This window comes from Triplophysa dalaica, chromosome 10 (genome assembly GCF_015846415.1).
Source record: "Triplophysa dalaica isolate WHDGS20190420 chromosome 10, ASM1584641v1, whole genome shotgun sequence".
Classification (NCBI taxonomy): domain Eukaryota; kingdom Metazoa; phylum Chordata; class Actinopteri; order Cypriniformes; family Nemacheilidae; genus Triplophysa; species Triplophysa dalaica.
Genome location: NC_079551.1, coordinates 5,609,682 through 5,670,629, shown reverse-complemented (window position 1 = coordinate 5,670,629; position 60,948 = coordinate 5,609,682). Strand labels below are relative to the sequence as shown.

General features: G+C 41.6%; 4 protein-coding genes and 2 long non-coding RNA genes across 11 annotated transcripts; 2 read left to right on the top strand and 4 right to left on the bottom strand.

Moving 5' to 3' along the window:
- Positions 1-2,196: 2,196 nt before the first annotated feature.
- On the bottom strand, positions 2,197-41,737 carry bcor (BCL6 corepressor). 4 transcript variants are annotated; one of them, XM_056758263.1, is made up of 14 exons: positions 39,120-41,737; positions 31,942-32,016; positions 28,287-31,259; positions 27,023-27,079; positions 26,419-26,626; positions 24,452-24,733; positions 22,974-23,363; positions 19,196-19,515; positions 17,020-17,298; positions 9,060-9,226; positions 8,047-8,192; positions 6,411-6,488; positions 5,238-5,385; positions 2,197-3,448 (listed from the first exon to the last, which is right to left on the bottom strand). In XM_056758263.1, the coding sequence occupies exons 2-14, from the start codon at positions 31,942-31,944 to the stop codon at positions 3,154-3,156; spliced, it is 5,346 nt and encodes a 1,781-aa protein (XP_056614241.1). In that variant the 5' UTR covers positions 31,945-32,016; positions 39,120-41,737; the 3' UTR covers positions 2,197-3,153. The 4 variants fall into 4 exon arrangements, with proteins under 4 accessions (XP_056614241.1, XP_056614240.1, XP_056614243.1 ...); XM_056758262.1 differs by having other exon boundaries at positions 17,020-17,301; positions 39,120-41,736; XM_056758265.1 differs by lacking the exon at positions 27,023-27,079.
- LOC130429609 (uncharacterized) lies at positions 10,533-33,683 on the top strand. The gene is made up of 4 exons (XR_008907644.1): positions 10,533-11,123; positions 23,257-23,389; positions 31,137-31,238; positions 33,529-33,683. It is a non-coding gene; the product is annotated as an uncharacterized LOC130429609 (long non-coding RNA).
- A 1,929-nt stretch (positions 41,738-43,666) lies between the features above and the next one.
- On the top strand, positions 43,667-48,543 carry atp6ap2 (ATPase H+ transporting accessory protein 2). The gene is made up of 9 exons (XM_056759891.1): positions 43,667-43,777; positions 44,371-44,501; positions 44,584-44,712; positions 45,523-45,618; positions 45,771-45,908; positions 46,407-46,460; positions 46,927-47,076; positions 47,658-47,777; positions 48,099-48,543. The coding sequence occupies exons 1-9, from the start codon at positions 43,726-43,728 to the stop codon at positions 48,291-48,293; spliced, it is 1,065 nt and encodes a 354-aa protein (XP_056615869.1). The 5' UTR covers positions 43,667-43,725; the 3' UTR covers positions 48,294-48,543.
- A 332-nt stretch (positions 48,544-48,875) lies between these two features.
- On the bottom strand, positions 48,876-52,311 carry LOC130430743 (uncharacterized). 2 transcript variants are annotated; one of them, XM_056759892.1, is made up of 8 exons: positions 52,099-52,311; positions 51,611-51,742; positions 51,444-51,517; positions 51,115-51,351; positions 50,685-51,020; positions 50,213-50,344; positions 49,897-49,991; positions 48,876-49,713 (listed from the first exon to the last, which is right to left on the bottom strand). In XM_056759892.1, exons 4-8 carry the CDS (start codon positions 51,140-51,142, stop codon positions 49,600-49,602), a joined length of 705 nt encoding a protein of 234 aa, XP_056615870.1. In that variant the 5' UTR covers positions 51,143-51,351; positions 51,444-51,517; positions 51,611-51,742; positions 52,099-52,311; the 3' UTR covers positions 48,876-49,599. The 2 variants fall into 2 exon arrangements, with proteins under 2 accessions (XP_056615870.1, XP_056615871.1); XM_056759893.1 differs by lacking the exon at positions 52,099-52,311 and having other exon boundaries at positions 51,444-51,633.
- A 2,670-nt stretch (positions 52,312-54,981) lies between these two features.
- On the bottom strand, positions 54,982-56,597 carry LOC130430496 (uncharacterized). 2 transcript variants are annotated; one of them, XR_008907822.1, is made up of 4 exons: positions 56,146-56,597; positions 55,540-56,051; positions 55,201-55,286; positions 54,982-55,103 (listed from the first exon to the last, which is right to left on the bottom strand). It is a non-coding gene; the product is annotated as an uncharacterized LOC130430496 (long non-coding RNA). The 2 variants fall into 2 exon arrangements; XR_008907821.1 differs by having other exon boundaries at positions 55,540-56,597.
- Positions 56,598-57,084: 487 nt separating this feature from the next.
- On the bottom strand, positions 57,085-59,232 carry LOC130430262 (uncharacterized). Its single transcript, XM_056759296.1, has 5 exons — positions 59,157-59,232; positions 58,705-59,037; positions 58,444-58,557; positions 58,106-58,200; positions 57,085-58,019 (listed from the first exon to the last, which is right to left on the bottom strand). The coding sequence occupies exons 1-5, from the start codon at positions 59,182-59,184 to the stop codon at positions 57,987-57,989; spliced, it is 603 nt and encodes a 200-aa protein (XP_056615274.1). The 5' UTR covers positions 59,185-59,232; the 3' UTR covers positions 57,085-57,986.
- Between the last annotated feature and the right edge of the window lie 1,716 nt (positions 59,233-60,948).

The following is a 60,948-nucleotide window of genomic DNA, read 5'->3' as shown; positions in this document are numbered from 1 at the left end:
TATCTCTGCCTTGTATTATCATATCCTAACAACTCATACATCAATGGAAATCTTATTTATTCGGCTTTCAGGTTAATCTCAATTAAAAAAAGGACCCACAAGACTGGTTTTGTTGTCCAGGGTCACATAAATGAGTAATTCCTTATAAAATATCATATTGTAGCCTACCTGTAAAATATAAATTATGAAATAAACGTTAGTTCTTATGAAGAACATGTACTGCAGTTGTTCTCTCAGTTCATCATAGCAGCTTTGATATTCCCTAAATTGTAATGGAGTGCGCACAATCCACACATTTGGATAAAAGCGTCCGTCAAAATGCGCAAATGTAATATACATGTAAACAAATCAGTTATTTCAGCCCAAAAGGGAAAATAAACCGTCAGGAGAAGCCGAGCGGTCCATCAACTGTACGCGTGTCAAGCTTTCACTTGCAGTGAAGAGAGCTCAATTAATTATAATGGGAGCGATCCGCTTTCTTCGCGCAGTGACGCACTACGCATCCGCTATATGGTCAGTGTGCACGAGGCGGACACATGTCTCTCTCTCTCTCTCTCTCTCTCTCTCTCTCTCCTCTCTCATACTGGAGTCTCATCAACGTCAGAGCTCAGTCTAATAGATAAAGAGAGGATTAACCATCGTAACACGGAACCCGGGGAGGGGGGGGGTGTAATTACCAAGCCTAATGTAATTTAATTGTTTTTTAATTAGACGGCCACATTTCTTCCCAGCAGTCCAGCTTCCACCGGCGCGCGGCTCTGTCTGAATTACGTTCCGCGTAAAACGTGAGCTGCGTTTGACACCATATAGAGCTTGAAATAGCCGTCAAGGGACCGTCGTGTTTTTCGTATTTTATTTTCAAGCATGATATAATTTTTTTCTTTAAACATTTTTTATTAAGATAATATTAGGATCCTGTTTTTAATGTTAAGTTACCTACTAATTAAAAAATGTGTAGTGCTGTGTCTAAAATGTGAATGGTTGAATTACATCTCTAGCCAAGTCTATATGAAGTATCACTTACAGCTAATAGCTAATGAACTTTATTACTTGGCCAAGGAATTGTGTTTCGTGAGGTTATTTGTAATAAATTATTGAATTATTTTTATAATAGATTCGACTTTACAGCATCTGGTGTCCTAATAGCATTATTTTCCCCAGCTTTTCATCAAATAATGTTTGGTGTTAACACATTATTTCTGATAACAGATTCACAGTTTGTGTTCGAAAAAACAACCAGTCGTGACCACTCAGAAACATGGACATTAAAAATAGGCCTAATCTTTTCAATGGGTCATTAAATATGGTGATTAAAATCTACGCCTCTTCAGTCAAACACCATCTGATAAACAACAGTGAAATATACATTATTCAACAAATGTTAACCCCGAATGATAAAACATCATTTAGATCATTTCATGTTCTTCCAAATGCTTACTTTGTTTTCAGTGGAACCCAAATGGAGACACCCAGGTTTGGAATGACAACTCACATACTGCCAAATCAAATTTTTGGGGTTACCCCTTAAAAGCACTGATACATGCTATTCTAGTTTTGTCCGTCCGGCTTGGTGGAAAAGCGTATGGCAATTGCATTATGGAAAGTTAACCGAGCCCATAATGTCGGCGCTGTTATCAGGCAGACAAACGCTTCCCTCACTTCTGCCTCAGGCCTCTAATATCCGGTGACTCAGTCTTCATATCCTGTTTTGTCCAGCGGTACAGGATGTGACCGTCTCATGTTGTATAAAGCTGATCTGATGGCAAAAATGTCATTATGGAATTTAGGTCTTAATTCTTGATCACAGCAATAAACCGTGAGGTTTAATGATCCATTTTATTTTTGCACGTCGATTAAACAGAGCAGTCGCACAATCTCAACACCCTCAGACTTATAACATCTACGTTAAAAATTCTTTGGAGAGAAATAATAATATCAATGAGGAATTGATTGAATTACAATATTTCATTTGTAATTGAAATAGTGTCCATTTCCATTTATGTACTTGGTTTATATCCAAAGCAACTTAAAGTTTTTCTATGGGAATCGAACCTATGACCTTTGTGCTGCAAGCACAATGCAATTTCCTTAGGAAGAATGCAAACTAGAATAGCTGGTATGATGCAAAACTAGACCAGGTTGGCTAAATAACATAAACGTGGTCAAATGTTGACTTGAAAAACCAAGAGCACGAGATGTACAATACCTTTTATTGCCATTTATTCAAAGGAACTTTTTTTGGTAAAATATAAATACAAATGATAGCGTATGTAATTACAAAGTCCAAACACTGCTCGAAAACAATAATAACACACGTCAGAAACATGTTACTGAAATAGTCAACCCATTATTTACAAGTTCAAGCATGTCTTTGACTAACAAAGCGTCAGATTAGTATTTTACAATTACTTTAATATCTTACAAATGAAAAGCCACATTAAAATATCTTAATTCCTACTCATAAATAAGAGACTGTAGTCGATGCCAAACCGCCCGCGTACAGAGTACGAACCGGCTTTGTAGTTTAGAGTTTAACACTTAGACCGAAAAATTCCGGTTACTGGTCGACACCATAAAAACGTCCATCAGAGAATCACAGACGAAGTGCGCTTATGAACTCCTGATGAAGTGGCTTTCGGCCTCAGTGAGCTGCTTCTTCCTTGTTTAAAACCCAGATTCCAACATATTTACACCTCGGAACATTCAATTATAAAATAAAGACCTGACTAAACAAGACAAAAAGGCAGCGTATATATATTTATATTATATATATATATATATATTTATATCTATTTATAATACACACAAATAAAATACAGTGACTGTATATATAGTTATATTCCTATTTAAAAAAAAACATCTCTTTTATACGAAAGAGTGTCTTGTTTCGAGCATGGCTTCGTATCTCCTAGTTAGAGACAGCGCTCCAAATCTCGTCTCCTCTTTCTCTATTTGCAGAATGTACAGTATGTACAGATTTGCATCGAGACGTTCTGAAACCTTTTCGTAGCCGAGCGGAATCTTCTTCTGCGTTGAGATCAAACGGTCTCCCAGTCAAAATAATTCCCAGAAAGTCCTAGAACATCCTCGTCCTTTGCTTCTAGTGCTCCTTGGGTGTCCAAGGGTCCGTCATATGTGTGTGCGTGCAAAAGTTCATGAGTGAGCTCTGGATGTCGGCTCCCAGCGGTCGTCAAGGCATTCGACCGATGACCCCAACAGCGCCACCAGCTCGGCGCTTATTTCCACCAGATCTAAGAGTTCCTTGCTGTCGGGCATGAATCCGTCAAGCTCCTCCGGACATGAGAAGAGCTGACTCAGAGACGCCTGCTTGTAGAACTCTGCCTCGGCTATCGTCACCACCTCGACGTGCATGAACGTGGTGCGAAATGTTCGGGCGGACATCTTCAGACGCTTGAGCACATCCGAAAGCAGCAGCCAGTTTCTCGGCCTGAGGAAAAGAATGAGAGACACGAGCAATTAAGATACAAGATTTCTGGATTTTTTTGGCTAATGAACATACGTGCATACTTTGAGTTCCAGACTTGACAAAGAAAAGAAACCTTAGCAACCACTTAGCAGCCCTGACGTCATTCTTTGACGGACATTTTTATTGTATTTTAGTGCTTATGGACATTTTTTTAACAGCAAAAGGAGATTGTTGGACGGCAAATCCGAGTTCGCCGTCCACATGAGCACGCCATTCCCTCTTTCCCATATTTTCCAGCCAGACAAAACGAGCACAAACGCTTGCCCTTGTGCGCACACACGTACAGATTACACAAAATTACACCAAGATTTTCAAGGCCTAAACTTGAAAAACACAATAGGCACAAAAGAGGCAGACCGAGTCTGTCAGACACACACCCGCACACACAGCGGGGAAAGCAGTAACAGGCAGCGCTCAATCGATGACACTTGAGGCGGTCTGCGGCTCTCGCCGAGCGCCGAACCCTGAATGGAGTGGGTGAGGGAAAAAGCGAGAGAGAGAGCGAAGGAGGGAGGGAGAGCGGGCGAGCGAGGAGGGGGAGGAAATGTGAGGAGAGCAGAAAGCCATTAATACTGCATCAGGCAGCAGCGCCGAGCGAGCGAGGATGGGGGGCGGGGAAGGCAGCCGAGAGACAAGCGCAGACTGAAGATTATACACAACAGTGAGCGCGGCAGCTGAGCCTTGGAGCGAGGGGGGTGGACGGGGGGTGTGGACGGGGGGGGGTCTGGAGAGAGAGTGGCGCACGATACCGGTCGAGCTAGAGTCTGTGTGGGAGGTAATTAGCTGTGTCTGTTTAGCAGCGTGTCACTAGACTGTCTCTTTCTCGCTCGCTTTGCTGTTTAAACGCGACGGGTCTCGTGTCTCCGCTGAAGCTAAACTAACATCGTGACTGGCTGTCGCTCTCCGCTGAGGCTTTTCTCGGGGGGGCAGGGGACACCTGCCTCAGGTACGACAAAATTCCTCTCTGCCGGTCAAAGCGTACGTCAATTTATTGAAATCAACCTCACTGTAAAAACTATCAAATATTATACCAATAGAATACCACTCTTTTGTTCAGTATGTCTATGGATAAATTTTGACCTTTCATTTTTTATCATTCTGTCTATGTTTCAATTACAAGTTCAACTATTATCAATATCTATAAAAGTCTTTAATATAATATATAAACTACGTTTGATTTCTATTTTCAATAATAATAACGAAAATAAACACAAGGAAGCCGAAAACGATTCTTTGACGTTTCGGCAGCTCTGAAAACGTCAAAAGTCGATCTTTAATTTTGCGTTTTTGTTTTCTGCACAATGAATCACACTTTGATCACACAGCGACAGTGTGTGACCATTGTGACTTAAGGCAAAAACAGGTGCTAAATTATTTATGGTATTACCATGCACGATTATTTACGATCACAATATTAGTACAATACCGATAGTCATGGTTTTTAGTATCACATTTTTATCTAAACCGATACATTGTGATCGATGTAAATCCGCTTTGAACCAACAATCTTCAATAAATTGTTGACCTTCTTGGTAGCTAAATAAGTAATTTTGATCAATTTAGCTTAACGCAATAAAAGTGCTAACAACAATCAGTATTATAAATAGAACTGAGTTTCTCAGTCACAAATACAGGTTTAAAACCGATGCTTCTGAAAAGCATTTCCACACTGAGTTTTATGTCACGCCATCTTCGACTTCAAATAAAAGCAGTTTTAAGAGCAAGTTCAAAGGTAGTGGTATGTTCTTACCCTTGTGAGACAGAAATCTGGATGTTGTAGCACGGCAGCAGCGGGCGGTCGGAGAATTCGAACTCGAACACTTCTCTCTGTTCCTCCTCGTCTTCGCCGGGTCCTGGAGGGTTGGCCAGGATATCGTAACCGGAGTCGTCGGCAGGCTCTGTTTGTTAGAGAGATGTGATCGATTAGAAACCTGAGACGGGGTGTGAATTATGAAACCACACGTGTTTCCTCGCACGTTCTTCTCTCTTTATCTTTCTACCTCCCTCCGTTCCCTCTCTCAGGTGTTTTTAAGAGCTACCAATGGATTTTACTCCTGATATATCCCTACGGATCGCCTTTTCACCCGCCCTCCCTCTCCCTGACGGATTCACGCCGAGACACGTTCGTCCGAAGTCTCTTCTATTTGCACTCTCATCCATTAAGCGGCACCGCGGGAGGAGTCGAGCGTGTGCGTGCCGAAGCACTTCAGACGCTCGCGAGGGCTGGCAGAACAGCTCGTGCCTCAGAGCGAAACGAGGACAAACTCAGGCGCCTCTCTACCTCCTTCTCTCGCTCCCTGGCTCGATTTTACAATTTGTGTTTTTCCGAGGCGGCACGTCAACGGAGCAGAGCTCCCAAAAATAGCTGCGCGGCACCCTTCCACACCTCCCTTCTCTCCTGGCGCTGTTATTCCAGGAATCTGAGGGAAAATGTGCAGTAGCACGGGTTTGTTTTGGGCCAGCTGGAGACGGGCCCGTTCGCGCGCACACACAGCGATCTGCTGATATACGACAGCCAGGGGAACTCTCGCTACGCAGCTAGAATTCGTTAAGAAGGAAAAAAATGAGCAATAAAAAATGCCGCTACCCGTGTTTGCCCCATGGTGCCGAACCTACCACCCAGAGGACGGGTAAAATCTTTAAAGTAAACATCACAGAGAGAGAGAGAGAAAGAGAGGGAGAAAAGGCTCACAAGGCTGTTATTTATTTATTTTTTCATTTTTAGATCAATGACCATCTGCAAACATTGACGGTTCCCTCAGCGATTTTCCTCTAGGGCTATACCTATCCGTCTTTCTCTCTGTCTGTCTGTCTGTGTGCCCGACTCTTAGCGATTTCTCTTTGCCTTTGTTTGTTTCTTTCATTTGTTACTCTGGGACTGCGTTTGTGCGAGTACGTGTGTGTGTGTTTGAGCGATACTCACCGCACACTGCGCTGCCGTAAAATTCCCAGTACACACCGGGGTCATCGTCCGCTCTGCCCTGGAGGTCGGCAAAGTAACCTAGAGAGAGAGAGAGAGAGAGAGAGAGAGAGAGAGAGAATATCAGTGATGTAAACAGGAAGTAGCTTTATGCACCAATGTAAATGTTGACAAAACAAATGGACGATATTTTTCTTATTTAGGAACAAAAGATATTTTGAAGACCGTTGGTAACCAAAAAAACACTGACCCCCATTGACCACCATTTTATGGACACAAAACCACCGAGACATTTCTCAAAATATCTTCTTTTGTGTTCCACAGAACAAAGTCACATACGGGTTTTGAATGACATGAGGGTGAATAAATGATGACAGAATTTTTTTTTTGGGGGTCAGATCCATACGATGATCAGTTTATTGTCCCAAAGCAAACACACCACAGTCATCAAGCAACAAAACAACCGGATTTTCCTCTACGGTGTGTGTGAAAGCTCTTGACATCGTAGCACGGCATGGTGCTGCTAGCGGCTACGGAAGCCGCATTCGCCAGCACAGCCATTAATGATTCTACCCAGAAAGAGAGCGAGCGAGCGAGCAAGAGAGAGGGAGACGGCGCTTGATTAGAAGGCTCCCACAGAGGGAAAACAAATTTGGGGAGGGTCTCTAAATCAGCGCAGCAGACAGCAGAACGGGACATGCCTACTGATTTACACACACACAAAATGCTGCCCTGTGCTTCCAGGCCGGAGCGCTTTACCGCCTCATAAACTCATGCATAACAAACACACACACACACGGTCAGTGTGAACCTCTAGCATGTGACTCAACCGCCCGTTAACTGGAAGCCTTGAAGCTAATCCACAGACGCACACACACACAAGCATTAAGACAGCTCTAGAGGTGAAAGAACTCCGTCAAGAACGAACGCCAGCTGTGTACGAATTGTTTGCGCTGCCCTCTAGTTCGGCTCCAAACTTCCAGACCATTAATCAAACCGTGCTTTGGAAAACATGGCGAGGGCCACAGACAGAGAGAAACTTTGTCTCATTCAGGCCGTCTCGCTCGGATGGGATGAGTCAAGAAGAAAGAGCGTTTGTCAATGCCATGTCTCCACACGCAAACATAACTCGCCACTTCCATATGAACGTCTTACTACAAATCATCACCTACACCTACTGTCACAATCAGATCAGTTTTAAAGTAACTTACAATAAAAGTCAATTGTATTGTCATATTTAAATCAACGGTTTAAATAGAAAAATGTGCATTTCATTAAACTAAAAAATAAAAAAGTCAAACCAGACAACTTTTGTTATACACACAAAAAACATAAAATCTGATCACCATTTGTGCTCCCGTACCCGACCTGGCTTTTCCACACAGCGATGTGCGAGACAACCCACACACACTTCAAAACAGACGCACAACGCCCGAGACCAAATAAAGACGTGCGCAGACGAACGCACACACATAATCTCCTTTCGGGAAAAGCTGATTTGCCGGTGCTAGAGGCTTCTCCTCCGCTCCAGCTGTTGCTTAGTAACCAGATAGCCAAGCGGAGCCGTGGAGCCGAACCCTGGGCTTTGACGGGAGGGGAATTCTGGGGATGGAGACGGAAGAGGGAAGAGCGCTCTTACCGGACAAAAAACACTCCATTATGTCGCTGTGGGTCATCTTCAGCAGGCTGCGGCCGGAGTAGGTAGCTAGAGTAGGATCGGCGCCGTACGAAAGCAACAGACGTACCACGTCCAAATGATCGTTCTCGACAGCGTCGTGGAGAGGCCTGTACGTTAAAAAGATTAAAAACAGTCAAGACACGGAACACAAAATTGAACACAAAAGCAAATGTCTAGACATCTGTGGTTTATCTAATTGGCATAGTGTGATTTTTCTTATGCGTTTTCGAGCAAAACAGGATATTCAGCGGAAAATATTTTTTGACAATTTGAGAGATTTGGATTGGATCAAACATGTTAGGAATATTTAATAGAAAATAACACATTTTTGTTTTTAATCATCCCGGATTAGATCGATAATGCCATGTTATGATGATATTGCTTGACTTTTTCCCATCCCTCCACAGCTGTCCATAAAAGTATTCTCCATATAGCAACGGTGTTAAGTTTCCATATCAAAAGTATACTTTACTTTGCCATTTTTGTGTAGTTTCAATAATCAGTTCAATTATTCTATTCGGCCGTAATTACTTTAATCTTATCTGATCCTATTGGCCGATAAAACAGTCATTAAAACCTGTCAGTGTCATTCATCTCCGAGACAGACATCGGGACGCTAAACGAAATTGGATTTTTAAGTGCGTACCAAAGACACGGATCTCATGCGCTTAATCTGCTCTTCGTGCGGTAATTATCCGAGCTAAGATTCTCGGCCTCTTCTGTTGTTGTAAAGCCATTATTAGCAAACATATAATTACTGACAGCGGCTGTGCGCACGGCAGAGAGTGCGTGCATGCGCGTGTAATTATCAGACCGGCTAAGACGCGAACAATATGACGAAAGCGCAGGAAGTCATGGAAACAAGTCGCGCTCTAAGGGCAGTATGGCTTTTATTCTTGTAAGGTTTTTAAGCTGAAAGATCTGAGTAATAGCTTTGTATGTATGTGCGCGTGTGCGTGTGTCTGTGCGTGTACCTTGTGCCGTCTTGCGCGCTGCAGTTGATGTCGGCCCCGTGCTCCAGTAAGTGCCGCACGATGGAGAGCCAGCCGCGGGAACAGGCCTCGTGGAGAGCGCAGTAACCCGCATTATCACGATGATTCACGTCACACACTTTATTCTCCAGACAGTACAAAACCACATCCTACATTGACAGAGGGATAGAGAGAGAGAGGCAAGCGGTTACTATGGTGCAGAGAGGAATGAAATTCATTAGACACCATTAAAAGAGCACAGAGAGAGAGAGAGAGAGAGAGAGAGAGAGTTCTGCCCAGAGCTGATTATTGATGAGTGAGGTATCAGGGGTTTCACACATGAATCCTGCCCTGATCCTGCTGTTCCCTTTCCATATGAGACATCCGAGACACAACCAAGAGAAGTGTGTGTGTACAAGTTAAAAAAAATTGAGGAAAGGGCTTTCAAAACCGACTGCCACAATGTTGACAGGGGTTTATTTTCAATATTATGATGCCTAGATGGGTTTTTCTTGAAGATATCGCGGGTGGATGCAAGGGTGTTGCTATATATGGTATCTATAAGGTGGTTCTTTGGTGTGCTTGTTATCCGGCCCTGCTCAAAAGAACCCACCCTCAGGTATTTCATTACGATCTCAAGATATAGCTCTTATCACTGCTTGAATGGATTTTTTTCACATTTTGTATCCACTAGGATGCTTATTTTACTTGTTCAATAATAAAATTTCAATTGATCTTTAATCTGCTAAAAATTGAATTTCTCTTTAAAATTGATTTTTAATTTAAGCCCCTGGACACATGATCCATACATTAATGCCTCTCCAATAAATAGGTCAACAACAATCATATTTTTAAAAGAAGAGAACACAATTTGATTGCAATTTAAACCCATCCTTAGTTAAATTAAATAGGATTTATTATAGTAAACGTGTAGTAACGGTTTTCACAGATTGATTATTAGCCTGGTTTTAATCCTAACCCATTATTATCTATAATTCTATAATATTCATTTGAATTAAAGACAAAGTAACTATTTACTGTCCTCTCATTGCAGTACAGTGTTGGGAAATTACTCTGAAAAAGTAATTACTTACTAGTTACTCATTACATATTCAATAGTGTAATTAGATTACTTTCAAATTACTCTGTCCAAAAAGTATTTAGTTACTCATTACTAATTACTTTCTATATCCTACATCAATCATGATTAGTTAAGTGATTCAAGGATAGACATGAAACGGCTTATTTAATTCATTCAAACAAATAATATTATTAACTGACCAAAGTATTACAAATGTCAGAATTATACATTAAAGCACAGATTTTAAAGTAAGACTTTTTTGATGTCAATTACACTATTGCATACGCATATATTTCACAAAGTATTTAGTTTAATTACACCAAAAGTAACTGTAATTAAATTACAGAAAACATATGAGTAATCCCTTACTTTACTTTTTCAAGGGAAAAGTAATTAAATTACAGTAACTAATTACTTAGTAACTAGTTACACCCAACACTGATTGCAGTATACCCAAAGTACCCAAAACGCGTTCACAATTGAGCAAGAATAGCTGGAAGGAGGCGGATTTACTGACAGCCCATGCACGATTAATTGGAGTCTTCTTCTGTAAACTCAAGATTTGAAGAAACTCCCTCATCCATCACCGCAGACGATTTTTCATGCGCGGCATCAACAAAAACACGCGGGCGCGCACGCACACTCACAGACGGGTTTGAGTGAGAGGGAAGGGCTGGTGGTCGCTCGGCGCTCAGACGAATGAGGGCATTAGGATTCAGGAAGCGTAGCGCTCGCACTTCAACCCTGGCAGCGACTCAGAGAGCGCATTCAACCCCTCACCCCCTCCCTCGACAGAGCCACGCGGTGGTACGACCCGCGCCGCTGCCAGCAGCGCTGCCTCGCGCTTCCCGCCGGCTCCGTATCCAGGATACGGCATACTGCTGGCAGCGATTCAAAAGAACGAGCCGTTAGCGGCGGCGCCGAGCCGTTAACGAGCCCAAACGGGAACCTCTCGCACCGCGGCGTACGGGAGACCGAAGCACACGGTAGGAGAAAACACGCGCGCACACACCTATCACGCTCAATTGCCGAGAGCGAGCCGCGGTTGAGGTGAATTTCTCTATTTCCATCGACTCATTCCCTCACCAGTTAGGTCTCCCGCTTTTTCCCGCCTCTGGGAGTTCCTCAGCGGGAATATTTGGGAGTTACATTAAACAGACAATAAAAGCTGTGTTGCACAGTCGAGCGAGAAAATTCCGCGCCATTTCTCCTCAGAACTCACGCGTACTGTTGTGTTTTCTCCCCTGCTGTCTCTTGCTAGCAATCGATGTGTCATTTCAAACATTCAACTTTCAACCACAGCATTCCCGCAAAACAACTTCAAACCGAACGCCGGCATGCAACGTTCGACCATTTTCCCATAAAGCCTAGTCAAACCAATCCACATCATAAGAAAATAAAGGAATAAGGGCAGCTGTTGTAGGGAGAAATCAGACAGTCAGGAACAAGAAAGGGAAGCTTAGCAAAGCAAACCCGAACTGAAACCAGTTTCGGTCACTGCTAGCTTAGGCTGTACTCAACATCTGTAGTCAAAAGCATTACAAAACCAGTTTCCGGTTAAAATAAACCTCAAATGTCAAGACCTCAAGAGTTCTAGAATTAAAAAAATGAAGTAGAGGCAGTCAGAAAAATCTGAGTGATGAATGTAACTGATATACAAGTAACACAAGTGATAAAATGATATAGAGCTCAACGTCAAATTCTTTACAATTCTAAACCCTGAGACAGTAGGTTACAGAACTCCAAGGAAGACGATAAATGGTTTTGAGATTCTGAGGACAAAGAAAGGTTCTAGAACTCTACAAAAACAATTGAGTTCTAGAAATCTAATGTAGTTCATGAAAGGTTCTCAAAGTTTGAGGTATAAACGTTCTAGAATTCTACAGCAGCTAATAAAGAGATTTTGAATTCGAACACAGATGATAAATGGTTCTCAAATTCCGAGGTATAGAAAATAAAGGGTTCTAGAATTCTACAGCATTTAATGCAGTTCTAGCCATCTAAAGCGGTTCTAAAATTCGACATAATCTTAAGCTAGTTCTAGAATTCCAAGGCAGTTGTTGCTAAAGGGTTTTTGTTGAATTCTGTGAATTTCTCTTGAGTCTGACCGGGGAAGCATTGGCTTAATGATCCTCTGGCTACACACAGTGCTGACGAATGTTCTAATTTTACACACAACTCAAGAAAACACAGCCTTCAGACTGAGCAGACGTCATATTGCCTCGGAAAGTGAGAGCGCGGGGACAGAAAGACAAAGATGACAGTGAAAACACAAAAAAAGAGCAAGATATGAGGATGAGAGAGAGAAACTCCCACCCTGTGATTTTTAATTGAGAGCGAGAAAGGCAGGACTGAAATGGGAGTTGTGATAACAGAGGGGAAAGGGTTGAGGTGGCCTCCTTAGAAGCAGTGCATCATTAACGCATCAGGAATTTTCCCTGACAGTCGGCCAGAGCAGGGCTGAGCTTGTGCGGCTTCGCATTTAAAGGCGGGGCCACCGATTTCCAAATTACGCTTTAGACAACCGAGTCGGGCTGAGTACCAAAACAACCATGTAGCCAATCAGCAGTAAGGTGCACAGGACGGACATTAGCCGAGTGTTGATGAAAGCGGAAGATGGGGGTAGGGGTGTTTGTTTTGGTGATTTGAACATCAACAACGGCTAAGAGAAATCGGACACCCTGCCTTTAATGTTTGGCGCAACGCGTCTGTTTTTATCAATCAAGTCTTTGTTACACAAACTGGCGAGTATTCCACCATAAACCTTCATTGCTGCTACTTAAATACTTAACGGTAAACCATTAGAGTAAGAATTCTTGCTTGTAGTAGAAGCTCGAAAGAAGTTACACACGCTAAATAGAAAATATTATTTAAATATTTATTTAAAAAAGCAGGAATACTGTTCAAAGGCTAAAAATAATGGGCCACAAGGTCAGCCAATCAAATTAAAGTTTGCCGTATCAAGAAAGATTTTGCCAGTCGTGTGTGCATTTTAGACGGCAGAGTACGGACTGCCGGGCGGTTTTAGGCTGAGACTATATGTTTTATAACCGCCGTCAGTCTGAGAGCCGAAGACCTGGCTTGGCAGACAGTGACAAAACAGGGTGTGACCCACAAACACACGCCTCACCGGCTGTGACCCTGCATGATTACGCTTTCTGCTGGTCCTCACACAACATCCTCACACAAACGACAAATTAAGAGAAACACAATATATCAAATTGTACAGATGTGACTGGGTTATCTAAGGTCACAGGTTGTGTATTTGTGGTCGGCGCCTTTCATCAAAAGATCACCTCCTGCGCAGAGCACAGAACGGATGGAATCTTTAAGCGGCCTTGAACGGACAGTTTGACCGGCGGACACGCTCATGCAGTCGACTGTGGAAAACATGCCGGTTTTTCCACTCGAGCCTGGTTAATGCATGAAATGCGGGCCAAAATGACTCAATCGCAGAGCTGCTCAAAGGGGCCCACGAGTTTCATCAAGCCAAGAGCGGTCTGTTTTGAAGGTGCGTGCGCATGAGAAAATGGAAATGATTGCGAGAGAGAGAGAGCAGGGCTACGTGCTATTTGCGTGTTTACTGCAGTTGCGCTGGGACCGAGATGAAGTGCCACGTTTGAGCGTGTGAACTCTCGTTCCCCTGACTTTGACGTGCGCGCACGGAGCAGCTGGCAAGGTTTGTGTTGAAAGCTTCGGCCGCGCAGTCGTGTCATATTTTAGAACTCCGGCAGCGCGGCGGAGCTGCTCGTAGCTCAACACGCACACACAAACGCATCGTGCTGGCAGCTCAGCGCACCGCTCGTGGCTTATCTCTCGCACACACACAGCGAGAGCAGCTTCCTGTCTGAACCAGGAGCGAGCGGGGGGTGAGGGGAATGAACGCAAGACTAGAAAAACAAGCCGCTGTCGACTGAAAAAAACACACACAAAGACAGACGGAAGGTCTGTCCCCACCTGCTAAGGGCCAACGCGAGGGCGCGCGGGGGGGAGGGAGAAATGAGAAATAAACAGGGCAGGAAGGATTACATTTTATCTCTCTTCCTCTGACACACAAACACACACACGTCGCAACACAGCGGCGCCGAGTGCCCTGCGCTGCGCGCTCCATTGCTCCCCCGCCGTATCTGTGGCGCACGCACAGCCCCGCGAGAACAGCCGCCTTAAACCGATGTCACCGAGCGCATTTATAAAGCCATTAGAGCAGAATTAGACCCCGAGCGGCAGCGTGGAAATCACAAAGCCATGCGCCGCAGAGGTAACAAGAGCGAGAAAATCCACCACAGCACAACACGTTAGCCCTCTCCAGTTTCGCTATAAAAACATTGCTTAAAAAACTATTTGAAAACAGCTACTGACAAAATAAAAATTGATTAATAAAAATGTTCTAATGCATTGTTTTAATAAACGTACGTATGTAGTCATGTAAACAGTGAAGCTGCAATACAATAGATAATGTATTCACACACACACGCAGCTATTAGAAATTAGTCTAAAATATATACATTTAAAAATTATGTATATTTACATATACAGTACAAAAAACTGTGCTGTGAGAGGTGAGAATCACCTCACAGTTATCAGATACGCTGAACCCCCCTCCCCGTCTCCTCTGTAATGACGGGCGTTAGCTCGGCGGCGAGAGATCGGGAGGTGCGTGGAACGGGCAGCTAATGGCTTAAAACAGCACGTGTTTAGCACCTTCAGCCGAATGATTAATTAACGTGGAGATTACGGAGAGCACTTGTCAGATCGCTGATTGGACCTTAATGGCAAAGAGCCATTCTGCCTGAGAGCGGAATTACTGACGGAGACTAGCAACTGCAGCAGAATCAGAGAGAGAGAGAGAGAGAGAGAGAGAGAGAGAGAGATGCTTCACACACAAACACATAACGATAGGTTTCAATCCACGCACTAAGGCCAATTTTCTGAGTCATAAAAGGAGGCGACGACAACACACGAACGTAAACAAGCAGCATCGTAACACTGCACGAACGTCAGTGTTGGCGGACCATAATGAAAGAGAGTGTGTGTGTGTGTCAGTAAAACTCTCAAGTTGAGAGCCTGAGGGAGGTGAGGAAACACAAACAAGCGAACAAGAAACGCTGGGGGAGGGGAAACTTCAAACGAGTGTGTCTAAAAACGTGTGTGGAAGCAGGCAGATGTGTGTATTCGGATATACACAGGGGACGACGATAAAGCCGAACGGTCATTTCAAACAAACCGACAACACAGATTAACACAACAACAAAACAATGGAACGAAACGTTGGAAAAATGTAGCATGTAGTTGAGAAACACAAAATCCAGAATGGAGGCACATAGTCGCACAGGCCTCATGTTTGTAATGCACAAAACGTGAAAACCCAGAGAGTAACAGATGGAACAATATAAAATAAATCTGGAACCGTAAACTATCTTGATCCCGACACCGAGCGAGCGTGTTGTAATCTAAAACAGCAGCCCCGCTTCGTTGCTAAAAACGGTCCGTGAAACGCAATGAGAAACTTTCCCTTTCGGTGGAATTCAAGGCGCCGGAGCAAAGGGGGGGGCTAGAAATCATGCGCTCGCAGCAGTAATCGCTCATTTCCTGTTCTCCGTGCCAGTCCTTTCAGACGCGCTGCCGGAACTAATCTAGCTCCCCATTAATCTGCACAAATTGGACACGGAACGCCGCATCATTCCAGAACCCGCAGAACCCACCGTATTCCAGAACTCACAGACTTCCAGAATTCACAGACTACACAGTACATCAAACTGACAAACACGTGTAGGAAAAATAAAAACAACAATAGGGAGACAAAAATGCGAAAAATCTACCATACTTAAACACATCCAAATATTTGTTAATAATCAACGCAACTCGTCTTGTGCACAATTGCCTGTTAATAAAAAAAAGTTTCTATTCATTAAAAATATTATCATAAATTATAATCATATAAAAGCTATTTACATCGCTCAAAACAACCGTTCATCTAAAATAAAATTGCCAGGTGGACTATTAAAAAAAGAATCCTACAACATTTTGTAAAATTGCGTAGAAAAATAGTGCATGTGTTGTTGCTGTGCATATGCTGAAGGTCTTCTGAGTCGATGTTAGTGTGTTGCTATGCAGATGCCAAATTGTTGCCAGGGCGTTGCTATGTATTACTGGCCCTAGTAAAAAAAAGTCTGATATGGACTTAGATCCCTCCTTTAAATATAAATCTACGGATATTTTCCTCTCATTTTGTTGTCTGCCAATCGACAGCAACCGTAGCGTTGATACACGAGGCCCCAGGTGATTTGTGGCAGCACTTGTGTCTGTAGTGCGATTGCTGTGTGATGAGTTACGAACCAAAGTTTGCGTTTCCAAGCGCACCTAATATAAATTAAATCAATAAATGTCATTCAATTCTGACATTCTTTAAGAAAATTGCAGCCCACCAATATTCAAAGGAATGTAACAAAAAAGACAGGCAACGTTTTAAAAGATCGGCTACAGGTTTCGAAAGGGTAAGACTTTCCGCTAAGAAAAAAAGAGAAAACGCAAGGACGAGGCAGAGAAAGCAAGGAAAAGCGCGTCAGAAAGAGGGAGAGAATAAATGCGAGTGTAGAAGGTTGTGAGTGGGAGTGCAAAAATCCGAACGGAGAAAGAGACGAGACGTGTGTGTGTGCGCAGGACAGTGGAGAGGGAAGAGAGAGGCTGTCGCAAGCAGGGGAAAAAAAGTGTGTGCTCATGCGCCAAGCGATCGCTCTGTGCCTGTCAGGGGCTCTCGCATGTCAGACTCAGTCTCACGCAGAAATAATGAGATGCGAACGGAGTGAGACAGTACATCCAGAGAGAGAGAGAGAGAGAGAGAGAGAGAGAGAGAGAGAGATACGCGCAAATGCACACACTTACCTCATATCCCAGACGTGCAGCTCTCTGCAGCAGAGTCTCGCCCGCATTCTTGTTGACGATGAGTCGGCGTGCTTCGGGTGGCATGGGCCTGCTGGCCGGTGTCTCGGCCAGCACTGGAGGAATGGGGGCAGCTGGAGGTGTCGGCGTTTCTGGGACGATGCGTGGTGGGCTCGGGGGTGCGGTTGGTTGGTAGGCAGGGGAAGGGGGGCGGACTTTTATCGGAGATGATTCGTAATCGGAGAGCGATGCTGGCCGCTTCTGGGCAGAACGTTTCAGCGCCTGCTGGGAGAACAAAGGTGGCGTTACGTTGGCATGTATGACAGATCGCAACGACGTGATAATCAAACCATCACAAGGGCTCATATTTCACACAGATTTTTTTCCCAAGTTATCACTATCATCTTTTTCTCTCTCTCGGTTCTAGCAGACGAAGACAAAGATGGAGTGGAATATGGTGATGGAGCAACAGACAGCCACAAGTACAAAGCAGGCGTAGTGATATGATTGAGAGGGGAAAAAATAGGATTTTTTTAATCCTTTAAAAATTTTAATAGAAGTAGATTATACAAGGCCACATGTCACCAACATACAGATTTTTTTTATTAAAACATTTAAAAATTTAAAAATTAAAATATTCTTTTGTTTTTTTTACATAAAATGCAGAGTAAAATCAATGAATTCAGAGATAATTTCACTCAAACAGGATTTTTGAAGATTGTGTGTCTATCCAATCTCTATGCCTCTCACCATAAACCAGACACACAAGACAACTACACCGACCAACAAAAGTTCCTCTCATGCACTCAGTGGAAGAGAGAGAGGGAGCGGCGCATGGTCAGCAAGGCTATTTTTGGCGGAGCTAAACAGGCCAAAACAAACTGAGACTATTTACACTTGCGCAAACTTCCCATAAACACATTTTTTAACGGAGCGACGTTGATCTTTCACGCCGGTTGTTCTAGGGCACATGTTTGTTTGCGAGACGGATGGAGCACTGTAAATCCATCAGCGAGCATGGTTGCCGCCAGGGAAAGTTAAACAGGAAGCGACGGAAGACTTAGGCTTTCTCCCGCTTGCTTTATCTTCCCCACCCTCCCACATGCCAGCTCTCTATCTGTGGAGCGCAGCGGAGCGGACGGATGAGCGGCGAGGCTTGTGTGTGCGTAGGATGCGAGTTCATGCGAGCGGCCTGAAGGTCGGGATGGGGGGATTATAGGGTGGAAACTCCACCCTCCCCAGAGGACATCCACAGTGTAGCAGCTGTCAGAGCAAAACACACACACGAAATCACAGCTCTGTCACAGCCGAGCCTCAAACAATTTGACGTTACACTGCAGGAAAACTAATGCATGTTTCTTTTCAAAATAGGGATATACCATCGGCGTCGACTTTCTTTTTTTATATTTTAAGCCAACTGGACTAGCAGACTAACCCAAAGTGTACCAATGAAATGTCAAATCAACATGCAGAATGCAGCGCATGAGCGTGCGACTCGGCAACAGGGAGAACTGAGTGTTATTTAAAGAATGCACAGGGTGTTCGCTGAGGGAATCGTTTTCCTTGACAGAGAGAGAGTTCGGAATTCTGACCCGGCCTTCACTTCACCCCGCCCCCATTCCTGCCTCTCCGCTGGGAATCTGCCTTTCAGCGCAAGGAGGTCAAAGCAACCTCACTCTAAACACACACGCTGCGACCCCCCCCTTCCGTCAGCGCTGAGCTATCCCAGAGAGCCGCAGCGCTTTCCTAATTGGGATGATTAACATTGTTGTGATTGGAGACACGTTTTTAAACGGTTCCTCGCTGAGCCCGGGGAGAGTGCTCTGGTTGCAGGCCAAAGCTAAGAGCACAGCGGTTTGCATAACACGCACTGACGAAGAACGGACGTTCTCGCGTGTGGAACCAAACAGCGGTGAGCTTGCATTATTATTCCAGACCGAGGAGATCTATCCATTATCATTTCCATACATCTCGATGGTTGTGCGGTGACCTTGAATTATTATGCCAGACCGAGGAGATCTATCTATTTTCATTTCCATACATCTCTATGGTGGTCTCCCCCATGCGACCTTTTAAAACTTTAATTAAACTTTTAAAAACATTCACTTGAGCCTTGTGGCTAATTCTGACAATGTTGACTGGATATAAGCACGGATCCAAGATGATGGCACACTCTTACCTTGTGTTGGTGTGCGGGGCTGAGTTCGGGGATGAGTTCAGGGCAGTCCTCATTGGTGGACTGCAACAGCATCCTGCGCTCCTGCAGGCCGATGTGCTTGGTTTTGCATTGCCGCTTGCCCTTTGGCTTTTCGGGGTCGCCGTGGCGTCGCAAGCGAGACGGAAAGGTGCCATCAGAGTCTTGGGAAGGCGAAGAGGAACCGGTGGACTTGCGATGCTCCTTGAACCGCTGTCGCTTGTCCGAGAAATGTGACTGAGGTGGAGAGGAAAATTTACGTATGGAGGCATCTGCACTGAAGCCGTCGGAGAGGACAGGAATGACTAGAGGGAAAAAATAGAAATATATGTTAAAAAACTACAGTACATCAATGTCAACACGTGATCTTTATAAAAATGCTGGGTTATTTCAACCGATGGTTGGATAATATTGATTTTTTTGGTTAATTTAAACCAGTAGTTGGGTTTGTCCATATTTTACCCAAACATGGATGGAAACAACACAGCATTTTTTAAAGTGTGGCATCATTGTAGAGAAATGTTTGCCAAACACTTTTATTCAACGATAAAAGCTTTAAAAAGTTTTTAAAAAGTTTATAAACAAAGTTAATAAACATAAATGTAAAGACAGTCAAGCTTTTTGCAGAATTATTTGGCCACAGATTCTACAGAATCAGATATAAAAATTGTTAACATTTTCAAGAAAATGAAATCTCACAAACTGCACATACAATACATCATTCAAATATAATTGAAGAGAAAACAAAATAAACTTTAACGGCACAAAAGATGGACAATGGCATTACATTCTCATGTTTGCGGGAGAGCTCATTGTGAGCCACACACAGCTCAAACCAACAGAAGCCTCATGAAGGTCTTGTTAGGTAAATCAGACAGACAGCGGCAGAACGGACAACGGTAGACAGACCGCCTTGTTTTGAAGGACGGACAGAGGAGATGGAGAGAATGCACAAACATCGATGCATCCTCCGTTTCGCCTGCTTGTCGTTTCACATCACAAGACCAATTTGAAAAAGCAACAAGAACGCAAGATGAGAGTTAAAAAAAAAAAAATCGAACAAAAAAGAAAACAGAGTGGAAAAGGAGAAACTGAAAAGTGTAAAATAGAGAGAAGAGCGCTGCGGTGATAGAGGCAGACGATAAAAGGGTAAGCGCAAGGCCGAGAGAGAGAGAGAGAGAGAGTGGCTGAAACAGAGCACGCTCCACATCTGTTCCATTATTCATCATATCCCCCGTTCCGTCGCACGCACACACACACACACACACACACACACACACACACACACACTCTCACACACACACGCAAACACGCACACAGATTGTATCGCACAGAGGAAATCTCTCACACGCATGCAGACGAGAACAGAGGACGCCAGGAGAACGAATCAAAAACACTCAAATCCAATTTGAAACATAGACTTAAAAATATTGACGGGATGATATTTCACAATTTAAAAAAAATCTGCTTTCAAATGTTTTGTGTACTTGAAGAATATTTTATCAAACACATTTAAGCTTTTTTACTTACCAATAATCATATATTATATGTTCAAACATAGTTAAAATGTTACAAATAGTTAAAAGTTGAATTTGACGAAACTGTTCAATTGCTATTGTTAATTTGTTATATTGGCCACTACTACAGACATCAATGATTGACATAAAAAGCAGTGAAATAGGTGGAACCTGCACATGCGGTTCTGTCATACGCACCTGAGACCAAGAACCTTACCGAGAACATTTAACACACAGACCACCAACCGTGCACCGCCCAGCGAGTGTGCGTATGCGAGAACACGTCCCCATAGGCAAACCGTTCAAGTCTGCGCAAAGTGCTTCTCTCCTTCAACAGGCTAATTAAAGTCCTACCCCGAGACCCTAGAGACCAGATTCACCACACCTACCACCCCCCTACACACACACACACCCAAGTGTGCGTCTTCTCTAGCCGAAGAGGAACACTCAATTAGCACACGGGAAGCAAAGACCTTAAAGCTTTTAAAATCAACAGAACAAAACCAGCGTACTAAACATACACACACACACCCTGGGGCTTTATGGCGGAGAGTTTTGATTCGGCAGTATGCGTGTCTACTCTCGCGCCTCATCCCAGACTACGCAAATTAGTCTGCGTGTGTGTATGAATTCCCTGCGCAGAAGTGCGAGGTGCGCGCGTGTGTGTGTGTGTAGCGGGAGACGGATTTTGACAGGGACATCTGGGGGATATTAGCCTCCCATTAGCACGCAACTGGGCACGCGAACACACACGCACACACCATAATGCATAAACCAGCAAACCACAGAGTGAAACCAAGATAAACATGTATAGCGCATAGAAGTTATGCTAGTGACGGGTCGTGCAGGTTGGATTTTTGTTTTAGTGTATGACTTTCTTTCTTCTGCAGAACACAAACAAAAATATTTGAAAGAACGCTGGTAACCAAACAACATTGACCGCCATTGACTTCCATTGTATGAACACAAAACCACAAAGACAATTCTCAATTCTTTTGTGTTACACAGAAGAAACAGTCATATTTAGCATAATGATTTTGAGGGCATTTTTTCCCCGGATGCGCTATCCCTTTAAGAGGGATTTAAATAGCTCAAGTTTTATAAAACTCATCTGGAGACCCCTGCATCCGGTTCCACTTTAATGCGCCCCATCCCTTTAAATGCAAGAACGTGTCACATCAACATCACGTCAAAAGCTGAAACCCAAACCATGCTCAATTAGACCAGAACAATTAGTCAACCGGCTCTTGACGAAACCAACCAAACCCGTCCTTTTTTTAAACACGCCGTTTTGAACTTCTCCAACACACACACCCGACTGAGGGATTGAGAGAGAGAGAGAGAGAGAGAGAGCCAGAGATAAAGAGTCTCGTCTCTCGTCTTGCTGCTCTCTAATCCTCCTGACAGAACGCCAGCACAATATCCAGAAGCCAAGATACTGACGGGCAGCTACACACACAGACACACACACTCACGTTGCTATTTGCACAGTTTGGAATCTCATGGCTCATTACTCTGCGGCATGCACTTTCTCGCTGATGCTTTTATACCAACAAGGAAGCGAGCGTCTAAGCGTGTGCGTGCGAGAGCGTGTGTGCCTGTCAATCAACAGGAATCATTATTGCGATCCTGAAGCCGCAGACACGGGCGACGCGCTCCGCTTTCCTCTAATCTGCCTTTCCCTGCTGTTTTCACTGCTCGCTCTCATCTTTCACCTCAGCTCTACCCTCGGCGCGCCGTATCCCCTCTTCATCTCTTTCGCTCCTCCGTTCCACCCTTTCCCTCTCCTTTTTACCAGGCTTTCGCTCCCTCTCTCGCTGTCTTTCTCTTTTGTTCTCGCTGATCTGCACGCCGCTCGTGTCTCTTGGCTCGATTCCCCCCTTCTGGGTCTTTCTTTGCCCTGCATTACTAAATGAGACGCTCTTTGCTCGGAGTACCCCTTTCAGACCTAGACCTGTCCTTCGTAGCTGAGGTTTGTGATTTCCGAATGTATTTGTGAACAGTTTGGGAGCAGGCACTAGACAGATAAATTGGGAAACCTTCAGATAAAACAGGATAACAGATGACAAAACAAATTTACAACACAGCTTTCTCGCCGTCTGAAGTCCAAGGTCCAGCTGACACAAACGTCCTCTATAGATCTTTACCGACAGCCTTCTCCGTTTCACCTAGAATGCAACGCTCTCCACAGACAACCTTGCAAATACTGGCATTTACGTAAATGAGGTGGAAAAGCGAGGACGTACCCGTGTCGGATTCTGCATTTTCCAGCTGCTCCTTAGTCCAGCCTCTTTCCGGCTCTCCTTTTCTCTTCACCGCCTTCTCTTCCAATCCGTTTGTCTTGACCTTTCGATCCATGGCAGGGGCGCCGGGGGCGACTCTCTGGACATCTGGAGGGCAGGGGTCGACCTTTTCTCTCCTGCTGCTTTGCAACGGTGGAAGAGAGGCTTTGGATGTGGGAGGGAAACCGGGGATGGGAGCTCCGAATTGAGGCCTGTCATGGTTAATCTGTCCCTGTCTATCCCACAGATCCTGGAGATTAGGGAGGTGGCGGGGTTTACTCAGCCGAAGACCTGTCAGCTCGATACACACCTTCAGATTCTTGACTTCCTGTTCAGAGGGCTGTGGCCACGCGTCTGCGGAGGAAGATACAAGACTTGAGGTTATGCCTTGCATCCGTCTGGAGATATCCGATCACAAGTGGTCAGTCGAGACAGACGCCATGTAGTATTAACATGCCTTTCAAAAGAGTCTCCAGTGACCAATTGTGCTCGGATTTCATTAAATGGGAGGTCTAAATTCTATGACAGTTAAAAGAATAGTCTGCCCATGTCGCCTCATGTCATTTCAAACCTGCTGAAGACAAAAGAAGATATTTTGAAGAGCGTTGCTAACCAAACAACATTGACCCCCTTTGACTTCCATTGTATGGACACAAAACCAGTGAGACGTCTCAAAATATCTTCTTATGTCTTCTACAGAAGAAAGAGTAATATAGGTTGTGAACAGCATGAATAAAGACGGAGTCAAATTACATTTTATTAATGACTGTGTCTTATGCAAATATGTAATTCAGAACGTATGTATTAGTATGAGGGTGTCTGTTTCAGCTTAAGGGTGCCACGCTCAGAACAGTATTTACCGTTATAAGCATTGTTCTCTCCAAGAAAACAAACAACCATGGGTTTCATGGCTTTTAAACTAATGCAGTGCAACAGGCACCCTCACACAGACGCAAACATTCTGCTGGCAAATGCAGCATTTTGGAACACGTTTAAATGATGTGAGATTATACAAAGGCTGATTTGATCCAAAACCGCCCTTTAGGCAGAGAGTAAAGAGAAAGAAGGCCAGAGAACGCCCGGCAGTTGTGTTTATTTGGACCATGTGACGGCAATAAACACAAATCAAGAAGAACCGAAAAGGCCAGCGAATGGATCAAAGCCGGAGAGAGAGGGAAGGGGAATAAAATGAGGCGTGCAAGAGTGCAGGAAAGATGAGAAAACAGTTGTTGAACGCTAGAATGCGTCTAATGTAAACGCCTTTCTTATTGAGGTCAGACAAACCCAAAACTAGCCTAATTGCAAAAGGCCTCTTCGTCATTCCGGCATCATCCCCACTAATCATTTAGTAGTTTCATCGTAAAATGGAATTGGATTAAAAGGTGGAAAAAACAGCACAGACACCGTGACGAGGTGAAGAGATAGACAGCTCAAACAGCTACCTGAAATCAGTCTTGCCCTCTTTGCTGCGGTGCAGTTATCGTCTTCTTCTCTCGACCGTCTCTCTCCCTCCTCTGCGGCGCGCGTGCAATCAGGGTGGCCTTGGCTCTGCTCCAAACCGAGTGCACGTTTCCTGCTCGTCGCCGTGCCAACAGACCCCTCCTCCTCCCCCTTCACATCCCTCGCTCTCTTCTCCTCCGCTCGATGGGACTGCGAGACGACGGCCGGCGGGCCGCACCGCTGGAGCACGGGAACTCTGTTGTTTGCACACGTTGGCGTCACACCTGCATAGACACACAGACGTGTTAGTCAAACACATTACGTCATGGCTTTGTGAAGAAAGGCCCTTTCAACGGACCAGAATGCAAGTTCAAAGGAGCACTAGAGCCCGGTAGAAAACAAGGCCTCTGGATCACAGGGAGAGTGAGACAGAGAGACAGGAAAGAGCTCGAGAAAAACAAACCCCTACCCTGGACACTTGGGTGTTTGTGCTAACTCCACCACGCCCTTCCTACACAGAGAGCCAGACGGCAAACAGGGACGGCTTGCTCGCTCTCTCCGCGAGCTTAAATTAGGCCGAAACATTCGTGCCAAGATCGCAAGCGGCAACCCGAGTCTCCGCTAACCGCCCCCCTCCCCTTTCTCCCGTTCTGTGTGTGGCAGTGAAAAGCGCTCCTTGAGAATGTCTCCCGGCAGACTTGAGAGCAGGAGCGCAGATCAAAGACAGGCGCTGGGAGCTCGCCCGCTACTCAAACAAACATAACACAAGCACTCTCACCGTATATAACGCCACGCAAGCATGCAAAAAAAACCGCTACCTATAAAGCTGCCTCAAATATCATAAGCGACACGTACGCCAAATGTCCAATGACTATCGTCTTTACAAAAATGTATCTACCCCAAAAGCACGTACTTGTGCATAACAGCTTTAATTAACACGCTGCGGATGCCAAACAGAACTACCCTCATACTGGCCCGGGCAAGAATGCAGTCCGCCCTGCTCCGGCTCGGGCTAACGCTGACACGCACAAAAAGCATGTGACTAACACCACATGCATCCCATAATTGATGGCAACGTCTGCACCATAGCAACTCTGGGCTAAAGCGGATTTCCATGGTAACATTGTGCGGGTCGTCGCAATAGAGCGAGAGGGATATGCTGAAGGACAGAGTACATAGCATTGAGTGAGAAAAGGTAGACAACGTTAAATTATCAACGCTTAAATCAATTACGTGAATTATATTGACTTTTAAAAGCGAGCCGTGATGAACTTCCACAGATCGAGGCCCTTGCCAAATCTTACCTGTAAGTTTATTTTAACCGTTCCCCCCCCCCCACTTTATTTGCCCACTGATCATCGTAGAAACTGCCGATCTGCTCTGTTTATATAATCCAGAGAGCCGTCAACTGTCCGTGTGGCTGACACACATGCAATCGCACACACTTTGACCCACATGCACAGGAAATGCCTCGCCTCCGTGAAAGCCGCCGGGAAAGCAAGGTCACATAGCAGCAAAGTGTTGATTTGGAAATCTGATGGCAATAGGCCATAAGCTGAGCTCGAGTGGAAAAAACATGAGTCAAAACTGCCAAGAAAGAGAGGGTGAGACGGAGAGAAAGAAGCAGAGAGTGTGCTTATTTATGTAAGTGACGCCTGTTTGAGGGTGGCGGTGGCGGAAGCCATGTTTACCACGCTGTTTCCGTGGTTTAGCGCTGTTGCATGGAGTGCCGCAGCGCAGGGACCGTCCCTAGTGACATGGAGAGGAAATGTGCTTGGGGTTGAAGAGAGAATGGTATGCATGTGCAATATTGCAGGAGATAGGACAAAAGAAAATATCATGCCATGGAGATGAAAGTTAAATGGCACACAACACAGATGCTTAAAAAAAAAGAGTCCGAGATAGAAACGTAAAGAAGTTCAGAAGTAGAAGACACGTGTGTGCGTGTATGCATGTGCGCGCATCTTACCGTTATGTTGCTCCGTGTGATCGGAGAGGACTGAAAGGGCTGCGGAGGGCCTGGAGCTCGGCTGGCTCCGTTCCCAGTCTCCCTCTCCGAGCTGGCTCTCTGCCAACTCCCTTTCTCGCTCCCGATCTCTCCCCGGTCCGGGCGCCGCAGACGACACGCACCCCTCCTTTTCCTTCAGCTCCAGCTCCGAGAAACGGATCATCGCACGCTACAGGCACAAAGACACACACACACATAGCACAATCGTGAAACCAGACCCTGTGTTACGAGCACCAGCTGTAAAGCTTGTCTCTCGTGCGCTGGGGTACAACACAGAGGAAAAAAGGCATAAAAATGGCACAAAATAAATCTGTAGCGAAAGTTGAACAGGAGCTGAAGCGCATCATATGCAGAGTATATGCAGCAGGCGCATACCAAAAACAAAGACTAACTGAGTTAAGTCATGTCAAGTGATTTCCTAAGATTTGACCATGCAATTTTCAGTGCCCCTGAAAAGGGATGAAAGTAAAAAAAAAAGGGACATAGACTTCACAACTGCCTGTGGGAGCAAAACCAAGAGTTACTCATTTTGACGGTTTAGGAATTTAAAATAAAATGAACTGACCTCCCAGAACGCAGCTGGTTGACTTAAATTACTGTCCTCTTGTGATAATCCTTCCATCTATCAATCAGAATGGGGCTCAATATCTTTTCAATGATTTGAATTCAAATGTTCACAAATTTAACACAAACATCAACTTACCCTGTTACGGAACTACACATTACAAAGCATTACAAGCAAGAGACTAATTCTTATTTATAAACACATGGTGAAATTCAAAACATTTTAAAATGATAGAGTTTTGGAAGCTGTTGTGTAAATGGACAAAACATTATTGTGGGATATGTGAAAATGTGCAGACAAAACTGGGCTTATACAAAGGGACTTTTCGAATCATGTGGGGAATCTGAAATGGGGCGATTGTCCTCCGTCAGCCTCTCCGTCTCTGTCCTCGCACACTGTGTGTATGCACTAATGACTCTGCCATTCGGCAAGCTCTATACTGCTGGTAAATTTTAATCTTCCCCATCAGGAGAATACGGGACGGATTTCACTTAAACTGGGAGGACTGCCACCACTCACATGGCTATTGGGGGTGTTATTGAGTGTGTATGTGCGTCAAGAGAGAAACAGAGCACAAGAAGCAGCTTGTAGAAGAGGGTGTGTGGTTATGTTTGAGTATGACCCGCACATTTTTTTTCCTGACACAAACACACACACACACTAGTCTCCAAGGCTCACCGGGAGGTTAACAGTTGCCTGCAGCATTACGTGCTAGCTAGGGCACGGCATGCACGCGCACACACAAACACTCGGCAGCTGAGCTTCTGCACGACTGGGCAGAGCGGCCACAGACGGCAAGCTGTGTTAACCCTTTCAGCTGCTAACTGAACCACACACTCTAGGGTGTGTTCTAACACAAACACGCATTCTCTCACGCTAACTGTGACACTAGAGCCTGCTTGACAGATTCACAGTAGGGGAGCAAGAAAGGATAGAAAAAGAGAGAGCGGGAGAGGGAGGGTGGGTTAGAGAGAGTCTTAATTAGCGAGGCGTTCATGACGACCGAGCAAAGTAGGATGCAAGTGCTCGCCTAAAGCCGGAAATGTAAAGCGGATTGCAGGGAACTGTGTCAAATGCAATGACAGTTACTAGTCGGTGAAGATTCTACAAGAGGTGTTTAAATTATAGCCCTTTAACTTCTACTTAAGGTTCCTGTATGAGTCTTAAACAATGTTGTGTGAAATACAATGAAGTGTGAAATGGTCCAAAATTGCATAAACTTTCCTATTCATTTTAACAAATGTACAAGGAGTGTGCAACTCACCTGCAGCGCTCTCTGTTCCCGGCTCAGTTTGCTAGAGTCCGCATACAGCTCTGTTGTGACGCATTTGAAGCGGTCGCCAACGTAGCCTGATGAGTTGGCTATTCTCTTGGCCAGGCTGGATCCCTTGTTTTTAGACAATCCATGTTCTTCTTCGTCGTCCTCATGGGACTCGTCGTCTGTCCTATCCTTGCCCAGCTCCACATATTGTCGATTAGCATGGTGCCGATCAACTTTGAATTCTGCTCCATCGGCCCGAGCCCGTTCCCCTGATGTTCTGGCACACCGCAACGTCTGCTCCTCCAACATGTCTGGTAGTGGGCTATGCTCAGATGAGCTCTCCTCACCCTGGCTATGCACAGGGGAGACAGCCTGCGTCTGAGGCCGAGGTGAACTGCATACCTCTGGCCGCCGCTCTGACTCAGCTGGCCTGGATACGGCGGGCTGGCCGGAACGCAAGATCTGCATGAGCTCTGGCTCCTTACCTTCAGAATTATTGCCACTTTCCTTCCCCGTCCCACTGCCGACTGGCTTAGCTGGCTCTTTGCTTTTGGCATCAGTGACACTATGTTTGTCTGGCTCTGGACTGCCATCTGTGTCATCATGGACCAGGTCAATACAGACAATCTCCTCCTTATTCACTGTGTGATGCTTGCTCTGAGTCCTAGAGCTGTGAAATTCTTGCCTCTCGGATTTGTAACCCATTTCTGACTCTGCGATGCTCTGGCGCTTATATGGAGGCTCCTCGTGGTGCCAAGGCTTTTCCAAAGGCCTGTGTCTTAGCTCTAGACGCTCAGAAACTTTGTGGTCCAAGGGCAGGTGGGGAGACATTAGTGGGTGAACCATCTCTTGTGAGTCATGGTAGGTCAGATACTCTCCATGGCTAGGTGGGATTCCATAAGGGAGGCCGTGTTTGGGTTGCAAACGAGCTGAATACAGACTGTTAGTGCCGAGAAAACCAGGATGAGGGTACACTGGGCCTTTTCCAGGCAACTGCAAGTGAGGGAGAGACAGACTCTCAGGTACTGGATATGAAAGATATCTGCTAGAATATGCTAAGCTGGGAAGATACGTTTCACCATGAGTCATGTAGAGGTGGCTTGGTGCATGTCCGTTCTCTAAATGTGACTGCTGGTGCTTGAAGCCAATTTCAGGCATTTCCGTTTTTTTGTGTGTTTTTGAAGGCTTTGTAGCTGAGGGGTGACCATGGTTATTAGTTGAAGTCTTTTCTGGTGGGGTGGGAATTGACTTTGTCCATTCACCATTCACCTTGGGGGACGGGGAGGCAGATGATGGCCGAGATGTTGTAGTTATGACAACAGGGGCAGAATTTGGGACTGAGACATTGTTTTGGTCTTCAATTCTGGGACAAGAGGAACTTCTTGACTGTGGCGCTACATGCTCAAGATTCTTGTTTTTTATGATATTGGAGCCTTTGCTTTGATTAGACTCAGAGTTGATTGTCTGGGTTGGACTTGGCACCACCCATGAAGATGACAAAGTGCTAATTATCTCAGGTCTTTCTGGAGTTTTAGAAGTGCTAATGGCAGAGGATGACGGAGAAAGAGTTTCTTTCAAAAGCTCCCTGTTTGGGGGAAGCCCGTAACGAGAGGAGGGGGAATAACCAAGTTTAGCTAAGGCCTCTAATTTTGATTGATATCCATTGGGAGGTCCTTCAAAGTCCATGATTTTAGCAGATAGGTCTAAAGGCTTATCTGCTGGGTCTTTGGTAACAGGGCCGTGTTTTTCAGGTGGTTTCTCAGAAGAGGTCTTAACAGGTGAGCTGCTGCCTTTTCTTTCATTTCCTGTTCCGCTGGTCGACTCCTCTTTGGCTTTAGGTTTCTGGGTACCGGGCCGAATTGGGGAGCGTAGCTCCTGTGAAATGTTGTTAATGTAGGTAGGGTGAGCAACTGATGGAGAGGATGAGGAAGATGAAGAAGGACTCCTGTATAGAGGCTTTTGAAACTCAATAGTGCTGTCCACAAGAGGTGGAGGGGGCGGAGCTGCAGAGGGCTGAGGGGGGCGTGGTGTTGGACGGGGAGGTTGCATTGTGTCTACTGATATGGAACTGGAGTTGCTGCTAACTCCAACACTGCTACTGCAGATTACATTACTGCTAGTACTGCTCGTGTTTTTACTGGAGGGGGTCCGGTTGGATTTGCTGTGGCTGGCACTGTTTCCACTGCTGTTGTGCTGCCTGTCACTAGATGACTGGTGGTGACCCTGGGTCTGTTGATGTATGTTCTGCTGCCCAAATGCAGAGGGCTCGTGGTGAATCCGTGGGCCCATGCTCTGCATGGATTTGTCCTGGTGGTGCATCATTGGTGACAGTGCTGTAGGGGCGACAGTGGCGGTTGGGATCCTGAGAGGAGGGGCAAGGGGTGAAGATATGGGTGTAGGAGGATAGGCAGGCATGTAGAATAAGCGTTCGGCACCAGCTGCACTTCCTCCTGCACTTGCACATAGAGACTGGTATGCCAGATGCTGAGGAAGGTAAGGTGGCTGTTGTGACAAGATTGATGCTTTATACATGTTTAAAGCAGTATATTTACTGGAGTCTATGAAAGGGTACATTCCAGCTTCATGATAGGGATTCATCCAGGGAACCCGCAGATAGCCGCTACCACCATTCAGGCTTAGTTCGGGAGCTTTGTCTGCTTGTACGACGCATCTGTCCAACCCTAAAGTATCTGAACCCATCCCAGGCATAACAAGCGTCTTCTGAATCCCCTGTGGGGAAGTCTTATAAAGTCCAATGTAACTGTTTGAGGTCTTTCTACTGTCGAGAGACATATCTGGTTTGTAGAGCAGGTCTGGAATTCGGTCACCAACAAATCCCTTTTCTGTTGGCAGGGTCCGGATTCCTGTCGGATAAACCATTCCTCCATGAACACGGAGACTTTCCCGCATCAGGCTGGTCCGATCGATGCCGAGCGCACTGAGAGGGTTCATTCTGTAGGCTGTGCTCGCATCCACCTTAGACAAAAGAGTACAAAATGGTCATGGTGGGGTGAAGGGAGGGTAAAAAAGACATCAAACAAGAAGCAATAAGGCCCACACAACAAGTAGAACAAAAGGGCAATCTAGATTAACAACAGGTATGATCCATCCAATCTTTATCTAGAGATAAGATTCAATTTAAAACTAACTAGAATTAATCACTGAAATGGAAAATAAACCCAAAAAAGTAATACAATATTATTATTAAGTGGTCTCGTTACACACATTTCATTTTTTCATTAAAAGCAAAAAAAAAACATTGTCTAATTTTAACGTGGTTCATTCACATTACTCTCAGGTGATTTTCTCATCACCTAAAAAAAACTAACAGTAAATCACAACGCATTGGACTAGTCAAGGTCAAGACAGGGCAATGCGGAGATCATTCTTAAATGTCAGCCACAGCGAGTTTTAATGTATGCTTTCAGAGCACTCAGGCAGACAGCATAGATCGCTCTTTCCATCATACATGGGAGATATCTGTGAGTTAAATTATGCCAGTTCTGCCTTGTTCATTCAGTGCATCTGTAAATTTATATTAAAAAAGTTAATGTATATATATATACATACACACACACACACACACAGTATATTACTTTTCAGCTTATATTTTAGGAAAATATGTGGTGTGTCTGTGTAAAGTGTGCAAGATGCTTACCATGCTTTGAATGAGGACTCTATTTCTCTGTTAGTTCCCAACAGATTCTCTGGTCTTCAGCATTTTAAGAATAATCTGTGCGGGGAGAAAAAAAAGGTTTTCAACTAGTAAGAAAAAGATTTGAACATCACATTTATTTTCAAGATAAAAGTGCTGTTTTCACTTCAAGATAAACAAACACGACTAGGGGAGAAAAAAAAAAAAAATCACAGAGCAGAGAAAGAGGACATGCTAAACGCCCTAGCTTTTCGCGGTTAAGCCTCAGGGCAGTTTTTCCACCTCAACATGCTTTCGTCTCAATGAACGGTCGTAGGGCCACGTGCCTTGTTATCTCAAAGCGAGGGCTCTGATAAGGAATCCCTCTGCGTTCCGTACTCGTATAAAGCAACGCAAGGGGAGGGAGTGAGGGGGGTTTCATTATTACAGAGGAGAAAGCAGCAATCAAACCCGCCTCCCCCCTCTCCTCAAATACTGCCGCCCAGCCTCACGGCTTGGCAAGACATAACAGCAGAGCGCTGTTGGGTAGGCGAGCCGCGCCTCTGTTATTGATGGCTCTACAGACCCCAGATTTCAATAACGCAGCCCCGGAGCTTATCTAGAGACGTGGCCACAGTTGCTGCCATTGAGGGAGTGATGCAGTTTGCCCTCTGTCATCAATCAAACCAGCCTACACACACACACACACAGATGTGCATTCGTCACTGCATAGCAACCTGTCGCAAAACAGATTCAATGCATAAACAAAAGAGATTTATAAAATCAAAATTCAACACAAAGCACCTGCATTTATGCAAAACGGGAAGGGTTGCCATGACAAAAATAACACTGGGTTTTATGCATGTTTAGCATTTGCACATTTATCGCTCACCCAAAATAAATTACAATTTGTTCACCCTCATGTCATTCAGAATCTGTATATGACTTTTCTTGAGGAAAACAAAAGATGATATTTCGGTAATGTCTCTGTGATTTGTGATGTGTCTGTCTATACAATGGAAGTCAATGGGTGCCAATGTTGTTTGGCTATCAACATTCTTCAAAATATCTTCTATTATGTTCTGCAGAATGAAGTCATATATGAACGATCTAAGAGTGAGGAATTACTCGATATTTTATTTTTTTTATCCCCAAATCCCTAAATATAGTTCCTTACTGTCAAACATTCACACATTTAGCATAATAATCAAACTTTAAATAAAAATGAAAAAGCATGATTTACATAACACAGTACTTCACACAACATACATTATTTCAAACAATAAATATGGTCCATTTTACCCTTGATGGTCTCTAAAACGCAGCAAAAAAAAAAAATGACGAATGATTAGTGAAAAAAGATTTCTCGTTTTCCCCGGGACATATTGCCCGTAGCCCAAAAAAAACCCTCACAAACCTAAGAACTAAGCTACTTTTTCATTACCGCACATTACATTAAGATTTTGTCCCGTTCCCGAAACGTGTGCCTCCCTTCCCCCGTTCTGCCATGATTTAAAATGCGAATCCGAGTCCGACCCTGCCGTGGGGAGCGCACCAGAGACCCTCTCGCTTAAAGCCATTCTGTCACGTTCTCTGTACTCTCATTTTCAGTCCCCTCTGTGACCCGCTCTTTCATTGAGCCAGCGGGGGCGCGGACATTATGCATTTGAGGGGCGCTTCGGTAAGAAGGCTACTCACCCCCCACGGAGGAAAGAAACCTCCGCTCTCAAAGACATCAATCAAAAACCACCGCGCCGGGCGCTTTGTCTGCAGTTTAATGCAGGTGAGACAACACGAAATCGGGGTTATGTGGGGCGTTTTGACTTTGTTTCTAATTACACTGCTTCCAAAATACCCAGAAGGAATGGTTCCCCTTCTGGTGACGTTCAAATGTAACGCATTCTTGCGTTCACGAAAGCCAGACGCAGCGTAACTGATCGGAACGCTGTTATGGCGCAAGACTGATGATGCATTGTTCATAGACGGAGACATGAGTAGATAAAGCTACGCTTAATCAAAAATAAAATAAAAAAATAACAAAGAAAACATTAAACTCTGATAAAAACAAGAGCATATTTGGTTTAGCTTCAACTTTATCGAGGAACGTAAGGAAGCAATTCCTTCATTTTGCAGCGCGTAATGCGCAGCGCACGCCAAAGCTAATGGAACATAGGCCTGCTAAAGCATACAATTAAAAGATTTAAGGAAAAAACAATGGTGCGTACAGAAAAGGGTAAAACATGAATCAATTATGATGTTGATATATAAAACCTAACATAAATATATAAAAAAAGATATATAAAACGCTAAATATGCATTTCAATAAGAAACACAATACAATTCTCGCTGTGGTTTTCGTTCGGTATAGCGACACAAAGGATGGGGGAAAACATATTTTTAAGGTTGTACTAATTGTTTCGAAAGGCATAGATGTAGGCCTACGTGTGACAACGTGACAAGGAGACGACAAGGAGACGCCAAGGGCACGACCAGGCGTGAAAGCCGCCGCTTCGGGTCAGTGTTGACAGAAGAACACGAGACGTAAAGAGCGCGGAGCATAAAAGAGAGCGTGAAATGTTTAGCTCCTGAGGTGTGAGGTTTTGCAGTAATGACTCGTGTGTGGAGAAAGAAAGGCTGCTGCGATCTCGACGTAAAAGCTCCCGTTGCCTAACCACAGCCTTTTAACCGTGGCAGATCGCCAAGTGCATAGTCCGCATCGCCGAGACTTTCTCCTGCTCCTAAAGTGGCAGTAAAATGTTTTATAATATCGGATTGCACAAGAAAAGGAGGCAAATGATGAAGAAAACATTTTGTGTGAGATTAACACAAAAAACAAAGGATATTCTAAACGAACGCTCATGCGCAAAAGGCCTATATATAATCACTATGCTATACTCCTATACGCTTATATCCTTAATAATACAGCTCCAGTGTAATATAAAAACACAGTCATCGAAGAAACAAAAAGCGCGACATTTCAAAAAGAAGTGTCTATTTGTTATATATAAATGCTTATGAATTTCATTTAGGATTTTAACATGTTAATACGAGATAAACAAAGGCTACTACTTTTCGCATAGGTCTATACAAATGAACTAAACGATTCAATAACATTTTATTAGATATTTTGCGCACCTTTTTAAAAGTCATTGCTTTTTCCAAAATGTATAAAGTTTCTTAATAGTCTGAAAAACGGCTTCTACCTTTAACTAAGGCAGGCTGACAGCATCGTTAAATCTAAAGCACACCTTTTCATTCAAACTTTCATTCAATTAGATATTTTAGCCCAACAGTCCGATACGCATAATATAAAGTCCTGAATGACAAACACAACTTTATTTGTGTGTTATATGCGCTCGTGCATTGGTTGGTCCGTTATGGAAAAATGAACGCAACGAAACAGGGCGCTTACGTTTCAGACGTAACTTGTACAAAAGAGTTTATTTGCCTGCGGACATTCAGCTGCGAGAGACAATACGAACTGCCGCAAACCCCTCGCGCTGGCAGCGCTCGCATTCCGCGTGCGGCCCCCGCAGCCACTCACTCTCTCTCTCTCTCTCTCTCTCTCTCTCACCTCCCAGTCTGCCTCGTGCGCCCTGCGCTGCTGTAAAATGGTGGGTTGCTCGCATGCACTCTAGAGACTATAGCACTGAATCTCGCCAAGCCTCTTTCTCTCTCCTTTTCTGTGTGATAGAAATCGATACTAGCTGGGTTCTTGGAGATGTTTAGCTCAAGATACCCAAAGAAAGGTTGTTTTAGCTCGAGCAGGAAGAGATGGGACAAATGGGGTATTAGCTTGTCTGTCGACCCCGTTTTCACTCATTAGTCTTGGTAGGAGAGGTGTTAATGGTCCTATTTGAGACGCTTATGTTATGCATGCGTGTGCAACAACACGCGAATGGAGACGGAATTTTAAAACAACTAACATGAGGAACCATTACCTGTTTAAGGTGTGTGGTTAATTATAATTGGTGTTTAATAGGCTATTAATTAATTTATGCGTCAACAGGTGACAGAGGGTTTGCCAAAATAAAAAATCTAAAGATTTTTGGTTTAAAGTATAGAAGTTCTCATTTTGGTTCAAAATAGAATTTCAAAGTTCAAGAGGGACGAGGTGTGTCCCAAACCGGAATAAGGTGCAATCAACTAAGATTCCCAGCTTTCAATACGCAGGGAAAAAAGAAACAGCGCAAACAAAACCAAACAATGTATTCCTGGGTAGGCGTCGCTCCGGGGGCACGCAGCGATCCGTGCGCGCCGGGCCTCCTGCTGCGGCACAAAAGCCCGGTGAAGCGGAGAGAAGAGCTCTCCCGTTTCAGTGCGCGTCATCCCGCGGGACCGCTCGGACCTGGAGGAAACTTCAATCAACCCGTGACGTCTCCAGCGGGAGCCAAACAACGAAAACCGATCCGGGCGCATCTCTCCGGGCTCACGAACTAAACACTGGCGAATAAAAGCGAATGAGTTGCCAAGACAAAGCCAAACTCTGGCAACATGATTTTAAAAGAGTGTATTTCCACCAGAATTTCAGCTCGCTGGTACCTTTTGAGAGATAGCCTGTTGATTTTGTAAAGGTGTTTATATGCGAGTTTGGCTGTTGGCTGGGTGGAATTTGGGGGGGGGGCACGCTTTGTGTGCATTAAGCACCATTCAAATCACAACAATTATCTTTCCTGTATCATTTTCCAACAGTAACCCACCGAACCCATCTCAACTATTGACCATATTAGGCTCGTCTTTAATTTCCTATCATTTGATCTCTTTCAGTAACCTCAAATTAGTCAAAAAATGCCTTTGGCTCATTCAATGGCTCATTCATGGCCAACATCAATCACTTAAAATATTCTGGTAACCGTGGCACCAGTTTAACTCAGGCCATGACTTGGTCTTACACCCGCGGGTATGTTTAGAGCATTACAATACGGGTCAGACATGTCGCACTTTCTCTCTTTCAAATCTGACGCTGACATCGGAATATAGGCTGGTCCGTCTCCAGACAGGCTCCGCGGGTAAGGAGACCGTGCAGGCGTGAGCTCACGCTGAGCTGCCTGCTATAAATAAACAAAACCGGAGAGCCGGGGGTCGGGCGGGAGGTGGCACGAAATAAATGCTGGAAAAACAACCAAGAATTCGCACAACGAGAGCAAAAGCAACTAAAAACTTTATGCACCGCGCTATTAAATACTTACTCTTTACACAATGATCTGCCATTGTAATTACAACAACCGGTATCATACGTCACCAAACACATATTTAAAGTATATATAAAATAATCTTGACAGACAAACTAAGTCGCATGCACTCGCGTAGGCCTTGAGAAGTGCGTTTAGAAACCCAAGTGCGTTTCACGTGACTAAAACATTGATTCCATTATACAGATTTTAATTCAAATGTGATAATTTACCATATGACAACAACCCCTGAGCAGATTGTTTGTGCTTTTATAAAACAAGAAATTGCAGCTGTATAGGGTGGAGAATTTGGTGTGATTTGTAACCAAGTAAAATAATTCAATAGTCACGGACTTGAAACTTGACTGTGATTCATATCAAAACCCTGGAAGCCAAAAAATCTGAGGTAGACGTTTAGGCAAGCCTGTAAAAATATGGACTGCTCGAGCGTTCCCTTTCCACCGGGGTTCATTCATGCGCTCTCACACGATTGATTTGTTGCGTCCACGGCGCTTTAATTACGCAGAATAGCGAGGCGTCTGTGAAAAATTAACAGGAGGTTTGACTACAGGAGTAGTAGACTAACTAGAGCGGCCTAACTTTGAGCAAGAGCGTGAGCAACAATATCTTAAGTGCCTTGGTGAGCTCAAACCGCACTTTAGCCTGTAAAGACTTTTCATAAATACTAATTAGTCATTCAGTGTGGTTTATCCAAGATAATTATGCGCAATACGGAGACGCACTCAGCTTTGCAACATGGGGGTTAGGTGTATTCCCCACTATCATACATAATGAAAATTGTTAAGATCAGCTATTGCGGGGTGATTGCTCACTATCCTGGCACTTTACCAAAACGCTGTTTTTATTTCAAGGTAGCCTTAGGGTGAGTGAACGCACCACTTTGTCTGTTAGAATGACACGTCGGTGTCGGTGAAAAAGTGGGAGAAAATTTCCGGGTGGGGTGAAACACCGCGGCAGAAAAGAAAACTTAACATGTTTAAAAAAAATGTCCAAAAACCCATGTCCTTAAACTGGCTCTATGACAGATTATACAGTGAAAAGTCACTTCCCCTCCGTCCCGGACAGCAACAACTTCGTGCGCAAGAAGGTCGTCAAGTGTTTTGAGCAACACTTACTTGTATTATGAAAAAACTAAACAGTTTAAACAATAAGAAGCCATTTCATTTTATAATAAGAGTCAAAAGGCAAACAAAAAGAAACAGATATGGAGGTGACCTCCAAACACGTATATGTTTGGAGGTCACCTTCATTCCTTGTTTTTATGAGCTTGAAAAGAAACTAGGAATTATGTATTTAATATATTCACAAGGTAGATAACATGCAAAAGGGCGAGGCTCGCGAATCAATAGGACTCTCGCTGCGTATCCCGTTTGGAAAAAAGTCTACGCCACCGTGAGCGAGCGCTCGCCCGCCCGCAAGCTCTCCGGCGTCTTATTACTCAATACGAGAAATGAACACACGTGAATTTCACCGAAACCAACAGTTCCACAAATCTACTATTTGTTTTCGCTTTGAATAGGCGACGTGAGGCAGCGCGTCTGGCGAAAAAGGTCAGCTACTAAAAAGGAAAGTCCCGTAACCAAGGGAATGGTTAACTGAAAACAGTCCGCGGACAGATGGAAAATCATATCCTTAAGATGTGGCAGCATTTCACAGAAAGCCTCGATATCATCACCCAAATATCAAAAACCAACAAGAGACCAGCAAGAGATCGCATGAAGATCGCCGCGGTCGCAACAACACATGCCAGTCACGCAAGACAAAGATGTTGAAAACTTGTTAGCAAAAGCAAATACTGTCATTGCTTTACGCGCACCCAGATAGGAACATAATATCAAGACATTTACGTTTTAAAAAGTCCTGGATAAAAACAAGAACCCGTGACGTGCTTCCCAAAGGTCCGCACGAAACTGATCGCACGCATTTGCCTACAGCGGACAATGTAACGGAACAAACACAAGCAGATAACGCATGGAAATCATCAATAGTACAATGTTGAAATGTCCTTACCTGAATGTATTGATGTCTGGTGTTTCCTTTTCTGAACTAAAGAGTGAAGAGTTTTCACACTTTAAAGAGCACGGGTAGTGTTTGCGATATGCAAATATTCCCGTTAAAACAAAGAGGATCGGCTGCTCCTGTTGAAAGCCGCATTACTGTATAAATAACTTAATCTGGTAACCCTTGTTTTGTCTTAGTTTTCAAAAGAAGTCTTTCAGAAGTTCAGAGTGTCTCCGGACTTGCCGAATACGAATATCCACTCCAAAAAAACTGTAAACACACGTAGGGGATCCATATACATCCATAGAGAGGCGTTCAGACGTAATTCCCTTGGTTGGCTAGAGGACGGCGACTTTGACATGAATGGCGTGAACGCACAGGTGGTGAAAAATCCCCGGGGCTCCGGTTGAACTGAACTCAGTCTGCTAAATGACGCCTCGCAGCGCCATGTTGGGCTCGGGCGAGACAACGAGCTACGCCGAGAGAACGACAGCAATGTGTGTGCGTGTGTTTACGCGGTCCGGTCTTAACACGCACGTTTGAGTACCACAGGCTGACGAAAGCACAGCGAGAATTCCCCTTTCCACGTTTTACCAAACGGAACGAGACTTTGGCGTCCACGGAAAAAATTGTCCAGTCTTTGTCCCGGTTCCGATATGCGATATCCCTAACGCACGGCGCGCTCGCACGACTGCTCTATGTGTGCGTGTCTCTGTAAGCTCGTGCGGCGGGGAATGAAAGCTGAGCGCTGCCTCGATCGCGATTCGTCTCTCTCTCTCTCTCTCTCTCACTCACTCTCTCACTCTCTCACACACACACACTACCCAGAAGGCCAGTCGGGGGAACAACCGCAATTACCATAAACCCAGTAGGCTGTGCTCCCTCCGCACGACTCGACGCGCCGTGTAAAATGCAGTGAGGGAGGGGAACGTTTCGCGCAGCAGAGCGCACGGGCTCCGTAAACAAAATTAATCGGCAGTGCAGCTGAGAGGCTTCTGGAAACCCACAAAACTGTATTTTCGCCAATATTATAAGGAGGGATGGTGTGGGTGGATTTATGGGATGTTTTAGGCATTAAAGCAAGAGAATTTTTTCCGCATTTTTGTCCAAATGTTTTTTAAGCTTTTTGTTTTTCATTTATAACGTAAAAACATGAAATAAGTGAAACACTAAAACACGAGGGGGTTCTAGAAAAATAGATAAATGCGTAAAAACAAGATTTCCCTAAACGAGATGAATTAAATGTTCAAGCAAATGGAGCAAAAAAAGACGTTCTACAAAACTTTTTTTATCAAAGATGAGCGAAAATTCTCGAATTATTCTTACTTGTGCTAAATTAAAACGAACGTTTAACTTGGAAACGATTTCCTTCAGTAATCAATCCATATGTTGACAGCACATCCACAGATCTAATAACGCAGTATACGTTTATATTCAACACAAGTGTCACTACTAAAATATGACAAACGGAAACTGGCCTAAATTAAGTTTCATAGCTACAGATCGTGGTCACTGTTTTTGTCAAGCTCTAAAGCCGGAGCGGGGTTATCGCGCAGAGGAGCTGCGTGCGTAACAGGATTGCTCGGGGCTTTGACGGAGGATGTATTGGCCACCGCCTGACGGGTACACCCTTCCCCCACACGCAAGCATCATCCCCGGGGAGGCGACCTGGAGGTCACCGCGCTGGGGAACGCGCGTAAAGAGCTCGGGAGCGTGCACTTCTGCACACAGGCGAACGATTCATGCTTCGGCAAAACTAAAAGGTACCAATAATGTAGATTGTGTATAGATTGTAAGGGGATGCAACAAATGTCGTAAAGGCTGGCCTTCTGATGCTTCCATTTAACTTAGGTGGACATTTATTAGAATAAAAAACATCGTTGCAAGTATAAGTGTTACACTTTGTTTTTGAATAAAATTTGAACGTAAGTCTCAAGTCTTAGGATAGTATTAATTTGATAACATTACTAAGAGTAAAGGTACAATAAACTTGAAAGAACATTTGTTGATGGAACACGTGACTATTAGATAACAACAGGTTTCACAAAAATGTTTTAGTAAAACCATAAATACAAATTTATTCCTGACTAATTGTGTTTCATTTATGTTAACCGGTAGCAAATGTGACGTTAATTCAATCATAACAGACACCATTTGTTGACTTTAAAATGTATGATTCTACAGAGATAAAAAGATAATGATAATGTTATCTGATAAGAAAGTGACAACGCCTACACTGAACCTTGATTTGAAGAGCAAAGCTTAATTATATATGGATGTGCAATTCCAGAACGTTTATTCATTTAATCTTACTAAATTTATAATTTTGGTCATGAAGTCAACATTTTAAGTCAACAGCTGTATTACTTTAAAGCCTCTTGTTCACACATATTTGGACATTTGGCATCAGCACAGGACTCCAAAACCCCCTAAACAAACCCAGAAATAAACAAGCCATTAGGCCCAAATTAGTGCGTCGAGAGGACTGCGCGCCTTGGACATTAGGATTCTTCAGATGACACAAACGCACCCCATTCATTAAAATCTAAATAAATAAGAGGCGAGTGTGGTGGGGCTTTTGTGCTGTTGTTTAATCTGATCTCGTCAAGGCCGCCCCTACCTTCCCCCATCCATTTATACATGCATGGGTCTCTCTCCCCCCAGCCCCAGCCTCTCCATTGTGTTTAGTGCCCGAGGCGCTGTGCTTCGCCTATTTCGCGGAATGAAAGACAGAGGAAGGAGAAGAGACGAGAGGGCGTCCATCAGCGCCGGTACTAATGCGCGCTCACCGAGACGTTGTCACTTGCAGGTGTGAACTGTCACTCAAAACGATCATACCGGATTAAGGGTTCATACATTTTTGTTGCGCTCCAGGTCTATCTATCTATCTATCTATCTATCTATCTATCTATCTATCTATCTATCTATCTATCTATCTATCTATCTATCTATCTATCTATCTATCTATCTATCTATCTATCTATCTACTAATTAATATCATCTCACTAATAATTTACATCCTCAAATGGATGAAACAGAACTACTCTGCCCCGATTCCCCATCAGGGTCATTGTGTCGGCTGTGTCCCGTTGGGTGGGCCGATGCCTGGGTCACACTAATTGTCTGCTATTGAATTACCTAATGGAATGTGAAAATCAGAGGAGGCGTGTCACGGGTCGCGCTCCACTCCCGCTGCTCAGGGCGAGAACGGAGAACATCCGCGCACCGCCGAGCTATTTGCGAAACAAGACAATGCGCGGGACAGAACCTACTGAACACAAAAGCCTCCGAGGAGACGAAATGAGAAAAACGGATTGCTTTTATCACCATAAAATCACCATATTGCAGTCCGTGCGCTGTGTGGATGATATTCTGGTGTTTGGTTCGGACTAAATCCCACCACCAAAACTATATTGGTTGTCTAAACCTTCTAATTCATATTTTTTTGGTTGATTTAAATACAACAAATTAGCCTCCCCGGTCGTTATTTTCAACATTTAGTTTTAATAATGATTCTTTTTTCTTTCTTCTTTCTTATCTCACTAAATGCGTATTTTAGGTTACTTATGGAAATTGCGGAGATATATTGCATTAGAATACACGTGTAAGTAATCTCATATAGACCCTGGCTGGTAAATGATCGCTGCTGCCCGGAGATAACGGGGCCGAGCGCTGAAGCCAGCTCTTGCGCAATCGGTAAACGCAGTCGATACGCGCTCACGTACAGCGCTGAGTGACGTAACTAGAGCTCCTCCAACTGGACGACGATGGTATTGCAACTAAATCTTCAGGGTCGAAAAGCGAACGAGCAAAAGCGGTAAAATGTGGGGTTGAGATCGACGCAAGAGTCTTGGGGTTTGAATTTAAATTGTGAACCCTGCTAGAAAAAGGCTAAACAAATGATAAGGACTTCTATTTTGAATTAAGTTATAGATTTAAAAAGACGAATCAAATGTATTTATCAACTATTGCATGTCGTGATACTGTACATTGACAGCCTTATTGTAGCAATGAATTTATCAGTTTAATGTTATATATCTGATTGAACGATACAGGCCAAATGCAAGCTCTTAAACTGTAAGCACGCTCGTGAGTTTACGCTTTAAAGTTAACGAAAAACCTGCAATAAGTTGAAATCACTCACTTAAGTGACTAAAACGTCACGTTACCGATAAAACTCTTCCACGGGGTATTCTGCAAACATCAACAGACACGCTGCGTGTCACGTGCTCAGCCGGGTTAAAGGTCACCGGTAAAAGCAAGCTATCTACATACATATATAAGACATAACAAACAGTTAAAAGCTTACAAAAAGTTACAAAAATTTCGAAATAAATGAGCATTAAAATCCCTAAATTCTTAACAATTTGTTTATATTTTGTTGTTCAATATTTTCGATATAGCGCCAAAGTAGTAGTTATTATATTTACATTTCAAATATAAAAAATATATCAAAATATAATAAGATTAAGTCAGAACAATTGCGATTTAAGTCGCTAGCAAAGCAGAGGAGCCGAAATCTGCGGTGACGTCATGACGCAGAACGTCAGCCTCAGCATGCGGTCATGTGACCGTTGTACAGAGGAAGCGCAGTACATCAGAAAATCTACCCAGGATGAATCGGTCGAATATATGCTCGGTATTTGCGCTTTTAAGCGTGTTCGCAGGTAAATTCGCATTGTACTTCATCACAGATATATGTGTGCATTTATTGTGTAGGATTTGTGCCGTTTTATGGGATGTTTGATGAAATAATGGCGTCCGCAGTGAAATGGGCATAATAATCCGCAACCATGTATGTTAGCCTGCGGTCGATTTGCGTTATAAAAGGGTCCATTTTATGCAGTTTTGTTCTTTTAATCATAATAAAATTTGTGTATTAGATAAGATGTTGTGTTTGTATTGCTGTGGGTTATTAGATGGATGTTGGTTGGAAAATAGGAAGCGCTGGGAGGTCATGTGACAGTCAGGTTCATTTAATATGATCTCAACAACCTTATTGTAGAAGTAAGCTAAATGACTATTATGATAGTAATGTAGACTCATTGTTATTATTATTATAACTATTATTTCAGATGTAGTATAATACATATGTATTTTTAATGAAATGTGCCATCAGTTTCAGTCCAAATGCATAGAAAGGCGAAAAACATACATTAAGAAAAATTGTATATATATATTTTTTTGTATATATAAAAATATATGTATGTTAAAGAACATTGTTTTCCTCAAAGGTCTCATTGTGTTTTATTCCCATCAGGTGTTTTGGGTGACAGGCTGACTGTTCTACGCAATCCGCCGTATGTGACTTTTCTGGAAGGCCAGTGGCCCATATCGGGGGAGAAGATCCCTGATCTTGTGTCTCTGACCATGGGCTTCTCTGTTCGTGAGGTACTTCATCTTTCTCTTTCCTTCATATGATTGATGAATCTTTCTGTAGGCACTTTGATAACCGTTAGTTTTTTATATACAGGATCTCTACTGGCCTGGTCTGTCGGCGGGCTCTTTGTTCCAGCGCCCGCGTGCCAATGCGCTGATCGTTGTTCGTGGCGTGGACAGTCTCGATCTGCCGAACAATGTCACCTCTTACCCTCTCGAAAACGTGAGTGATGCATTCTCACATGGGCGAATGTAGCGCATGAGCTCAATGTCATGTGATGTTATGTGGGTCAGTTGAGGTCTAGTGGTTAGAGAATAAATGTAAATGTGTATGTTTCTTTGCTTTCTTGTCAGTTTGACATGTTGCATTAAAATGAGAAAGTGTAAGATCTCAACAAATATACTACCGGTCAAATGTTTTTGGACACTTGACTGAAAGGTTTCATGTTATTTAAAAAAAAAAACTTTTGATCTGAAGGTGTACGCTTAAAGGTCTGAAATTAGTTTATTTATCATTTATTCATAAAACATGAATGCCTTTGACTGAATATTAAAGAAAGAGCATCACATATAAGCACAGAATAGATGAAAACTTTTGATTTTGTTTAAAAAGCATTTCAGGGCGAGACCTTAAGAAGTTGTGTGATAAAATGACAAGCAAAGATTTTTGCAAATTCTGGTCAAACGGTGACTACACTGAAGATGTAAAATAGAACTATTTTAGTTTATTAGTTATTTTGTTTAAAACATAAATCCCATAGTTGCCTTTGTTTTATTGAGTAATTTTGATGAGCGTATTATTAATGTCGTAAAAATATAAACACACAAGTGAGTAAGTGTCCCAAAACTTTTTACCGGTAGTGGAAAGATTTCAAAATTACTTCAGTCTTCCTGAAGAAAGAGGCCAGGGGTCATTTAGTATTGGGTAGTTGTGTAGTTTCCCTACAAACTTCCCTTATTGTATATCATAAGACTGATTTTCTTTCTGACACTTCTCTTTTCTGCATGTCTGTCTGACTGTCTCTCTCTCCAGCCGGTTCCATTCACTTTGGACAGCGTGGCGAACACCGTTCATACTCTTTTTGCAGACAGCACCCCTGTTGTCCTGCAACTCGCTCCCAGCGAGGAGGTATGACCACACAGAAACTCTGAATCATTTTTATTGAGTGATTCATTGTGATTCACTGAACACTAATGTACAAATGTGAGCTACGAACAAGCGTTGAGAAATGTTGCAAATTAGTTTAAAACTCAGCTTTGATGTTGTATTATGTGTTTTAGAGGCTGTATATGATGGGAATGGCAAACACAGTGTTTGAAGATCTGCCTGTGACACTGCAGCAGATTCGGGGACGTCTGTCTCAGGACGGATCTGTGCTCACCTCGCTGCCTCTCACGTCTCTCAGCCGCAACAACGAGGTGAAGACGTGGTCACATGACTCACACCCCACTCATGCCCCTTTCTCAAACCTTTTGCTTAAACCAGTGTAATTCATTTAAGATACACCGTAAACAAGTCTTATAAACTTTTACAGTGTTGCATCTGAAGAAATGTTCAAGTCACTTAAAAGTGTGGGTAATTAAAAGTATTTGTGAAAAAAACCCAGTTAAAAAAACTCGGTTATGTCTTATCTAATTATATTAAATAATAAGTAAGAAAACAAATGGTTCTGAACACGGCAAGTCTGCATCTTTAAGTCTGTATTTATACATTGGTAAAAGAAAATCCCCACACACTTTTGTTATAAACTAGAAAGTATTAGTTTGTGAAAATAGAAACCTTGTCTCAGTTTGTTACACATCGAAACTTATTCTCCGTCTTGTTGTGACCGGATTTAACAACATGAGGCTAAGATATTAGATAAAGAAGCGCAGACACATAAATATATGTGCTTGAATGCGTCTTGTGTGTTTCAGGCTGATCTTCTCTTCCTGTCTGAGGTTCAGGTGCTGAACGACATCTCAACACTGGTGAGTTTCCTCTGACTGTTTGTCTTTAAAAAAATGTTTTCGTTTTCTATAACCTCTGTTTATACTGTACATGCTACTTATGCGTTAAAGGAATAGATATCTAGATAAAAGTTAATTTAGGTCATTCATGTATTAAGCCTTGTGTTATTTGAAACTAGTGCTGCACAGTATTGAAAAAAATGCTATATGCGATAACTTGCTAAATACTGTCATGCATATCATTGCAATGGAAAATGGTTTAAGGTCGCAAAATCTATGTAAAATCTATTCAAATAGGAATAACAAATAATCTAGGAGACACACTTTTACACACACAGGCATTCATGTGCCAGTCTTTCTGCTATTTACATCGACATTATTACACTATAGTATTAAAGTAAATAGTTATCGCAAACCACTGCGATATTTACATTTGCATATCTTTTTAATATGATTTATACTCATATGTTTTGTGTGTTTGATACAGTTACAGAAACACAAGCATCTGGCTAAAGACCCCGCTCCCGATATCTACTCCCTGGAGCTGGCGGGATTAGAGGAGATTTCCCGTCGGTACGGCAACGACTCCCCACAGTTCAAGGATGCCACCAGGATCCTAACGACCGCCCTGCAGAAGGTACGGAGTTGTCCAGCTTACATTTGACATTTAAAGTCTGAAACATTTACATTTTAAGCTTAGAAAGTTCTCATATTTGAAAGTTTTAAAAGCCACAGGTAGTCTAGTAAAAATACGGACGCTTCACTTTTATGGAATTCTACTTTTTATTTACAGATATTTAAATACAGTCAAAAACTGTAAAATTACAGAAAATAATGGGTTAACGTAATTTTTCAGGATAACCAGTTTTCTATGGTATTATGGCTTTTTTGCGGGATTTTTTACAGTGCGTTCTTAAACAAAGATAAAATTGTAGATAAACCATTGTAACCGAATGTAGTAAATGTTTATGTAACTGGGGTAAGAAAAAATAAACGTAATGTAAGTAAATATTTTTTATTCTTATTACTTCATACAGTTTTGCTTGTCAAGTGATCTTGTTTTTAGGATATTTAGATATTAACAATTCATGTATTGTTTTATTTTTACTTATTTTTTAAGTGCAATAATACTTCTATTCAAAGTGACTTACATTTCCCTCTTTATAATTCAAATCTGTCTCTGTACTATGTCACATCTGTCTTCGCTTGCACGTTAAGTTTGCAGATGACGTGTCCAGCGTTTACGCAAACAATGCAGTTGTGGAAGTCGTCACGGTGAAGACGTTCGAAGTTCCTCTCACCCGCAAGTCGCGCTCCATCCTCCAGTCCAAGCAGATCGTAAGTTAACTAATAAAGACTTTAGAACGCAGATAAATGAGCTGATGATGGATCAACATTTTCAGCCTTATTTTATTCATCAGGGCACGAAACGGAAGAATCGATTGAGGCCTGTTGTTGTAAGATGTTTAATGTTGATTGTTCAGATAGAACTAGATGTTTAGTTATATAGCTAGCCGTAATTTGAGTTTAGCAACAGAAAACGTATGCTTCGCCTTAGCGCCCAACGAAACCATTTGTTTTTGGAACAGTATGGTAGAAAACTCCCACTGACCTACTGTTCGTTGTACGTTGTTTAATCCAATCGTGTGGTCGTTTCAGAGTGAACCTGACAACCCCTACAATCTGGCTTACAAGTACAATTACGACTACGCTGTGATCTTCAACATCATTCTCTGGCTGATGATCATTTTAGCTCTGGCCGTCATCGCCATTTCATACAACCTCTGGAACATGGATCCCGGATACGATAGCATCATCTACAGAATGACCAATCAGAAGATCCGTCTTGACTGATCGCCATTCCATCTCCATTCCAATGTTTGTGTTGTGCATTTGATTGTGTGTGTGTTTTATTTTTCTGTACATTGATCCTTGATGTATATGCAACACAGAATTACGTATGTAAGAAATGTTAAGACATTGAGACTAAAACACAAAAGATGTAGATTATTTATTGATGCCTGTCAATGGGTCGAGAATTAAATGGTAGATTTACGTATTAATGAGTCTGGGTATTAAGGAATAAAGTTTAATTCTATTTATTGTTTGTGGTTGACTCGATTGTGCTGGATTTTCCATTTCCGTGTACATTTGTTTAATTTGCAATGCAGTTTTTGTTGCATATATCTATAAAGGTAAAGTGGAAATGAGAAGTATGCTGTAGTATATAAGTGTTTGTTGTGTACAGATGTTGAACGCAAGCCTACGTTGCGTTATCAAATGAAATATTCAAGTGTAAGTGTAACTCAAATAAAAAAAACCATCAGTCACTTAAACAGCTTTTTAATTCCTTCTTGGCTTACAATACATACAATATTTGAAGGGATAGTTCTCCCAAAAATAAAATTTACGTCATTATTTATTTATCCTCATTGTATTCCAACCCTGTATGAGTTTCTTTCTTCTGCTGGACACAAAAGAGGATATTTTGAAGAATGTTGGTAACAAACATCATTGACTACCATTGTATGGACACAAACCCACGGAGACATTTCTCAAAGTATCTTCTTTTGTGTTACACAAAACAAACAGGTCATATACAGGTTTTAAACCACATTAGGGCGAATAAATGATGACGCAATGTTTTTTGGGGGGGGGAGTTATTCCTTTACGTATACAGCGGTTGAACAATGCATATTTCCTTTAGTCGATTGTAGATGTTTTTAAAGAAAAATTCACCGTGTACACATTAGTTACACTTTTTTTTTATACATTTTCAAGTTGTTGAGTCAGATTTTGCAGAAGTTTTTCATCAGAAACAGGAAGCGTGCCCATATTTAGCAATGCATCAACATGACAAACTTTGTACAATTTTTAAGAAACACTAGTGTCTAGACCTGTTTTTCTCACTATCCTCTGCATGATTTGACAATATATCATGTGATTGCTTTATATCCTCAACAAAACATGAAGTTAAAGTTCCTCAGGAGGAACCTTTGGTATGTACATCTAACATTGGCTGCTTGGCTGCAGATCGTCTGTATTCTCATAAATAATAAAATAGTCTTGTGCAAATGGAAACAGCCTTGACTAAGACTTAAATAGGATTCAATTTTGTTGTGTTTGTCTCGTGACGGTGACAGACGAGAACCACCCACACTCATGTTTTTGTGTGTCTGGCATCTGGCTTTGGTTTCTCGAGGAGGGTGTATATTCCATTGATCTGGCCGGGCTGAGCTCCTCTGGAGTACGTGGGCAACTCGATTTCTGAATACTACAAGATACATAGACATCATTTGACAGTTGCTTAAGATGTTACATCATTCATCTGAGTGTCTTTATCAGGTGTGAAATCATTGAATTTATCTCCACCATCATTTAACATATGAAAATGTGTCAGCTACTAAGAAACACTGCTCTGTTGATTGAAATAATTTAATATAAGAGTCAGTTTTACCTCAGCTGCGCTCAGGTCGTCTAACGGCTGTGCTTCAACTTTTTGATGTGGTTTTGGACTGTGCCTCGGTTTCCTACATCTGGGCGTTAACAAAACTAAAGTAACACAATAGACTTTCAATTACAATGTTTGCCAGACAGTTAAACAAGTTTAGTCAAACAAATGTTACACACCAATACTGAAATGTCACATGAATATCGGAACAATAGATGAATAGGCCCTATCGCACATTGGCTTATATAACAGGAGTGTTAAACTTGTGTTGATCTTGTGGTTTTTCAGCACTGTTAACATTAACAGAAGTCAGATATATTACCTATTAAAGTTATAAACAGCAGGACGTTCAGTGAGATTGATGTAAGCATCAGAGCCAAAAGTGTTGTGGTTTTGTTGTGCTGCATCTGTTGTGGTTGATCGTTCTCTTCTGTCACGTTCTGGTTGGCAGTTTCTGTAAAAGCAAGCATTTTAAAGTTTAATATTTTTAGAGAACACCAAAGTCAAAATATTTTTATCGCAATATATACAAATATGAGGAAAAACCTTTTTAAATGCTTCTTTCCAGACTAAAGACAAATACAATAGATGTTTACTGCTATGTTAATGAAAAAAGACACATATATCAACAAAATTTACAAAATCAGAGTTGCATTGCATGGCAATTATTTGATGAAACTTAAGGTAAAAAGGTTGCTTGTAACTGTGCTGTACAGTAGCAAAAATTCTCACTTTGAGGTTTTTATACAGAGTATACAAGAAGAGACTGGTTGGGATCATTTAAAAAAACTTACCAGTGGTGTAAAGTTTAGTTCCATTGCTGATTTGTAGACCTGTTGTGTTGGCTTTTACACAATAATATATCCCTAATTCATCTTTTGTTATATTACTTATACATAAACGACTGAATGTTGTTGATGAATATTTGCTTTTGAGTCTTTGATCAAAGAATGCAGGTTTTGTAGATTCTGATGTAAAAGTACGAAATATCACCACTAGAGATTCTGGCGGTTTCATGAAGAGCCAATAAATTTCTTTGTTATCAAGCTTACAGTCCAATGTCACATTTCCACCTAAAATCACCCGTTTACGAGTTAAACTCTCTGTAGTTTGACAGCACAGCAGGAGATCTGTGAAGAAAACACAAACATCATTCACATAATTTCACACATTTCACAACTTGCAAAAAATGTCAAGACCTCAGTTAATGAGAGATGAACTTACAGAACAATAAAGGTGGTGTGGTCTTCATTCTCTGATCATTTAACTCTTCTGCAGAGAGATGCAGGTTGACTTCACTCTTACTCTATCAGGAAGTGTTATGACAGAGTCAGAAAGAGGTTTTTGTTTATCATCTGTTGTCTTTCTAAGTTTGTTTTCTTCATTTTATTGATTGTGAGATGTAAGTGCCGTTGGTCTTGATGAATGTTATTCACACAGACGGAACTCCACTTCAGTAAACTACATGAACAGAAAATAAACATTAGCTCATTTCCATTCATAAACACTTTCGTTTTAACACAATAAGTGTTATAAGCGAGAGTCGGTGTTACCTCATCTGTTTTCAGGTCATGAAACTGCTTCGCTTTGAAATTCTGATACGGTTTCCCACTTTTTCCGGACAAACCTAAAGTTAAAGAATTTCCCGACAAATGTTTCTATTGAATTATATATATTATACATTGCTATGTAATTGTGTTTTTATTAACAGAAATATTACCTATTATTGTAATAAACAGCAGGACATTCAGTGAGATGGATGTAAGCGTCAGAGCCCAAAGTGTTGAGGTTGTTTTGTGCTGCATTTGATGGGGTTTATCATTCTCTTCTGCCATGTTCTGATGGACAGTTTCTGCAAAAAATCCAACGATTTACCAACTATGTTTACTAAGTTCTTCATAAAAAGTGTATATGTACTATACTATACAGTAGGACGTATGATGTCTTAAAATAATAGCTTTATGTATATTTTATAAACACTTAACAGGACTGTAAAGTTTAGTTCCATTGTTGAGCTGTAGACCTTTTGAATTTGCTTTTGCACAAAAATATTTTCCCAATTCATCTTTTGTGAATAACTAAATGACTTAAATGTTTGGATGAATATTTGTATTTGATGTAATGTACAGTAGCACACATGATCCCTTTTAGGTTTTTATACAAAAGTATACAAGAAGAGACTTGTTGGAATCATTAAAAAAAACTTACCAGTGCTGTAAAGTTTAGTTCCATTGCTGAGCTGTAGAGCTATTGAACGTGATTTTCCACAATAATATATTCCCAATTCATCTTTTGTTATATTACTTATACATAAACGACTTAATGTTGTTGATGAATATTTGCTTTTGAGTCTTTGATCAAAGAATTCAGGTTTTGTAGATTCTGATGTAAAAGTACGAAATATCACCACTGGAGATTCTGGCGGTTTCAAGAAAAGCCAAAAAATTTCTTTGTTGTCAAGCTCACAGTCCAAAGTCACATTTCCACCTAAAATCACCCGTTTAAGAGTTAAACTCTCTGTAGTCCAACAGCACAGCAGGAGATCTGTATAAGGAGAACAACACAAACATCATTCACATTGTTTCTGATACACAATGAATCACTTTCATTCTCATCAACTATCCAACTTTTGTAAGAACTGAAATGAATATTAACTTACAGAAGAATAAAAGCAGTGTGGTCCTCATTCTGTGCAGTGAGATGCATAAGTTGGCTAAACTCTGACAGGAAGAGCTACCACCGAGACAAAGATGAAAATAAAACAGGAAGTCACCTGTTATGACCTGAATAATATGTAGCCTGACCACCAGAAGACGTGTGAAATGAACCGTACAAAACCGTTAGAGTTAAAACAACAGAGAGAAAACAAATGGGACTTGAGCAAACAAACATTTATTATTCAGAGTATTCAATAGCGGGTCAGCCAATCAAAACTGAAAACACAAACAAAAAAGAAAACAAAGAACAAATGCCATCTCAATTACAAAATAAAAGTTTACAGGCCATACCTGCCGTAACACTTAACATTAAGGTATCATTTATAAAGCATTTATAAATGTATTTATTAATGATACATAAGTCATTTACAAATACCTGAGCCTCACATGTTACAAATTCTTAATAAATTAATTTAATTATTATTCATTCGACTCGATAGCAGATTCATTATTATTGATGTTGTTTGCGATATAGACTGTCATGCAGTTATAACCGCTTTAAATTGCATTTCTAAATTATTTATTAATCATTAATGAACACATTTATGCTTCATGAAGGGTACCTTAATGAAAATTGTTACCCAAAACATTTATATTAAGAGTAGCAAGTATTTTGCGGACAGATATGAGCGGTCGTCTTCTCAAGTTTGTCTTCTGTTTGTTTTCATTTTGACGTTGGTTTTGAGGGAAAAGTGCCGTCGGTCTCACTGAATGTTATTCACAAGGACGGAACTCCACTTCAGTAAACTTCATGAACAGAAAATAGACATTAGCTGCTCATTTCCAGTCATTTATATACTGTTTACATATATAATGAGAGAGAGAGAGTCGGTGTTACCTCTTCTGCATTCATGTCACCAAACTGCTTCACTTTGACATTTTGTTGTCGACTTTTCCTGGGTTTCTCACATTTCAGAGTTAAGAGACCTAACACAATTACTGAAAGAACAAGTTTCATTAAACTTGAAATTTGGTCAAGTCAATTCTTCAGGAAACTGAACTTGACCAAGTAACTTCAAGCCAGGTGACATTTTTCATTTCTTTACTATCAAAAATATTACCTATTGTTGTAAGAAACAAAGAAATGATTGAGATGGATGTGATCGCCGCAGTCTGATGTTGTGGTTGATCGTTCTGATGGTTCGTTTCTGTTAGAAACAAAAAAAATACAGATTTTTACCAAATATGTTTGATATGTGTCAAAATGGTCAAGTTCTGGGTAAGAACACATTTGGGGTGTTTAGATACACTTACCAGTGCAAAGTTTGGTCCCATTGCTCAGCTTCAGAGATGTGTCTACTTTTGCACAATAATATATTCCCAATTCATCTTTTGTAATAATACGAATAAATAATCGACTCTCCGTGGGTGATGAATATTTGTTTTGGAGTCTTTTATCATAAGAAGTAAACGTTATAGATTCTGCACTAGAAGTACGAAATATCACCTCTAGAGATTCTGCAGGTTTCATGAAAAGCCAAAAAATCTCTTTTACATCAAGCTGACAGTCTAAAGTCACATTGGTCCCTAAAATCACCGGTTTAAGAGTTAAACTCGCTGTAGTTTGACAGCAAAGCAGGAGATCTGTGTAAGGAAAACAACATGATTTCTGATACACAACAAATCACAGTAAACCTCATCAACTGTTCAAGAAACAGATTTTGCAAGAAACTCACAGAAGAATAAAAGCGATGTGGTCCTCATTGTGATGGTTCTTTTGTAGTGAGATGCATACGTTGGCTTAACTCTGACAGGAAGTGCTACCACAGAGACAAAGAAGAAATAGGAAAAACAGGAAGTCACCTGTTATCGATGGACAATGTGCAGCGTGACCGCACAAGAAGATCTGTGAGAAAAGAACATTCTTAAAGCTGTAAGTTTTGAGAGATTCAGCATTTGTGAAGTACGGCCAAATACACACAGACTAAAACATAAGAGGTTAAAAAGACAGAACTTAAAACTGAAGAAAACAAACATATATTATTTATATTAAACGTCAGTCAAGCCAATCAGGACAAGACACAAAACAGAAAGAATGCACCTAACAAAATACAAAATAAAAGTCTTCATCCACATATGGTTTAGCAAGAGATTAAAGATAAACCCTGATTCAGAGCCTTAAATCAAAAGATGACTGTAAAGTAGAGACTACAGATAAAACCCTTTTAATGTGTTGAATCGCTTCATTGTTTTTTGGGTTCTGAAGACTTTGATGACATGTGTATAAATTGAATGCATTAAGTATTTATTTGGATTATATATTGGTTTATATTGTGAAAATAAAGAATCAAGTCATGTAAAAATTATTTATTATTATTCATAAAAGTTGTAGAAACAAAACATTCATCGAACATTTAGATTAAGAGCAGAAGGTATTTTTTATTGTCAGGCTAATAGGCTATAAAGACACAAGTTTCTGAATGTCATCTGTTTCCTTCGTTTTGTCGTCGTTCTCGCTAAATGTTATTCACACAGACGGTATTCCACTTCAGTAAACTATATGGAAAAAAAATGTACATTAGCTGCTCGTTTCCATTCATATATGTTTATGAGAGAGAGAGAGAGAGAGAGAGAGAGAGAGAGTCAGTGTTACCTCTTCTTTATTCAGGTCATCAAACTGCTTCACTTTGTCATTCTGATATGGTTTTCTGAGTTTCTCACATTTGAGAGTTAGCAGACCTAAAGTAACACAATGAATTGTCAATTTACATTGATTATTAAACAATTAAACAACAAGTTCCATTAAACTCAAAGTTGTGGTACCAAAAATCTAAATGAAACTGAACTCAACCAGATTTAATCAGTATATAGAAAAACAGTTAAATGAACCGCAAACGCTTGAACAATATCCCAAGTAACAAGGCTTGACAATCGTGTGTTTGTTTGTACTGATGGTTTTTCAGCATTTTGCCATTTTCAGATGAAATTTTACCTATAATAATCAAAAACAATGCGATGCATGAGATGGATGTGATCACCACAGTCTGAAGTTTGATGTCACGACGTGCCTGATCATTTTCTACTGTTGAATTCTGATGCACCGCTTCTGTAAGAAATATAGGTAAATGAAAGGCTTATATGTACTGTATTATGCATTCAATATAAAATGAAACACTTACCAGTGTAAACTTTAGTGCCATTGATGAGCTCTAAAGACACGACTTTTGCACAATAATATATTCCTAATTCATCTTGTGTTATGTTATTAATAAACAAACAACTGTAATTTTTTGACGAATATTTGATTTGGACTTTTGGATCAAAAAAAAACAGCCGATGTTGAGGATGAACTGTAAGTCCGCATTATCACCACTAGAGATTCAGGCGGTTTCAGGTAAAGCCAAAAAATGTTAGCTGCAATATGACAATATAAAGTCACATTTCCCCCTAATATCACCGGTTTAAGAGTTAAACTCTCTGTTGTTTGACAGCACAGCAGAAGATCTGTATAAGGAGAACAACACAAACATATTTCACAAAATGAATCACTTCAAAAATGTCTCCATTACTGCAAGAAATGAGAGTTATATGAACTTACAGAGAAAGAAAAGCAGCGTGGTCATTCTGTGACGGTTTGACTCTTCTGCAGTAAGATTGAGAGTTAAGAACAGAGTTGACTCCACTATCACTCCAACAGGAAGTGACAGAGATTCGCAAGACCAAACCTCGGGCCTGTCTCACAAAGCGAGGTGAACAGACACTGAGTTGCAGAGTAAGTTTTGAGTTGACAAAACCAAACCCAACTTGGTTTAGATCAGGGTCAGCTGTAGCACAACGCTTGGTATTAATTTCCGTGTCAACAGGTTTGATCCAGAGTTTGTGAGGCGCGTGCAGCTGAAAGTTTGACATGTACGGCAAACAGCCAATCACACAGAACATAGAAAGCATCATCAGTCTGATAAACATCTTGCGAGTATCAGCGCAATTCACTTTTCTATGAAGAGATCATTATGAAAAATGTCGCCAACTGCAACACATTTACAAGGCAGGAATAAACACGGCTGCAGTGAAAGTTTGAGAAGGCAACTACTGACTATATCAATACAGAATCAACTGAATTTAAATAATTTATTTAGGTTAACAAAACCGATCTAAAGATAATACATATATGCTTCATTACTTTTAAAAGCTTTATATATTAAAGTTTGGTTTTATCGAACATAGTTATATTGATTTAAATGCTATATTTAGTATTAATTTCAAAATATTATCAACCCATATAATTATTACACTGTAATGCAGAAAGAAATGCAGAATTTTACAGAATTAAAAATTAATTAAAAAAATTAAAAAACAGGAAGAAAAATCTAATTACAGGAAAAAAATGTTAATTTGTAATTTTTCCCTGTATTTTTGAAATATGGTTAAAAATGGTCAAATTACAGAAATAGACTGAAAATGTACATTGTTTATATAACAAAGTATCTTTATATAATTGACTTATACTCTTATTAAACACAAACAAACAAAATTAATATATATATGAATGTCTTTTGAGTTTAATTAAAAATTGTAAATATACAATAAAAATAAACACTTAGCAGAAAAAGATTATCTCTCTGACGTCTTTTCACTTTAAACTTTTTTTATTTGCAGCGAGAGATACAAGGGCATTGGCACCATAGCGTAAAATATACGTCAAATTTCTCACAGCTGATTGAATAAAACCTTCAAGTTAGCCGTGTAGCTTAAGTTAAACCCCCTCAAAACCAATGCACCTTTTTGAGCCCAAAAACTCAAACTAGTATGCTCAAACTAAACTCACCTACCTGGGTAATAACCATAAGCGGCTTTGTGACACAGGCCTCTGAAGACAACATTTATAAAGAATAAAGTAACAAACTCTGATTCACTTTCAATAGTAAAGACATCCTTTAAAACTACAGGAAGGAAACAAGATTGCAGTGACCTGACATCGGTGTTTAACTGATAACTACTCAATTTAACCACATTATTCATTCCTTTGAATGTTGTTTATTTGATGATATAAAAAATACAAACAACCCAAAGTGTGAGAGATACGGCATTTGAAAAAGAGCATATTTTTTACTCTGATTTATCTAGGGTAAGGGTCCAGCCAATCAGGATAGGGCAGAAACAGGAACAAGAAGGAAGCAAAGAAAACATGGCGAGACAAAATACAAAATTTAAAGCTTGATTTTACATGAGGTTAAAAAGGAAACCCTGGCTCTAAAGCCAAAGATATTTCAAAAGCCTAAATTAAAAGATTATTTTGATAAAGTTTACTTTCAAGCTGTGACTTATCATTAAAAAATGTCTCGCACCAGTTTTTTGGTTTTGAGGACTTGACACTTGACACATCAGGTAAGCCAGACAGCTCTTTAAGTGATGTCCTCGGCTAGACTGATTTTTCTTGTGTTATTCACACAGACGGAACTCCACTTTAGTAAACTGTATGAAGAGAAAATATATGTTAGCTGCAAATTGTCAATCATACATTTATATGCATATACAGGAGAGAGAGAGAGTCAGTTTACCTCTTTTGTATTTAGGTCATCAAACTGCTTCCCTTTGAGATTCTGGTTTGGTTGTTGAGTTTTTCTGGGTTTCCCACATTTCAGCGTGAACAGACCTAAAGCAACACAATACATTTTCGACGTAAATTGATAATAAATCAACAAAACATCAAGTTTTATTAAACTTAAAGTTTATTACTAAAACAATTGTTAACACAAATCTAAATAGTTCATTGAATTTGGCCAAGGATAAGGTTAAATATTTGCACAATATCACAAGTAACATGACTGGTTATTGTACGTTTCCTTTCCATGTATTTTTCAGCACTTTCAACAGTTGTAAAACTCTTTAATATTACCTATTATAATAAAAAATATCGCAATGCATGAGATGGACGTGATTGCCACAGTCTGATGTTTGATCTCATGATGTGCTTGATCATTTCCTTCCATTGAATTCTGATGGACCGTTTCTGGGAAAGACACAATTTCACATATATACCAAATATGTTTGATAAGGTTCTCAGAAATAAAGGCAAAAAGCTTAAATGACCTGCAATGTACAGATGCTGGTTAAAATAATGAATACATCCAAGTATATATAAACATGAAACACTTACCAGTGTAAAGTTTAGTCCCATTGCTGAAATGTAGACTCCTTGTGTTAACTCTTGCACAGTAATATGTTCCTAATTCATCTTTTGTTATATTACTTATACATAAACGACTGAATGTTGTTGATGAATATTTGCTTTTGAGTCTTTGATCAAAGAATGCAGGTTTTGTAGATTCTGCTGTAAAAGTACGAAATATCACCACTGGAGATTCTGGCGGTTTCATGAAAAGCCAATAAACGTCTCTGTCATCAAGCTCACAGTCCAAAGTCACATTTCCACCTAAAATCACCCGTTTAAGAGTTAAACTCTCTGTAGTTTGACAGCACAGCAGGAGATCTGTATAAGGAGAACAACACAAACATCATTCACATTGTTTCTAATATGAATTACATTAGACCTCGTAAACTTCAATCATTACTATCATCAAGACCTCAAGTAATGACAGATGAACTTACAGACGAAAAAAAGAGGTGTGGTTCTCATTCTCTGGTCGTTTAGCTCGCATGCAATAAGATGGTTGACTTCACTATCACTCTGAAAGGAAGTCACACTAATACTAAAGAAGAAATCAAACAGGAAGTCAAGTATCATAAGTTCAATGACGTGACCAAACCAAAAGATCTGTTTGAACTGTAAAGTTATCCGGTTGAGACAAAAGTAAGTTTAAAGCTAAAGGTAAATATTGTTAAATGTTATTTCACATACACATTTCTGTTAAATAATTACATATATACCATATTCGGTTTAAGGAATCTTGACAGAAATAAAAGTACATTTTAATTTACGGCACTGTACAGAAGCATATGAGAACTTTGGTTCAGTGTGACTTGACTAATGTGATATATGTGAGAATTCACACACCTATGAGTAAACATCTTCTCTTTATACCCCTGTGACATATGTGACCATACATACAGTTCAGGCCTCATAGAATCAACATTGATCGCAGACATGCTGAGATTGAAGTTGTCGAGTATGCTAGCTGCCTTGGGTAAGACATCTGTCTGTCTTTCGTTCTGTCTCTTTCTGTATCTCATGCATAATGTCTTGGCCTATGGGCGAGACCATACTAGCCCAACATTCTACTCGTATAAGAAGCCTATAGACTTCACGTCATGATTCAGAAGATGCGTGTGTGTGTGCCCGTGTGCGACACTGACTGTGCCCGGAAAGCCAACAATCCAGAGAGGAAGGTCATGGTGGGGGCAGGTGGCAAGACCCAAAACCTGTCTAAAAACATTCAAGCAGCAAGGGATGCTAATATTCTGATAGAAGACGATCTTGTGCTAAATGTGCTATTTAAAATTAAGGAGCTTTTTATTTCTCGGATGAGTTTAATTGAGTTTCTCTCTCTCAGGTCTCTCTAAAGTGTCTGTCTAGACTTGACAGTTACAGTCACATGTGTGGTGGGACTCTGACCAGGATGAATTGGGTTATGACCGCAGCACATTGTGTTTACGTGTACTACACACACACAAACAGTTACACTTATCTGTACTGAATTGCACTGCAATAAAAAACAATGCTGTGGTTTTCATCAGTACATATGGAGAGTTTATTTGCAAAAACAGATTGTTTCACAATAATCTGTTCAGATTCAGTTTTTTCTCTAAAAAACTGAGCCTCATTATTTCATTAACACTATCGCATCAAAAACATATAAAGATACACACATATCCTATTTTCACAAGACAACTTTTATTTAAATTCACAATACACAATGTTTGGTCACATAAGGTAATCTGAACTTTCAGGTTAAAACTACACACCTTTATTTTAACAACAGCTGTAGATTCTACAAATAATGAAAAACTGGAATATTTTTTGTCCACTAGATGGCAGAAGATCCAAGAACATTATCTAGCATTATTTTCTACCGGACAGATTTTGCCCCCCATTGACTCCCATAGGAAAAAATACAATAATAGTCAAATGTCATCGTTTGATGTCCTACATCTTCAAAATGTCTTATTTTGTGTTCAACAGAACAAATAAAAAATGTCCTACTATGGGAGTCAATGGGGGAGCAAATCTGGTTATAAGTATCCTGGCAAATATCTTTCTCTTTGTTCATCACACGAATTAATTTATTTTTAATGTTTTACAACTTTATTAAATTTATTTAAGTTATTATACATACAGAAATCTGCAACAGTTTTGCAAGTTGATTTTAAACAACACGGGGGCGTGTAAATGATGACGGATATTTACATTTTTGGGTGAAGTGTATCCTGGACATGCATTTCT

Bases quoted from the DNA above. Each gene is read 5' to 3' on its own strand.
- atp6ap2 (XM_056759891.1), top strand. From the start codon at position 43,726: ATGAATCGGTCGAATATATGCTCGGTATTTGCGCTTTTAAGCGTGTTC. The intron at 45,619-45,770 runs GTATGACCACAC...TATGTGTTTTAG, and splicing joins AACTCGCTCCCAGCGAGGAG to AGGCTGTATATGATGGGAAT. The intron at 47,077-47,657 runs GTACGGAGTTGT...TTGCACGTTAAG, and splicing joins TAACGACCGCCCTGCAGAAG to TTTGCAGATGACGTGTCCAG.
- LOC130430262 (XM_056759296.1), bottom strand. From the start codon at position 59,184: ATGAGAACCACACCTCTTTTTTTCGTCT. The intron at 58,558-58,704 runs GTAAGTGTTTCA...TGTCTTTCCCAG, and splicing joins TGGGACTAAACTTTACACTG to AAACGGTCCATCAGAATTCA. The intron at 58,020-58,105 runs GTAAACTGACTC...CTCTTCATACAG, and splicing joins ATGACCTAAATACAAAAGAG to TTTACTAAAGTGGAGTTCCG.
- bcor (XM_056758262.1), bottom strand. The intron at 24,734-26,418 runs GTAAGATGCGCG...GTGTCTATGCAG, and splicing joins TCACACGGAGCAACATAACG to GTGTGACGCCAACGTGTGCA. The intron at 3,449-5,237 runs GTAAGAACATAC...TCTTTTCCTCAG, and splicing joins CAGATTTCTGTCTCACAAGG to GCCGAGAAACTGGCTGCTGC.
- LOC130430743 (XM_056759892.1), bottom strand. From the start codon at position 51,142: ATGAAGACCACACCACCTTTATTGTTCT. The intron at 51,021-51,114 runs GTAAGTTCATCT...TTTTCTTCACAG, and splicing joins CACACCACCTTTATTGTTCT to ATCTCCTGCTGTGCTGTCAA. The intron at 49,992-50,212 runs GTAATATATCTG...GTGTTACTTTAG, and splicing joins GCTGTTTATAACTTTAATAG to TTTTGTTAACGCCCAGATGT.